At 40.9% G+C, this 72,089-nt stretch overlaps 1 protein-coding gene across 1 annotated transcript; it reads left to right on the top strand.

The window, feature by feature from the left end:
- Positions 1–21,023: 21,023 nt before the first annotated feature.
- On the top strand, positions 21,024–28,050 carry LOC149444313 (putative potassium channel regulatory protein). The gene is made up of 2 exons (XM_089654672.1): positions 21,024–21,712; positions 25,456–28,050. Exons 1-2 carry the CDS (start codon positions 21,132–21,134, stop codon positions 25,706–25,708), a joined length of 834 nt encoding a protein of 277 aa, XP_089510798.1. The 5' UTR covers positions 21,024–21,131; the 3' UTR covers positions 25,709–28,050.
- The last annotated feature ends 44,039 nt before the right edge of the window (positions 28,051–72,089 follow it).

Here is a 72,089-nt window from a genome sequence, read left to right as displayed (position 1 = left end):
CGTTCTGGTGGGTTTTTGATGCATTTTACCGGGTTCCAGTACAGTTCTGGAACCCGGTAAAATGCATCATGCAAAATGCATTCTACTTTATTTTCCTGCATCCGGAACATACTGGAACTGAAAGCACTGAACTAGGACATTGACAACCAAAGCACACTGAAACACATGTAGTGTGAACTGGTCCTAATTGCCACATGAATTTGTAATGTATGTTTTACATGGAAACTTTACTTTTTACTTTATTTAAAAATTTTATTATTTGTTTTTTTTTTTTTAACTTTTTACTGACTGTATGAAAATTCACTGTTATATAATTATTGGATTTTTATTGATTTCTAGGTTTAATATTAGCGCTGTTATTTTGTTTTATAAATTGAACAGGTGTACCTAACAAAGTAGCTGGTGAGTGTATGTACACAATAATAAACAACTGTCATGGGTTTTTTTAAACCTTTTTTGCATCTCAGTACTACTGATTGTCTTCTGCAACCTCTTTTAGCCACTTCACATCTGGATCCACATTTCGCCAGTGTTGATTTTTCAGGCAATTTCCATTGAAATGGACAAATATTTACTGGTACTCATCATGTCAGCCTACTATGGGGGTCAGTTCCAGACATGGGACCCCTTAAGACCACCTCTCCAAAATCAATACAGTTAAATAGTTCTTAACCCCACAAAGTATCTTCCTCACTCCAGGATACTCCTGATGTTTTTTTTTTAAGAAAGAGAAAAAAAATTCCCTACCTGCCCACTTTGGTTCAGCCTTGGCAGGGTGGAAAACTCCTTGGCCGGGAGTTTTCCACCCTGTGGAAGTTCTCAGGAATATTTTTGTTGGTGCTCATGTTTACAGGTGGGTGCCCCCTGTTCTGACAGACCCAGAAGGAACTACTGGTGATCTCCTTCTTGCCATCACTCCCCCAGCAGACCTGCTTTGGAAGGTTGTCAGGCTTGTGAATCACCAAACTGGTCTGTTAAAAGTTGCTGTAAAAGAGGCCACTGAGTTAAAGGCCAAGACCAGTGTCAATACAGGATCCTAAACCCAGGTAGGTTGATTCAGACTCATTGTCAGAGGCTCCAAACAACACCTATACCTTTGATTCTTCCTCAGTAGTGTCCTTTGTCCTTGCGGTGAAATGGCCCATCGATTGGGATGAAGACCCATCTGTGCCTCATCAAAAAACACATCAATGCTTGTGAAATAACAAATATTGATTTTTTTTCCCCCCAAACCTTTGGGATATATTTATTGCAGCATCTGGACAATGTTGGCTTTTAGCACCAAATCCACTGAAACTACATGTACATACCTTTACCCTACTGTTGGACAAAACTGTCATAAAGTGTGCAGGGCTATAGCTGGATAGGGTCAAATTATATCTCCTGGGAATGCTGACAAGTGTGTCACTAATATATGAAAATAATCTTGCTTCTAAACCTCCCTGGGGTGCTGTCTGGGTTCCCCAGGGGTGCTGTGACCATGGGATCCAGTTTGCCCTGGATGAGCAACACCAGTTGACATGATGCTGTAGAGACAGTCATCAGCACCATAACAACTAATGATGCTCTATTGCCAGGACAATGGCAGCATTCATTATTATGGGGATGGGAGCCTTCTTGCCCACACCATGGGAACAGTTGAATTTGGCCCAGGGCAGGAGGCATGCAGGAGGGCTCTGATGGGAATGGGAGGCTTTGATGTGATGGGAGGTTCATATATAGGGGGCCTTTGATGTATAGGGGCAACTCTGATGTGATGATGGGCTATCATGTATAGGGGGCCTCTGATGTATAGAGGCAACTCTGATGTATTGGGGGCCTCTGACATGAAGGGTTGACTCTGATATGAAGGGGGGGCTGTAATATGATGGGGTACTTCCAATTTGATAGGGGAATCTTTGATGTAAAGTAAATTTTATCAAGTCAGTTGTGTGCATTGTCCAAGGCTCAGGTTTCCCATTGATAAGTAACATTTATGTGTTTTTTTGTCATTTTAGACTTGGATGCCTCAAGATTTAGCAAATTTTGAAAATCCATTGCAAATTTTGGAAACGTTGATAATCCAGTGCATGCCCAGCCTTTCGGCTCCAGCAGAGACCTGCAGCACATCTGTGCATTCAGGGGATTTCCGGCATATGCACAGACAACGTGGAAGCCGGGACCTCCATATTTGCGGTGTGGGAATGGCTAGAGCCCTGTCAGCTTTTTATTGTTGTTAGGGTTGCCACCTTTCCAGCAAAAATATACCAGCCACAGGGTGGCTTATTCTAAGGGATGTGGCCTCCACAGGATTTCTCTCATCATGGTTTTATAGGCAGTTTTAAGAAATGAGGTCTAGGGATGAACAAGAAAAAAAGTTAAAAATCTGTGAATCTAATAATTACACAATCTTCAAGAAAGAAACACAACATGTCTGTTGGGCTGCATTGCTCAATGAAGGCCCAATGCAATGACAAGCTGAAATCCATTGTTCTCAACAGGCCCAGTTCACACCAATACACAAAGCTGGTAAGAGCTGGACAAAAATGGAATATGCTACATTTCAATGCAATGCAACAACCTGCAATGTACAACACTGCACATTAAGGTATCCAAAAAATAGTATTTTGGCTTTTGCTTTAGAAAAAAAATTCACATTAATGTAACATTTAAAAAAATGGATGTCAATGCACATCAATTCAAATGCATTTAACATCTGGCAAGTAAACAATTCAGAGATTGACCATCCTTATTATTCATAGTACTTTGGTTCCAATTTTTTGGAGAAAAAAGAACCAAGTAAAGTATACAGCAGGGTGCCATACAGGATGATGAGCAGATTACAGAAGTAGTTGACATAAAGGACGGTGTGCAGATTATACCAGTAGACTGCAATGTACAGAGTACAGCAGTAGGTGATGTGCAGGATACCATACAAAGTACAGTGGTAAGTGACATACAATACAAGAAAGTGAATTCAGACATGAAAATGGGAACTACCATCCCTGAACAGGCGCCGAGCTTTTTAAATTGCAATTAGTGTCAGTGTATAAATAGTCAATGAGTTTGTTAGCTCTTACTTGGAAGCACTGACTAGGCTAGATACTGAGCCATGGGGATCAGAAAATAACCCGCAAAAGTCCTGCGTAACAAGGTAATGGAACTTTATAAAGATGGAAAAGGACATAAAGATGTCCAAAGCCTTGAATATGCCAGTCATCACTGCCACTAAGAAGTAGAAAATTCAGGGACCTCTTGATACCAAGCCAAGTACAGGTAGACCAAGAAAGATTGCAGTCACAACTGACAGAAGAATTGTTTAGGATACAAAGGGGAACCCATAGGTAACCACAAGAAAAATACAGGCTGCTCTGGAAAAAGACAGTGTGGTTGTTTTGAAGGAGCACAATATGATGACACTTGAACAAAAATGAGCTGCATGGTCGAGGTGCCAGAAAGAAGCCTTTACTGCATCAATGACACAAAAAGGGCTGCTTAGGCATGTCAAGGTGTTGTCAGGCATATTGTCACTTTTTTGTGGCATTGGTGCAGTAAAAGCTTCTTTCTGGCTCCTCGACCAAACAGCTCATTTTGTTCAAGTATCACCGTATTGTACTCCTTAAAAACAACCACACCATCTTTTTCCAGAGCAGCCTGTATTTCTTTTGAGGTTGCCTGTGGGTTTTTCTTTGAATCCCGAACAATTCTTCTGTCAGTTATGGCTGCAAACTTTCTTGGTCTACCTGACCTTGGCTTGGTAATAAGAGATCCCCAAACTTTCCACTTCATAATAGGTGATTTAACAGTACTGATTTCACAATTTCTGCCAGGGTATGCAAACTTTTGAGCACAACTGTATGCAGGCTGTCACTAGAGATTTGTACGATGGATAAATTTGTTTGTTACATTATGTTAATGATTTAATTTAGTAATATTTGTTTTCAGAATTCATTTCGTATATTTGGATTTCTTTTGTATTTTCCTAATTTTTAAATCCTTTCAAATTTCGGGAAGGTGGCTATATTCCTTTCTATTCTAATCTATTCTATATTTTTCTATTCTATTTTATTCTTTTCTTTGATATTCTATTCTTTTATTTTCTACTCTATTGTGTTCTGCTCTTTTTTATTCTATTACAGTGCCTTGAAAAAGTATTCATACTGTTTGAAATTTTTGACATTTTGTCGTGTTACAACCAAAAACATAAATATATATTTTTGGGATTTTATGTAACAGACCAACACAAAGTGGCACATAATTGTACAGTGAAAGGAAAATGATAAATGGTTTTCAGATTTTTTTACAAATAAATATCTGAAAAGTGTGGCGTGCATTTGGATGCAGCCCGCTTTACTCTGATACCCCTAACTAAAATCTAGTGGAACCAACTGCTTTCAGAAGTCACCTAATTAGTAAAGAGAATTTAATCTCAGTATAAATACATCTGTACTGTGAAGCCCTCAGAGGTTTGTTAGAGAACATTAGTGAACAAACAGCATCATGAAGGCCAAGGAACACACCAGACAGGTCAGGGATAAAGTTGTGGAGATGTTTAAAGCAGGGTTAGAGCATTAATTGGAGAAGCAGCCAAAGGGCCCATGGTAACTATGGAGGAGCTGCAGAGATGCACAGCTCAGGTGAGAGAATATGTCCACAGGACAACTATTAGTCATGCACTCCACAAATCTGAAAGAAAGCCATAAGAAGTCCCATTTACAGTTTGCAAGAAGCCATGTGGGGGACACAGCAAACATGTGGAAGAAGGTGCTCTGGTCAGCTGAGACCAAAATTGAACTTTTTGGCCTAAAAAGCAAAACGCTACATGTGGTGGAAAACTAACACTGCACATCACCCTGAACACACCGTCCCCACCGTGAAACATGGTGGTGGCAGCATCATGTTGTGGGGATGCTTTTCTTCAGCATTGACAGGGAAGCTGGTCAGAGTTGATGGGAAGATGGATGGAGCCAAATACAGGGCAATCTTAGAAGAAAACCTGTTAGAGTCTACAAAAAACTTGAGACTGGGGTGGAGGTTCACCTTCCAGCAGGACAACAACCCTAAACATTCAGCCAGAGGTACAGTGGAATGGTTTAGATCAAAGCATATTCATGTGTTAGAATGGCCCAGTCAAAGTCCAGACCTAAATCCAATTGAGAATCTGTGGCGAGACTTAAAAATTGCTGTTAACAGACACTCTCCATCCAATCTGACAGAGCTTGAGCTATTTTGCAAAGAAGTATGGTCAAAAATGATATGCAAAGCTTGTAGAGACATCCCCAAAAAGACTTGCAGCTGTAATTGCAGCGAAAGGTGGTTCTACAAAGTATTGACTCCGGGGGGCTGAATACAAGTGCATGCCACACTTTTCAGATATTTGCAAGAAAGTTCAAAACCATTTATCATTTCCCTTCCACTTTGTGTTGGTCTATCACATAAAATCTCAAAAATATATATTTATGTTTTTGGTTGTAACATTCGAAAATGTGGAAAATTTCAAGGGGTATTAATACTTTTTCAAGGCATTGAACATCCTATTCTTTTATACCCTATTTGATTCTGTTTTATTCAATTCTTTTCAACATTTTCAAATTGATTTAAATTCAAATTTCAGAAGATGGCTGTATTTGTTCTATTTATTCTATTCTAATTTATTCTGTTTTTTTCTTTTCATTATATTATATTCTATTTTATTATTTTCTATTCTATTATTTTATTTTCTATTTTTTTCTGTTCTATTCTTTTGTTTTCTATTCTTTTCTGTTTTATTCTACTCTGCTCCTTTATTTTTCTATTCTCTGTTATTATTTTCTGTTCTATTTTATTCTATTGTATAAATTTATATTCCTTTTTTTTCTATTCTATTCTTTTCTATTCTAAGTAGGAATCATCTTATTTCACTTTTATACCTTACTGTATTTACTGCGATAAGTTTTCAAATTCATTTTCAAATTCGTATAATTAATTTCGTTTGAATTTGTTGAAATTCATTACTATTGTTATTCGGAAATTTGGATATATCTTTGAGTAACAAAAATTTTGTCCTAATTTTTCTTTGTAACTAAATGAATTACAAATGTCTATCTGCCACCACGCCAGGGGCGGACTGACAACTCATGGGGCCCCCAGCAATAGAGATCATGGGGCCCCTGTGTCCTTGCCCAAACTCAAAAAAGCCTATGAAAAAGGTACCAGGGGCATCTCATGGGGCCCCCTACTGACCCCGGGCCCTTGGGCAGTGCCCGAGTTTCCAAATGGTCAGTCCGCCCCGGCACCACGCATGGGATCATGTAACTAGAACAGGGTGCTTCCCCAACTTTCATACCACCCATCCTGTTTTTAGACAGTCAACATTGATACATTCCATGGTGATTGGATCAAGGTGTCTGTGCTATCTTCCAGGCCCTCATCGGAATTAAAGAAGAGGTTGGAGAAGCTACAAAATGTCCAATTGATTGTGACCTACTACTACTAGCAACACAACAGGCATTCTGTTCTCTATCCTAAACTATTTGTCACCCTATCCAAAACTAAAAGAAAAACCTTTTGGCTAGAAATACATTTTAGTTGTACATGTCCCCACTTGGTGCATTATACATCAGTGGTTTATCCGATGGGTAGGAGGGGTTAGGGGTCTCCAGCTAGATGATTGCTGTGTATTTTTTTATGGACTTTTTTTTTTTTTTTCTTAGATATGACACCTGGCAGCTAGAGAGTTAACACATTATACTGTATCCAGATTTTCACAATATCTTATAAAAGAACTGCATTTGAATAAAACTTGGCAGGACTGTTGCCATTCTTTGTCCAACTTTCCATTCAGCCCAGTGTGATCCAGAAACATGAATAAGCAAAATTCTGCTTTAACACATACAGATTACACACCAGCCGGCCTTACAGTATGAAAATCAACGAGGCACTGGCTCCGCCTCTTACCTATCCAATCTTCAATGTGAAAAGCCATTCACACACCTGTCCATCTTTAGGTAAAGCCCCTCCCCCCCTCATCCCAACCTCTGGAACAAAGCCAGGAAATCTGGAACTCTTGGCAAGTAAGGGATTGTGGAAAAATGTGTGTAGCTAGAAAAAAAATCAACACCAGACAACAGTCAGGGTAATGAATATGGATATGTTCAGGAGCCCTGTGCATTCCCATTTACCTGAACAATTCTTGCAGAATGTTTCCAAGTTTCTGGGTCCGGTGGAAGATTTGCTGCGGTTTGTGAGCCAAGTATAACATATGGTGTAATGGAATATTTCTGACTGTTGCTTAATGATGAATAGGAGGCCCTGAGCTTGCTGGAACCACAGACACATATCATGCGGCAGTATCAGTGAATGGTGTGATAAGCTCAGCTTTCTTTCATACAGATATGTACGAAGAGCACCTGTTCATGAAGAGCTGACTTCTGTTAACACCTTTTATAAATGTTTGAGTAAGGGCTCATTCTACTGTGCAGCAGCTTTTGCCGCCCCTCTGAAAATTGATTTGCGGTGTATCGCTTTTCAGAGGGAATTGAACAGGCTGTCAATCAGCAATAAGGCTGAACCTGCGCACCACAGCTGTGTGCATTGCACTTACACTTAACTAGGTTGTGCTCTGTGGCAGGACCACGCCCCTAATGCAAAATGTGGTTTAATCTTTGTCACTTCGAAGCATCGCAGCCATGGCATGTGTACAAACCGGAAGAGCTGCATCTCCTTGGCAAAGATGAAGAGCTGTGATGTTAACAAGTGAAAGCAGCCTCCGCACACACAAAATTGAGGCCATGCCCTCAACACGTTTCAATAAGCTCCAGGGGTTGGGACGAAATGCGTTGGTGGAGTGGCTTCGATGGAGCAAGCTGAGGCGGCATTCATTTGTTAACATTACAGCCGGATGAGGTGTGCAGTGACACCTTTCTTCATCTTTGCCAAGTGCTTCAAGCGTGGACAGACTCACCCCCAGCTTGCACACTTATCAATCATCAGCATCCACTTTATAGGACTTCAGCAGCCTGAGAGGGGCCCCTAAGCATAATCAGGGTCATAGCTGCATCTCCTTGTTCAGGTGGGCAGTCGGGGGGGAGGTAAAACCACGTCTCAGACACCAGCCTTTATGGCTCCTCCCCCTACACACACTTTTACCTCACCCCCCCTGAACAAGCCCATTGGCACAACCCACAGTTTTAGGGAGGGTCTTTTTGTTTTTTTGCACTGAAAAATATCCAGCTTGATGTAGACCTCAGACTCCCAATATCCCAACTGTATATAAGAAGGTAGTGAAGGGCACTATCTCACAGGCCAGCCACTACCCAAGGCTTTGGAATGTGACCAATCACAGCAGATCAAATGGCAACTGTACACAATAAATGGCTTCCATTCATAGCCATTCATTGTGTACTATAGTGTTCATCTCTATGATTGCTCACAGTGATCATATGGTACAGATAGGGTTGAAAAAAAAAAGTGAACAAAAAAAAAAGTGAAAAAAATTAATAATATATATATATTTATTTTAACATACTGTCACCAGTGCAGTACAGCATCATCATATAACTGGTGTGGCAGTGATTAGGGACACTGACTTGTGACAGTATGTTGAAAAAAAAAAGATAATGTTCTTTTCTTTTTTTACAATTTGTTTTTTTACATACTGTGACCAGGGCAGTGCAGTGTTACCATATTAACACTGTACTACTCTGGGGAGGTGATCAGGATTTTTTTTTTTTTTAGCACACTATGATCGCTTATAACAGTGATAATCACTGTTATAAGCAACCATTTTTTATGAATGCATCCATTCATCCAGTGTGTACTGTTGTGGTTAGCTGTAATTGGCCACAGCTAATCACATGGTACAGATGGGCTGTGATTTGCCCTGTCTGTACCATGTGATCCCCATGATCAATCAGAGATCAACGCTATAGTGCACAATGAATAGTTATGAATGGAAGCCACTCATTGTGTACAATTGTCATGTGATCTGCTGTGATTGGTCACATCAATCACATGGTACTGGCAGTGGCCCGGTGCACTGATCTGTCATCCACTGTGTCCGAGAGTAGCGTTCACACTCATTCGGTGTGACAGCTCTGAAAGCTAAAAATTGGCCTGGGCAGGAAGGGGGTGCATTGTCAGGTATTGAAATGGTTAATTTTAGGTTAACCTGCACTTTTTCTGTTTCTACAAAGTCCTGATCCTGCCAGTGAAATTCACCCAATGGAGCTTTTTGTGATGATGTGGCAGCAATGCTGCACTGCTCATGTACCTAGATTGTACCAGGGCCAATGCTGAAAAAGAAGACTACTAGGACCCTGTATTCCACAGTGATGAGACCAAGATAACTGTTTTTGGAATTGATGGTTTCAAAACTGTATTGCTTCGCAAAGGTGAGGAGTAAAAAGAAAAATGCATGGTGCCTACAGTGAAACATGGTGGTGGCAGCATCCTTCTGTGTGGCTACATGTGCTGCTGGCGTTGGGGAGCTACATTTCATTGATGGTATCATGAATTCACAGATGTACTGCTCTATATTGAAAGAGAAGATGCTACCATCACTCCGTACCCTTGGTCGTCGTGCACTTTTCCAACATGACAATGATCCAAAACACACATCTAAGGCCGCTGTTGCATTTCTGAAGAAGAACAGAGTGAAAGTGATTCAGTGGGCAAGTATGTCTCCTGATCTGAACCCAAACGAACACCTGTGGGGAATTCTGAAGAGACAAGTTGAGCATCACTCTCCATCCAGCATCCAGGCTCTAAAAGAGGTCGTTCTTGAAGAATGGAAAAAGATAGATGTTGCAATATGTCACCAACTTGTTCATTCCATGCCTAGAAGACTTGGTGCTGTCCTTACAAATCATGGAGGTCATACAAATACTAGATGGAGTAGTTTTTGTTTTCATTTTTGCATCAGCTAATTTGAGTAAAGCTGAAGATTTTGTAATCTAAGTTATATTAAAAACCATATGTTCAGGTAATGTTCAGCTAAAAAAATGTTCTATAAAACTCAGTTTTGTAAAAAATGTATAAATTGTTCTTGTGTTCATTGAGATATTGATTAAAATCTTACTTTTCAAAAGGGGTGTACTCAATGATGCTGAGCACTATATGTAAAGCATGTAAATTGACAGAGCTATATAAGTACCTGTAATAATAATTTGGGTTGTGTTAACTAATGCTTGCCAGATGCCTTCTCCATGTTGGTTTTCTATTGTATGGATTCTTGTACTATCATCTTGGCTAATAATGTTTTCAAAATGCATCTCAAATGCGCTGTAAATGCCATAGCTGGTGTTTCTATTGACATGAATGAAGGCATTTGGGGAACAGTAAAGCCAGCCGAACATTACACACAAGATACATTTTGGCACAATGAACGTGAACTACATTGTCAGCTGGAATGGATATAATTGGTATAGAGTAGTGGTTGTCAACTTATGAGCCAAAGGGGGTCTCAAATGTGGCCCCCGACATCACCAAAGGACCTAACACAATGTTAAATATACGTAATGCTTGAGAGGACTGGCAGAATCTGCAGATCTAATAGATGAAATGAGGGTCAGAGAGCATGGACATATTGTATTTTTGGTTGGGGATGGCTGTAGAAGACAATATGAAACTGGGAACATGTTACATAAGGCTAGTAGAGATCAGTGCTAGTACCCTAATCTTCAGTATGTATCCACTACAGACTGCTGAGGGCCACACATCATATACCGAAGAGCTGCATGTGGCCCCCGGGCTACAGGTTGGGCTCCAGGGGTACAGAATGTTGACTGGTGTTCATGAGACTTTAAAAACGCAGATGAAATGCCTGTTCTTGGCACACGTGTAAACTTACCCTGTATGAAAGACATAACTGTATGTTAGGTTTCTTTTAGACAGGCAGTAAGTGTAAAACCGCATGAAAAGCGATTCACCATGGACAGGCTGACAGGTGTTCAAGAGGCTCTATTGCCACCTCCTGACGCCTGATTTTTGACTTTTTTTTTAAATTTCCAGACTGCATTTTTACATTGCTGGACCATGCTGCAACTGCGAGCTAATTTCAATGGGCGAGTTTGACAGGTGACGTCGTCTGTCAAACTCTGCAGCCTAAGTGGAAAATTATGTGGTAGTGAAGCAAAGCATTGCTGCTGCAGCCTGTGTACAGCCCCATCAGACTGTCAGAATTGCAGTGGGTGACCAGGAGGTAGTAAAACCACGGCACAGCCACTTATTTTTACCAACTCTGTCTGTGTGAAAGAGCCCTCACTGATGTAACTGTGTTGCGTGTGCACACTATGCCTATACCCACATGGAAGAAAAATATATTTTAAATATATTTCAAAAATATTCTTCCCAAATATATTGGCATGTATTTGAAATACTACAATTTTGGCCATATTCTATATATATATATATATATATATATATATATATATACACACACACACTGTATGTTGAAATGCGTTTTTATTACAAAATATATGAAAAAATATTTTTAAAAATACATTTTCAAATATACTGTATGTCTTTAAAAATATATGTAATCTACATTTTTGGAATGCATTTACAATTACAAATATATGTAAAATATATGTTAAAATAACTTATTTATATGTAAAAAAAAATCTGAAAAATATATTTAAAAAAAAATATATTTAAAAAAAATATTTTTCATTTATTTTATAATATATTAATATATTTATTTTATAATATATACACACACACACACACACACACACACACACACACACACACACACACACACACACAATATATAAATATATATATATATTTTTTGAATACGACCAAAATTGTGTATGAAGAATATTTTAAAATATATTTCAAATATATTTTTCTTCCATGTGGGTACATGCTTTCAGTGCTGTCAGAGTGAAACCTATACAGAGGATACCACAGCGCATAATGTAATGATGTGATTTCTCATTTCTCAGGTCTGAAAGTGAGCAAATGAGTAATCACAATGATGTGATTTGTCCTTAACCAACCCCAAGAACTCCCTATGAAGATGATAGCAGGTACTAAAACTAATAGATAAAAAAACACACAACAACCTAATACTTTTTAAAAAAAATATTCAATTCTACAGGGGGAATCTGATTGGTTGCTGTTAGTAATCAGGAGTCTAGCACTGCAACTACGATCCACTGATTATGATTGCAATGCTCTGCAGGCTCCTATTAAAAAAAAATAAATTATAATAATTAATGTAATTTTTTTTCTGCAGAGATAGGCACTTTTTCTTTTCTTTTTTTTTTTTGCAAAAGGTGGACTTATGCAGGCCATAGATGGGTCGAAAATCGGCCGATTTTTCGGCCGAAAATAAAATCGGCCGATTTTCGGATCGTTAGTGGGCTATTTGTTCGGCCGTTTTTCGGTATTTTGGCCGTTTTTTTTTTTTGGTAAAGTTGGAAAAAAATCGTCCGAATTTGCCGATCGGCCGATTTTCGTGGCAATTAGTGGGCAAATCGGCCGATTTTTTACCGATAAAAAATCTGCGCATGAGCAGTGACCTGCAAGAGGAAGACAAAAAGAAGAAAAAGAAGAAGAGGATGAGGATGAGGAAGAAGATGAAGAGGATGAGGATGAGGATGAGGAAGAAGAAGAAGAAGAAGAAGAAGAAGAAGAAGAAGATGCGGATGATGAAGAAGAAGAAGAAGGAGAAGAAGAGGATGAAGAAGAAGAAGAGGATGAAGAAGAAGAAGAAGAGGATGAAGAAGAAGAAAAAGAAGAAGAGGATGAAGAAGAAGAAGAAGAAGAGGATGAGGATGAAGAAGAAGAAGAAGAAGAAGAGGATGAGGATGAGGAAGAAGAAGAAGAAGAGCATGAGGATGAGGAAGAAGAAGAAGAAGAGGATGAAGAAGAAGACAAGGATGAGGATGAAGAAGAAGATGAGGATGAAGAAGAAGAAGAAGAGGATGAGGATGAAGAAGAAGAAGAGGATGAAGAAGAAGAAGAAGAAGAAGAGGATGAGGATGAAGAAGAAGAAGAAGTAGGATGAAAATAAGAGGAATTCCAGTCCAGCAAAAAGTGTCCCTGCAGAGAGCTCCGCTATTTCTTTGACAGTTCTCTGACAGTTCCTTGACATTTACAGCCGTTGCAACATTGTATCTATTTGTTTCCGAATAAAAACATCTGTATCCTAAATGGAAACAAATAGATACATTGTTGCAACCTCTATAAATGTCAAGGAACTGTCAGAGAACTGTCAAAGAAATAGCGGAGCTCTCTGCAGGGACACTTTTTGCCAGCTGTAGACGGAATGAAAATCAGCCGATTTTTTTTACCATTGGTGGTAACGTCGGCCACTTGAACGACCGATTGTTCGTTTTTTTAAAAGAAAAATCGGCCGATTTTCGACCCATCTATGGCTTGCATTAGCCTTTAAACTTCAGATTGTACTGTTGAGCTCTGTAAACATTTAAGGATGCAGTTTAGACTGGTCAGGTAAATGTGAAAAACAGCCTGCCGTCTGGAAATGAAAAGATATTTGTTTGTTATATTTTTAATATGCTTTATTAATAAAGAAACATTTATAAAAAAAAGTTATTTCATGTAAACAAAGCGGAACTTCATCCAAAAGTCAAAGTTTTGCTTGATTGCCTCATTTGGCACTATTTAGGGGTGTAGCTATTTTGACAGGTACCCGATCCCACTTCCGGCTGATATTTCAGCCCCTCCTCTTTTCTCCCGCAGCCTTTTGGGACACACACAGACCCTGGAAGACTGTGGGACCAGTCACACAGCACGGCTCGCACATGTGCAGTAGGAAATTGTCTGTGAAGCATGTGCAGTGGACAGTGGTCAAACAGAAAGCAAGGCCCCATTGATGACATTGGGAGAGCCAATCTGAAGTGCTGAGTTGTCATTATGACAGTCCTGCTTTTCATTAATTTAGGAATAAATGCAACAGTTGTAGCTAGTAAACATGAATTAGCTTTCTGTGTGAGCTGTTAACCTACTGAAAATATTTACATATACAGAAAGTTCTCTAAAAATGCACCATGCATGCAGGACTTTTGGTGGACTTTCAGAAAAAAGCACCAAACATGCAGGATATAATGGGAATCTATTGGTAACAGCCAAACTGAAGCGTGGCAGTGTGAAAGCAGCCTTAGAGGTAAATCACAGAATACAATTTCACTCTGGATGAGTTACAAGATACCTTGGTTCTCAGATGGATGAAAAGATTTAGGTTATCATTGGAATTCTGCTTCCGTTTCCCCATACTTGTTATGACTAAATTGCAATAATCTATCCATATTGAAAAAGCTCACCATCCTGTTCAGTTTCCCATGGAGCAAAACAAGGTAATGCAAGGGCTTTCATTTCTGTGCTGGCCCAGCCAAGATATATTTGGAGATGCAAGCTTCATCTGTCTAATTTCCTGAGGGGGCAGGTTGCAATTTGGCACCCGTGGTGCTACAGGACCTTGTCTCTGCGATGGGCCCCAGTTTCATATTATTCACAGCAAGGGAGAGGAATAGAGTCACTACTGTTAGCCCCTCCTAAAATCCAAAGGCTTGTGCTGGACGTGCATTTGTTTGCTTCCCGTATAAGTCCGTTGGAACCTAAATGCAGGTTGATACAGCTTAGAAGGAAGTCAAAAGCAGTTCAGAAGAAGGTCAATTGCAGGTAAAATGCACCTCTGAATAAACTCTGAATGATCTCAGAAGTGTCTTGAACTGATGTCAAATGAAAGTTGCATTTATCGTTTGACCCAAACCCCAAAAGAGACCAAACAGGTCGGGCAGAGCCATAGTGGCCTATTTTATGATACTGTGTTTTTTATATGAACTGTTGCAAGGATTGTAACAAAGAGGGACTGGACAATAAAAGGGATTTGTGTGGTTCCTCTATCTCCCATACGTAATCAGGAACAACTAAGGCCAGTGAAGAGGTGCAGAGCTAGTAGATGAGAGCCACAGAAGGAGAAATTGGAATGCTCCTATGCAACGCTCAATCCTTTGTAAGGACATAACGTTTGTGTTTGCTGGCTACTAACCAGAAGTGCCTACTGACCTGCATATTGGCATACATGGTTTATAACAAGTAATAAGTGATCCCATTGGTCTACTCACAAGTTTATATGCTTCCTCAATACTTTCCTGGGTTCGATCAGCCAATGTAACCAGCTCCCTTCCATAGAAACCTCAACTTCAGTTCATGCTCTGACATTCTTATCAGTAGGTCTTACAAAGCTGATCTGCAATTTCATGGCCAACTCTTGTCAAGGCAGCACACAGAACTAGCACCATTAAAAACTATAGCAAAGTTGTGCATAGGCTCAATGCATGTTAAACTGCAAAGGTGCAAACAAGACCTGAAGGCAGGAACAGGGGAAGCTTAAGAGAAGCACTACTCCTTTCTGCAGAAACTTGCTGTTTACTATAGTCTTCTATAAGTCAGGCTGAATGGAAACCTTGGGGAAACTAGAGACAAATGCACTGAGACAGACAGGCAACACATAGTGGGTGAGCCAGTTAGACTGGTTAAACTTCAATGCTTGCAGCTATTGTGAATGGTATGTTTTAATAATAGCAATATTAAAAAGGATCTGTCATTAAGCAAAACACCTGACTGAGAATCGTAATCTTTCATGCAGAACCCTGCTAGATCCTGAGTAGTCACTAGTGATTAGGCTGAGCTTCGCTAAATCTAATATCTTGGATGCAGTCTAGGAATCAGTAAAGCATTTGCAACACTTTTCTGGCAGTATGGTTCCATTAGACAGGGCTGGACTTAATTAATAAAAGCCTTGCAATAGTGGATAGGTCCTACACTTGCGAGAATAAGATACTGCTTCTTGTTCAATATTTTTTTTTTTATTTCAAGTGTTATCTGAACATACATAGAAACATGAACATATTCATAACATTTCTTCGTATTTCAAAAAAGGAAACATCCTGATACATTAGGCTGAGCTGAAATATATACATTGTATAAGGACCACCTATGTAATATTAGTGGGTAAGTGGTACATCAGTTTGGACATTTCCCATATATCAACATATTAACATAAATGAAGCATGCTAGGCAAATTGAGGAAGGTAGCAAAGAACAGTGAGGAGAAGGATAGGGAGGAAGAGGATGGGGAAGGGGTTGAGTACCTTGGAGTTTAAGAAGGCTAATGGAAGACCTAGGGAGCTGAACCTAAAGATGTTAAAGATATCCTAAGTCTATCAGGTGAAGATCAAAATCTGGTGGTAAAAACTGTGAGACCCAGTGGTGGGTGGGGCCTCCTCCCCTATGCACACCATGGTGACTTCTTGTGAACACCTTCCTCAATGCCCGGGGCCAGGTGGGGGCTGCATTCATGTGAAAGCTGACATTAAAGTGAAACTCCTGCTTAGAGATGAGCTGTACAATTTATAAAGCAGTATAACCTACAGGGTATCTCTATGAACTGTGCTGTTCTGTGTCACTACACACCTTTACTCCATGATTGTTGGATTTAGGAGGGACATCGCTGAGCCTCTACCCTCACCAGTCCAGAGTAACTCTGCCTCCTCAATCTCAGTTACAGAGTTGTGTGCAGCTGTCCACTAGCGTCAACCTCATTTGTGCACTTCTTTAACTCCTTTTGGCTCCATGTGGCAAGGTATAAGGTATTCGTACAGTGTGTTGAGTCCCAGATAACTCTTGGGGGCACTGAACCCCTTGTTACCGGAGGACCCATCACTTACACCAGGTACCGCTGCTGCCTGGCTGCTTACCATCTTCCCACCAGTTCATGGTTTCCCGTGGCAACTACTCTCCTCCCACATTAACCCCTTGTAGTGGCCTTATTATTTCACCCTATGTGTGCTTCACTGGCTCTGTTCTCCTAGATACACCCTGTACAGTACCTTCATGCACACTTTTGAGTAACTTCAGACCAGGCTTAGAGTAGTTCAAGAACCTTTACCAAATGTTTTGCAGCATTACCGTATTTAGACCAGACACAACTTTCCTAGCTAACAAACTTTTGGCTGCCCAGGCATACCTGTCCAGGTGCTAGTCCACTACTGGTGGTTCCTCAGGCGGGTGTTTTTTGGTTGCTATAGGTTACATCCTTCTGGCATGGACCTTGTAACTTCTTCTCATGTGGTCCTCTTCAGAACTCCAAGGTCTCCTGGACCCAGCCTTCCCCCTATTTATTTGTAACATATGGAGGGGGACAGGCTCAGAAAAAGCCCAGGAAACCGCAGACTAACCCTTTCCCCACCTGGGCAGCTCAGTCAGATTAACTAGCATCAAACTTCCCTAGTAGGCACCTGCCTACACATGGGTCCCAAATGTCTTTAAACTTGTGCATCATGTCAGAAAGTTTTAAAACCAGTTTCTCATTAGAGAAAGTCTGATGGATCCTATTTTTCATTTCAGCCAATGAGGGTCAGTTTGATAACCAGACTCTTGCTGTCATCTTTCGGTAGCAGTTAAAACATGAGTTATTTATTTGAACTGATGGATCATTAGACGATCTGGTTTAGGATTAAGTAGTGTCTCTCCTAGCAGCATGGGGATAGCAATATTGAACAGCGTGGTTAGTATATTATATATTTGGGTACAAAGTGTATGGACAAGTAGGCAACAAAGCCATGTGTGTTCATAGGTTCTCAGAAAGCCACATCCAAGGAAGCAACATCCCGTTTATAATCAGTTTCTAATGCAAGGACATTCTGAGAGCTTGATCTGATAGTGTTCAAATTTGGGTCCACTGTTTAGGTTTTTTTTTTTTTCAAATTCTTTATTTAGATAAAGTATCTAACACAATAATGCAATATCAATCGGTGGTAACACTGTGTAGAGAACAAAATGTTACACAATACAAATCAGGTAGAATAAGCACATAAAGTCTAAAGTGCAGAGTTACATAAAAAAAGGCATGTCAAATACCGGATCCTGGGAAGGACGTAGTATGGATTCATCCAATGAAAATACTGAGGTAACAAGCCATTACGATCCTGTTCTGCTACACTGCCGGATATTGGCCGTAGCATATGCCCGCATTGTTCAGGTTCTATAGTAAACACTCTCTGGCCTTGATCCTCTTGTTGTACAACTGACTTCTGGCAGGCCCTACACTACATCAACATGACTATATGAACATGTGGGCAACTGCAGGCCATTGCCATAGTCATGTTGATGTAGTGTAGGGTCTGCCAGAAGTCAATAGTACAGCAAGAGGATCAAGCTTGGAGAGTGTGGGAGGTCATTTCGGCACCTTAGTTCAAAAGGAGTCAGGATGGTTTCATCAGTAGTGGGACAAGTCATTGAAGTAACAGAAAAAAGGTTGATGGAGGAGCCCCTGCTGCTGTCAGAATACACTGAACAGTGGCTGTGGCTAACCAGCTGCAACCACTGAATGAGAAAAATTTTCTGAATATGTCCCTTTGACAGAAGTTCATTAAACGAATACATTCTGTCAAGCGGTGACTACCACACACTGATCAAAATTTAGATGCATCAGCAGCTAAAATTTAAAAAAAAAAAAAAAAAAAAAAAGACTGAAAACAGAAAACGAAAGCAGCCCTCACACCTAGGGATTGGTAAACTACAATATATTACAATTTTAGTTTTGGATTTAGATAAACTCTAAGCCCTAAAAAGAATGGCAAACAATACAAAAACACATGTATCATGCAGTTTTGTGCCTTTTTAGCACATCTGCACTATGGAAGATCTCCATGTTTCTCCCGCACCTTGTATAATGAACAGGGGCGGACTGACCATTCGAGCACTTGGGCACTGCCCGAGGACCCGGGGTCAGCAGGGGGCCCAATGAAATGCCCCTGGTAACTTTTATAGTCTTTTTTGGGTGTGCTTTGAGTGTGGGCAAGGACACAGGGGCCCCATGATCCCCTATTGCCCGGGGGCCCCATGAGTTGTCAGTCCGCCCCTGATAATGAACGAACATTCAGTAGGTACACACATTACCCTAAATCCATAAATGTGAAAAGGACCCTCAGATCATTTTACCTCCTGGCTGCCATTCTTTTTCTATCTTTCTGTGACTAAAGTAGAGACTTTCTGCAGGCGGACAATCTGTAAAGCAAATAGAGTGTGTGAAAGAGATTTATGTAAAATGATACTTACGTATGTTTATCTATGTATTATTCTTTGCCATTTTCCCTGACCCCGGTTGCTTGTTAGCCGGACATGAGCTTCCTTGAGACAGCGTTTGACATGTAAATAATATCTTGTGGCCTGAACTGATGCTCTTACGCTAGCATTTCCTAATCCACTGAATGCAGCTAACACTATTTCTGTGCAGGGTCTGTGCCAAATACTTCCAGGCTGATAAGACATGTGGGACTGGGATGAATAGTAAATGGCAATTCACAGCTTATTGTCTCTTATGATTCCCATATAGATTTATTTATTGTATTTTAAGGTACTTATATAGCACCATCAATTTACACAGTGCTTTACATACATATATTGTACAGTCCCTAACCCTCAAGGGGCGTACAATCTAAGGTCCCTAACTTACATTCATACATACACATACTAGGGCCAATTTAGACAGGAGCCAATTAACTTACCAGCATCTCTTTGGAGTGTGGGAGGAAATTGGAGCACCCAGAGGAAACCTACGCAAGCACAAGGAGAACATGCAAACTCCAGGCAGGTGGTGCGGATTTGAACCAGTGACCCTAGTACTGCCAGGCAGAAGTGCTAACCAGTAAGCCACTGTGCTGCCAAGATGGACTTCAGGATCATCTATCATCTCCTTCATACTCCCAGCATGAAGACCTGGAACTGTACACAGAAGTACAACAAAACATGGGGGTTCCAGTGATCAGTAATCATTAGTTTTCTGCAATCCAATCCTCTATCCTCCACTAAAAAAAAAAAAAAAAAAATCTAAATTGTGTTTGCTTTTAACATTCATGTTTGGAATGGATGGACTTGTCTGAACAAAAACCACATCTACTCTTAGAAGTTTGTTGAAAAATTTTTCATCTTGCCCTTTTGAAGTTTCTCATCACTTCAGTCGAAAACAAACATCACCTTGGCCCCACTAACAATTAGAAAATCAATCAAACATTCTTAAAAACATTTTGAGAAAAATTCTATTAGTGTATGGAAATCTTTAATCCTAATACACACGATGAGAAAATCTAACGAAAAATACCGCTTTCTAAGTGATTGTCCGATAATATGATCATTAGTACACAGCTTTCAAGAATCACAACAATTCATACGAAATGATCCAAAGGGACAAGCACAAATTTCTCATACGATAGCAGAACGAACGATTTACGTTTAATCAGTACAGTATTCGTCCCAAAACAATGGAGCAACAAAGGCCACATTACAAAACAATACTTTCAAAGTTGTATTTTGTCTTAAGAGAATTTTCGGAACATTAGTAATCTCTTCATTTTCAATATGAGACTAGCATGTGGGGAAAAACAAAAACGGCTGGCCATTCATCTGATATTCTTAACGCATGTACGAGGCTTAAAGTATAACTAAAGGCAGAACTTTTTTTTTTTAGTTTTGGATAGAGTGGGGAGGGATTAGAATCTCTGTCAGCTTTTATTGCTCTCTGTGCCCCCGTAAGGGAGATTCTCCCTCTCTGTTTGTTCTGTTTACCATTATCATTGAAAGTGAAAGTAAAAGAAAATCACACATTTTTGGATTGTCCCCAAAAAAAGTAATAAAGGGGAAATCTTCCAATGGGGACACTAGTTCTGGTGACCTGGGGGTCCCCAAGGAATTCCCCTAATTTTTAGGGATTTCCTCTCATCTCCTGTTTGGCTATAGGATAGAAAGTGAAGTGAAATCGCCACAAAGGGACACAGATGGGGAAAAAATATCTGACAGGGCTTATAACCCTCCCTTGCCCTATCCAAAATGGGAAAGAAAGTTCTGCCTATAGTTCTACTTTAAGTCTGAATGCAGTCACATGGTCATCGTCAGTATATACTGTACTCTGGCAATCACACTCTTGTAGTTTCTCCCGTTCTCACTAGGTCAGTCAACAAAGTTCTATTCGGAATGGAAGAGTCATGGGCGTTTCCAAGCAACTAAAGCCACACACACTCAAATACATCAGCATATCTGCAATGTGTTTGGGTTGTTGTTGCCAAGTAAAAGGGCTTTTCTTTTCTCCTGTTTAGTACAGTCTGTCAGAGTCAGCTTCTACAGGACTGAACAGTTGGTGAGCTATGAGCAATCCAGACGTTGTAACCCTAAATGTTGGGGGTGTGAAGTTCACCACATTGGCTTCAACACTTCAGAGGTTCCCAGAATCCAGACTGGCACACATGCTGGATGGCAGCGATCGGGATTTCAGGCTTGTAAACGGTCAGTTCTTTGTAGACAGGGATGGCTCCTTGTTCAGCTACATACTGGACTATCTCAGAACTTCTCACTTGACTTTACCCTCTGACTTCTCGGAATATGAAAGACTTCAGAGGGAAGCAGAGTTCTACCAACTTCAGGCTCTGGCTGAACAGCTAGGCCAGGAGAACTTTTACCGGCCCAGACAGGAGATCTTGGAAGTAAGGTTCCTCCTGCAAGAGACACATGCTTTCTTCCGTGTCTTCTGCTCATGCAGCAGTACAGTTGAAGCTCTTGCTGACCGTATTGTAATGTATGTAGAACAGCCAATTGGAGGTCAAGGATGGAACTTCCCATTTTCCAACCAGAAACCTCTTGCTCCTGTGCCTCTACAAAGACCCTCACATCATGACCTTATCTTCCAGTGTGGAACAGACTTCGCAACAGGAGATCAATTTGGAGCCAGGTAAATTGCAGTTTATTTGTTAGTATCTCATAGTGGTTCTGAAGGCTCAAGGTTTATCTTCATGCATTCTATGCATGAAGGTAAAAATCCTTCTGTGTGCAGCATCACTCCCAGCCACCCCCCCCCCCCCTTACTCACCTAAGTCCCCTCTCGATCCAGCGATATGCATAGGAGTCTCAGCTATCTCCCTTTTCTCATCAGCTGAGACAGAAGTGGGAGCCATTGTCTCCCACTGCTGTCAATCACAGCCAGTGAGCCAATGAGAAGAGAGAGGGGGCAGGGCCGTGCCTCCATGTGTGAATCGACACATGGAGCAGCATGTGCCACCATAGCAAGCTGCTTGCTGTGGGGGCACCCAACAGGAGGGAGGGGCCAGGAGAGCCTATGGGGGACCCGAGAAGAGGAAGATCCAGGCTGCTCTGTGCAAAACTACTGCACACAGCAGGCAAGTATAGACATGTTTCTTATTTTTTCTTAAAAAAAAAAATAAAAAAATAAGCCTTTAGAATCACTTTAACAGCTTCTATACCGGGCACTTTTACCCCCTTCCTGCCCAGGCCATTTTTCAGGTTTCAGCGCTCTCACACTTTGAATGACAATTGCGCGGTCATACAACACTGTCCCCAAACTAAAATTTTATCATTTTCTTCACACAACTAGAGCTTTCTTTTGATGGTATTTAATCACCACTGGGGTTTTAATTTTTTGCTAAATTAACAAAAAACAACCAAAAATTAAAAAAAAAACAAAACACGTTTTTCTTTGTTTCTGTTATAAAAGTTTGCAAATAAATAATTGTTCTTCATAAATTTAGGCCAAGATGTATTCTGCTACATGTCTTTGGTGAAAATAACCCAAACTAGGATGTATTATTTAGTTTGTAGGAAAGTTATAGAGTTCACAAACTATGGTATAGATCTGAATATTGATCAATCCTGAAGTACTGACAGCCAATCTAATTTCTTGAGGTCCAAGAATGTCACAACAGTACAGATATCCCCCAAATGACCACTTTTTGCAAAGTAGACAGTCCGATGTATTTCATAACAGGCATGGCGAGTTTTTTTAAGTTGTAATTTTTTTGTCATAATTTTTCAGAAAATGAAAAAATTAAAAAAATTATTTTCACTATTTTTTTTTTTTGTGCAGTACAGCATCATCATATAACTGGCATGGTGGTGATCAGGGACACTGACTGGTGACAGTACGAAAAAAAAAATTGATAATTGTTTTACATTTTTTTATTAGTTTTAATTTATTAAAATTTTTCTCTTTTTTTAAGATTTTTTTTTCATGTTTCACTATGACCAAAGTAGTATAATGCTACCATAGTAACATTGTACTACTTTGGGGAAGTGATCAGTATTTTTTTTTTTTTTATTTACACAATTTGCTTATAGCAAAGAATTACGGCCGGTGACAGATCGCGCCGCAGAGTGGCCCTGCGGGCAGGCACACTGCGTATGCCTGAAAGGACGCCATATGGCATCCACCCGGAGGCACCAGCTGTTCGCCCGGCCTCCATCTGGCTATAAGCCGGGCGGCAACTGGTTAATGAATTCAAAAGGTCTAGCAGAGCCATTCTGACCCTTTTCAGCATGGAGGACCCCTTAAAATAACTTTCCGGTCTCAGGGAACTCCTGTTAAAACTTACTATATCTACAACTCATGGTACATTAGTGAGATTGTCAGTGGGAAGAATGCTCCTTACACTTTTGGTCATTGAGAAGAATTACCCTCTTACAGATAGCTAAAAAGACCCATGTTGTCAGTGGAAAATTATCTGAGAGGTTGAAATTGCTCATTGCTCAAGGAACCCCTAGCAAGCTCTGGAGGAACACTAGGGCTTCAAGGAACCCAGGTTGAGAAACCCTGGTCTAGCGTATACAAGTATACAAAGGACTTCAGATTTTACAAGGTTATAATTTAGCATTATTTATTGTAAACATGTGACAACTATAATGTGTTCTCCAATGATTTAAAGCAGAACTCCAGGCAAACAGCTAAATACACAGATGAAATACATACTGTATATGGCGGCTGTTTTGTCTGCTAAAGGATTTGTATTTTTGTCCAAGTCCTGAGCTTTACGTAGCTATACTATACAGCACAGCTCTACCTAGCTGGGGAGTAGACCTGTTTTTTTTCCTGCTAAAACGTAGGCTCCATTCACATTAGGGCATTGCAAATCGCAGGCGGAATCGCCGCAACTCTGTTCGCGATTTGAAAAGAGACAATGTGAAAACGTACGATCGTGTTTGGCACTTGAAAATGCAGGATGTTTTTGCTGCAATCGCAGCATGTTTTCCCACCATTGAAATGAATGGCACCTCCAAACGCAATCACACGTTTTCACTTTGCCACATCACTAATGTGAATGGAGCCTTAGTGCTCCTTCAAACATGTGGCGGTAAAAACAGGCAGCTGCCCTCTTGAACTGTCCCAATACAGCCAGACGAGGCTGTACAGATGCCACGGCTCTGGAATTTTTAACTCGGGGTGCAATTTGACAGGTTGTACTATCTGTAAAACTGGCCAAATGAGTTTAATAGGCCCGCTCAGCAATGGCTTGCAATGCACACAATTTTGATACGGTAGTATGGTATTATAGAACTAAACCATGTGGTGAGGTGAGGCTCTCTCACTGCCTGTCAAATGCCCTCTGAAAGGCAAGCCAAACACAGATCACTTCTCATACGGCACTGCACTCCACTGCAAGTGTGAAAGAGTCCTTACAAGTCTGGACAGTGAAAGCAAAATCTGTAAAATGATGAACTCATCTTTCTTTCACTCTGCTCTCCTCTCTTGTCATCATGTCTCCTTGCCCTGCAGCACAATCTTCCATACCATTCTTACCAGAAGCGCATTTGTGAGTACAGGCACTGATATTGAATGAGAAGGCCTGGCTAGCAGTCTCCACGCTAATTCATCCCAAAGGTGTTTTATCAGGTTGAGGTCAGGACTCTGTGCAGGCCAGTCAAGTTCCTCCACCCCAAACTCACTCATTCATGTCTTTATGGACCTTGCTTTGTGCACTAGTGCAGTCATGTTGGAACAGGAAGGGGCCATCCCCAAACTGTTCCCACAAAGTTGAGAGCATGCAATTGTACAAAATGTCTTGGTATGCTGACACCTTAAGAGTTCCCTTTAAAGGGGCCAAGCTCAACCCCTGAAAAACAACCCCACACCATAATCCCTCCTCCACCAAACTTTACACTTGGCATAATGCAGTCAGGCAAAGTACCGTTCTCCTGGCAACACATCCCAGAACACGTCTTCACTGCTCTAGAGTCCAGTGGTTTACACTTGGAGATGTAAGGCTTGGATGTAGCTGCTTGGCCATCATGATACCATGCTTGAATTCACTGAGCTCCTGAGAGTGACCCATTATTTCACAAATGTTTATAGAAGCAGTCTGCAGCCTAGGTGCTTGATTTTATACACCTGTGGCCATGGAGGTGATTGGAGCACTTGAATCCAATGATTTGGAGGGGTGTCCCCATACTTTTGGCAATATAGTGTATATAGAACATGGATAGAACTCAAAAGATTTCCCCTTACGTTCTGGTCTTCTGACCTGGGTCCATAAGTGATGGGAAAACAGCAATGAGGAAAGTGATGTAATCAACATGAGGTATGTAGATACCTTCTCTTTTTAAGAAGGCTCTACTGTGTTTTGTAGTATAAGAAACCAACATCATTTGAAGTTGAATTGTTTCAGTCTGTTTAACTCATTGCTGCAGGTATGTGTCTATAAAGCCTGATCAGAGGAAACTACTGAATGGAACCAACGTTCTGGGACTTTTGCTGGACATCTTGCTGCGAGAGGGCTTTAGCTTGGTGAGCACAAGAGCTGTATCAGCGGAGGAGAAGGTAGAGTGTTATACATTCCAGAGGAAGAAAAGACCTGAAATCCTCACCATCGCTGAAGATTACAAACAGGAAAAGAACATCAATATTCAAGTGAAACCGAGCAAGTCAACTAAAAAGAAATGATGACCCTGTTTATCCCATTAGGAGAAACATCACTTGTACTGACCATTACATAACCACCAGTAAGAATACACTCGTTTTTCCAGTATGCGGCATTGTTTCCAAAACAGGTTGGGTTATCCATGTGTAACAATGAACGAGCATTACACACTGCGCTTTCAACCTTTACACTGGGATTAGTATTCATGGTAGTGGAATGGTTAGCATGATTACCTTGTAAGTCCTAGGTTCAATTTGTACCAGACATTATCCGAATATTTCTTACCATGCTTGTGTTGGCACCTCCATAATCTAAAAATCATAGGTTAGCTGGCTTCTGAGCAACCCTGCCCTTGAGTGTGTACCTGTTTGTAAGATTCATCATACAGTAAGTACTCATGCTAATGCATACTAATCACAATGCATGCCCACTCACCACTGGCCATCTCTAAAGCCATCCAAGTGAAAGGCACTGGCAAAGGAAAAATATTTTGACATATCAAACACAAGCTTGAGAAATTACACATCAACCTGTCCCTAACATCTATCAAAGCTTATCTCTGGTCGAAATGTATATTATATATCCAGTTTCACATTGTATTTCATTTATTTCTATTAACGAATGATCTTGAAGTTTGTAAACATATTTATGAAGATCCCCACACATTTACTTCCTTGAATTCTGTGACATGTATTCACTATACCCTGTGAGTAGGCACGGCTGTGTCACACATTTCACAGAGCCTGCCTTGTGAACTACAGAGGAGCTGAGAGGGGGAGTCTCAGGAATCAATGCAGGAGTCACTTATTTTAGGCAGCAATGTACCATGGGATATGTAGTCCTTAGTAATGGAAAGCAAAACAGTAGAAAAGAAGCTGCAAAGCATGCAGGGAATCTAGGAAGTTGCAGAAAGAGATGGCCAGCAGACAGGCAGAACTCATTACATGAAAGGAGATTTTTTTCACGTAAGATTATATTGGATTGTCAAGAATAACTAGTTTGTGTTGTTACAATGCTGATGTTATAAAATAAAGAGTATAAATTTATGCCTTAACTTAACCTTATATTTTAATTCAGAAATAGGCAACCTTGCCACTCCAGTTGTGGAACTACAAGTCCCATGAAGCATTGCAGGACTTCAAGTCTGTTCCTCTGGGAGCTGTGCATGCATGGGATTTGTAGTTTCACCACAGCTGGAGTGCCAAGGTTTGCCTACCCCTGGTTTTATTGTGTTCAAAAAGCAGTGATAAGAAGCCACAAAGCAGATGTCAGTGGCAGGGCTTTAGAATAACAGACTACAGCATCTGAGGCATAACATGTTTTATTCTGTGTCACTGGAGGGTTTTGTTTTTTAATCTATTATGAGGAACAAGTCTGAACTGTGCTTGTGCAGGAATACCATGTAAATTTGCAAATATAACTTTTTCTCTTCCCAAACTTAGATCAGACCCAAACCAGTGTAAATTTTGCCTTGTTTAATTTGAACCTGTCTGCATCTGTTCTGTAAGTATCCCTGGCCTGAGAATAAAGGCATCTGTTTGATTCAATGGCATTAGGGACACAAGAAATAACAATTCCTATGCTGCAATGCTCCCATGTAGTTGTAAAGGATCACCAAATCTGGCAGGTCGTGCATAGGTTTAGCCAAGTCCAACCTTTTATATCATGTGATTATAGAAAAACAAGTAACCTCCCTGGCTATATTCCCATGTGTAGCTCGGGGTAAAGTTTCAGCACCACAAGCGGCAACCCCGAGCTACACTCGGGAATACCCTGCAGCGTTGCTCAGGGATCTCTTCTGCACTTACCTTATCCTTCGCTCCCGCGATGTCCCTCCTGCAGTGTCCCCGGCCATGTCCTCCGGCCGATGCCGGCATCTGTCTTCCGGGTTCTGTTCCCTGCGACGTCAGGATGTACGGGGACGGAACTGGCGGGAAATTTAAAAATGTCAAAAAGTGACATTCACTAAATACACTAAAATCACATAGTAAAACATTACTGTATCAAACCATTTCACATACATTTTGTCCCGAGTGCTTTGTCCTGTGCCCTGCCTGCATTTTTACTGTTCTTTCTGCCTGGAAACTGAGAAACGTCCATGGCGTCCAAAAAGCATCCCTTTAGGTCAAAAGCGGTTTTAGACCAGCTAGAGAACAGCGATAGTAAATTAGAACCACTTGCAGAATTGAGTGATGATTCGTGGGGAAATTCGTCATCAGACACTGAAAACGATTTTGCGACTTTGCTCAGTGATGTGCGAACTTGGGGCTATATTTCAAATTTCAGTGTTTTTGGTTTGATTATATTATTGAATTAAATATATTATATTATTTTTTATTATTATTTATTAAATTATAATTTATGATTTCGTGTTTCAAATTTTATCATACCCGGGATGTTTACTAGACTCTTGTTCGGACAGATTTCAGTGAATTATTCCTAAAAATTATAGGCCTACAATAAAAAAAAAGTACATATTTCCATGCAAAAAAATGTACCGCTTTGAGCACAGAAATAGTGACATAATCAGACCGCTAGGGAGGCTACAGAAAGCAGAATGCACATCTAGCAGGATTCCTGATGCATTCTGATCTAAAGACATACAGTGCTTTGAAAAAGTATTCATACCCCTTTAAATGTTCCACATTTTGTCATGTTCTATCATATAAAATACATTTATGTTTATTGTTATTGGCACATTTTATTTCAGGTACTTATATAGTGCTGTCAATTTATGCAGCACTTTACATATATATATTGTACATTCACATCAGTCCCTAACCCTCAAGGAGTGTACAGTCTAAGGTCCCTAACTCACATTCATACAAACACATATTAGGGACAATTTAGACAGGAGCCAATTAACTTACCAGCATGTCTTTTGGAGTGTGGGAGGAAACTGGAGTACCCAGAGGAAACCCATGCAAGCACAGGGAGAACATGCAAACTCCAGGCAGGTGGTGGTGTGGTTGGGATTTGAACCATTGATCCTAGTACTGCCAGGTGGAAGAAATAACCATTAAGCCACTGTGCTGCCCAAATTTGTGAAGTAGAAGGAAAATGATAACTGGTTTTCAAAATTTCTTACAAATAAATATCTGAAAAGTGTGGTGTGCATTTGTATTCAGCCCCCTTTAGGCTAGGTTCATGCCTACACAGTTTGATCCGTTCCTGCAGTGCGTTGTTTTTGTTTTTTTTAAATACAAAATGTATCAAAAAACGCATTACATGCTTTTCTGCAGCATTTCCATTGAAGTCTAAAGAACCAAAAATGCAACTTTTTGAGTTGAAAAGTCCCTGACCCTTTCCAAAAAATGTACCGGGCGAAAACGCAGAGATGTGAACATGTCCCATAGGAAATCATGTTAAATGGACTAAAAAAATATAAATATTATAGTGTCGCGCTCCACTGACAAGTAATTAAGTGCATAATATATAATTACAAAAGAAATTTGTCAAAAACAATATCAGTATTCCAAAATGAAGTGTCCAAAACCAATATTCCAAGATTAAGTGTCCATGTATGATCCGTGATTTCACACTCTTTCCAGTGATGTGGACAAAAATGACTCAATGGCTCAATTCACCGCTATTCATTTTTGTCCACATCACTGGAAAGAGTGTGAGATCACAGATCATATATGGACACTTAATCTTGGAATATTGGTTTTGGACACTTCATTTTGGAATATTGATATTGTTTTTGACAAATTTCTTTTGTAATTATATATTATACACTTAATTACTTGTTAGTGGAGCGCGACACTATTATATATTTTTTTGGCTTAGTATGACACATTCGTTTGGGTATGTGTGATGTGTAGGTGATCTGCTGTTGTAATTTAATCAATATTATTTCACAGCACCCTTTATATTTGTCAAAACACCATTTCTGACACCATAGTAGCTCGCAAGATCTCACATATTATGTTAAATGGACTGTAGTACGTTTTTGCAAAACACTGTAGAAACCGCTTAGGTGTGAACCTAGGGTAACCCTGATACCTCTAATTAAAATCAAGTGGAACAATTGCCTTCAGAAGTCACCTAATTAGTAAATAAATTCCACCTGTGTGTAATTTAATCTCAGTATAAATGTGGCTGTTCTGTGAAGCTCTCAGACGTTTGTTAGAGAACACTAGTGAACAAACAGCATCATGAAGGCCAAGGAACATACCAGACAAGTCAGGGATAAAGTTGTAGAGACGTTTAACCACTTGGCCTCCAGAGGATTTACCCCCTTCCTGACAGGCCGATTTTTTACGATATGGCACTGTGTTACTTTAACTGACACTTGCGCGGTCATGCAACACTGCACCCAAATGCAATTTATGTCCTTTTTCCCCACAAATTGAGCTTTCTTTCTGTGGTATTTGATCACCTATGCATTTTTTTACTTTTGCGCTATAAAAAAAGACCGCCAAGTTTGAGGAAAAAAAAACTATATTTTTTACTTTTTGCTATTAAACATGTCCAGTAAATAAAATTTTAAAAAATCAAATTTCGTCATAAATCTAGCCCAAAATGTATTCTGCTACGTCTTTTCTAAAAATAAAAATCCCAATACGTGCAAATTAATTGGTTTACGTGAAAGTTATGTCTACAAATGACGGTACGTATACTGGAATTTTTTTTTTTGTTATACCAGTAATGGCGGCGATCAGTGACTTATAGCAGGACTGCGGCGGGCATTCTTGACACTGGGGGGGAAACTGTCACTGACATCCCCAGTGACACTAATACAGTGATCAGTGCTAATAAAAACCACTGACACTGTACTAATGACACTGGGCAGGAAGGGGTTAACATGTGGGGCAATCAAAGGGTTAACTGTGTGCTGTGTGTCTCTTTCACTGTATAAGCACATTGCTTTGTACGGCTCTGCTATGCAGAGCCGTACAAAGCAATGTGCAGGAGCTGACAGGGGAGGTATCTATATTGTTTACATATAGCTCTCTCCCCTGTCAGTGATACCCAGCGATCGCCGGTGGGGAATCACCGGCCGGGACCCAGTGATTGACAGCAGAGGTGGCGCAAGTAGGGAGTACGTGCACCCCCTACTGGAAATGCAAAATCACGTATATATACACACGATTTTGTGCAGCCCTGCCGCCCTGTAGCAGCGAATAAAGTAAGGATAGGTTATAAAAAAATATATATATATGCCAAGCTTTGAACATGTCACGGAGCACTGTTCAATCTATCATCCGAAAATGAAAAGAGTATGTAACAAATGCAAACCTACCAAGACATGGCCATCCACCTAAACTGACAGGCCAGGCAAGGAGAGCATTAATCAGAGAAGCAGCCAAGAGGTCCATGGTAACTCTGGAGGAGCTGCAGAGATCCACAGCTCAGGTGGGAGAATCTGTCCACAGGACAACCATTAGTCATGCACTCCACAAATCTGGCCTTTATGGAAGAGTGGCAAGAAGAAAGCCATTGTTGAAAGAAAGCCATAAGAAGTCCCGTTGGCGGTTTGCGAGAAGCCATGTGGGGGATACAGCAAACATGTGGAAGAAGGTGCTCTGGTCAGATGAGACCAAAATTTTACTTTTTGGCCTAAAAGCAAAATGCTACGTGGGGCGGAAAATTAACTTCACATCACCCTGAACACACCATCCCCACCGTGAAACATGGTGGTGGCAGCATCATGTTGTGGGGATGCTTTTCTTCAGCAGAGACAGGGAAGCTGGTCAGAGTTGATGGAAAGATGGATGGAGCAAAATACAGGGCAATTGTAGAAGAAAACCTGCTAGAGTCTACAAAAGACTTGATACTGGGGAGGAGGTTCACATTCCAGCAGGACAACGACCCTAAACATACAGCCAGAGCTACAATGGAATGGTTTAGACCAAAACATATTCATATGTTAGAATTGTCCTAAATCCAATTGGGAATCTGTGGCAAGACATGAAAATTGCTGTTCACAGATGTCTATCCAATCTGACAGAGCCTGAGCTATTTTGCAAAGAAGAATGGGCAAAAATTTTGCTCTCTAGATGTGGAAAGCTGGTAGAGACATACCCAAAATGACTTGCAGCTGTAATTGCAGCAGAAGGTGGTTTTACAAACTAACTCAGGGGGGCTGAATACAAATGCACCCCACACTTTTCAGATATTTGTAAAAAACGTTGAAACCCATTTATCATTATCCTTCAACTTCACAATTATGTGTCACTTTGTGTTGGTCTATCACATAAAATACCAATAAAATACATTTACGTTTTTGGTTGTAACATGACAAAATGGAAAATTTCAAGGGGTATGAATACTTTTTCAAGGCACTGTATATAATAAATATATCCAGAAGAAGAACATACAGGCTATTTTAACTGGGAGTGAGCCATGTAGCTACATGGGGGGGGTCATAAATCTTTTTATATGATATTTATAAGTAGTAAGATGACTTTATGCACACTGGCTTAAAAAAAACACTGCTCATAGAGGAGTTTACTGTAGTGTTTTGACTGTTGAAGCAACTAATGTTATCCTATGTGTCCACGCACATTAGGTCGTTTAGAGGCATATTTGTAAGTTCAGCATTTATAGGCAGAAAAAAATGTTTTTGAGAGTGTTCCTTCTATCAGAAAAGAACAATATACACTCAAAATGTTTTTTTTTTCTGCAAGAGCATTGGCATTTTTTAAAGCCAGTGTGTATGGACTATAATGACTGAAGCTTTTTTGCATGGATATAATAATTCTTAAATATAATGCACAATACTGGTAAACATTTAAATTTAATAGCAGTGCCTTAACCCCTTCACACTGTCGTCACACAAATATGCGGCCTCACAGAACTGGGCTTTTTTATTTATATTACACAGTTGCAAGAAAAAGTATGTGAACCCCTTGGGATTACGTGGAGTTTTGCATGAATTGGGCATAAAATGTGCTCTGAACGTCATCTAAGTCACAACAATAGAAGAACACAGTCTGCTGAACATAATACTACACAAACATTAGATGTTGCCATGGTTTAATTGCACATAACATGTAAACATTCACAGTGCAGGGAGGAAAAAGTAGGTGAACCTTTGAACTTAATAACTGGTTGACCCTCCTTTGGCAGCAATAACCTCAACCAAAGGTTTCCTGTAGTTGCAGATCAGACCTGCACAACGATCTGGAGTAATTTTGGACCACTCCTCTTTACATAAAACTGTTTCAGTGTAGCAATATTCTTGGGATGTCTGGTGTGAATCGCTCTCTTAAGGTCATGCCACAGCATTTCAATCGGGTTGAGGTCAGGACTCTGACTGGGCCACTCCAGAAGGCGTATTCTGTGCTGTTGCAGCCATTGTTTTGTTGAATTACTTGTATGCTTTGGGTCATTGTCCTGTTGCATCACCCATCCTCTGCGGAGCTTCAGTTGGTCGTACGTTTTCCTGCAAAATGTCTTGATAAACTCTGCAATTCATTTTCCCATCAATGACAACAATCCGTCCAGGCCCTGAGGCAGCAAAGCAGCCCCAAACCATGATGCTCCTTCCGCCATGTTTTACAGTGGGGATGAGGTTTTGATGTTGGTGTGCTGTGCCTTTTTTTCTCCACACATAGTTTTGTGTGTTCTTCCCAAACAACTCAATCTTGGTTTCATCTGTCCACAGTATATTTTGCCAGTAGTGCTGTGGAACATCCAGGTGCTCTTTTGCAAACTTCAAACGTGCTGCAATATTCTTTTTGGACAGCAATGGCTTCCTCCGTGGTGTCCTCCCATGTACTCCATTCTTGTTTAATGTTTTCCTTATTGTAGATGTGTCAACAAAAATGTTAGCATGTGCCAGAGATTTCTGTAGGTCTTTAGCTGACACTCTGGGATTCTTCTTTACCTCATGCAGCATTCTGCGCTGTGCTCTTGCAGTCATTTTTACAGGACGACCATTCCTAGGGAGAGTAGCAACAGTGCTAAACTTTCTCCATTTGTAGACAGTCTGTCTTACCGTGGACACATGAACATCATGGCTTTTGGAGATACTTTTGTAACCCTTTCCAGCTTCATGCAAGTCAACAATTCTTGATCGTAGGTCTTCTGAGAGGTCTTTTCTGCGAGGCATGGTTTACATCAGACAGTGCTTCTTGAAACCAGTAAACCCAAAACAGGTGTGTATTTTTTAAGGGCAGGACAGCTGTCAGCGACACATCCAATATCATCACACTGATTGGAGTCAAGGTTGGCTCACCCCAAGGCTGGCTCCAATTAGCTCTGGGAGAAGTCATTAAGCTAGGGCCTCACATACTTTTTCCTCCCTTCACTGTGAATGTTTACATGTTATGTGCAATTAAATCATGGCAACATCTAATGTTTGTGTAGTATTATGTTCAGCAGACTGTGTTCTTCTATTGTTGTGACTTAGATGACGTTCAGAGCACATTTTATGCCCAATTCATGCAAAACTCCATGTAACCCCAAGGGGTTCACATAGTTTTTCTTGCAACTGTATATACCTGTCTTTCTGCTGGGAGTACGCTGGGGTGTCCCTAAGAGCCCCAGGTCCCGTTCTAACAATCGGGACCCGGGACTCCCAATTCCAGGTCACATGATCGCTGTGATAGCCCTTGATTGGCTATCACAGTGATCAGTCACTGTATAGCCCGCCCCCTTGTTCTTTTTTTTTCCTCTATGAATGGAGTAGAGAATACATTGTATCTCTCTAACTCCTTGCATACAGGAAAAAGGTTTGTTAAAAAAAACAGATAAATAAATATTAAAAAATAAAAAAAAAAATAAAGAAAAAATACCTAGATCAAGGTTTGATGTAGTCCAGTGCCAGGGTTAGTGTTTGGGTCAAGGTCAGGGTCAAACATTAGTGTCAGTGTGTTTTAGGTAAACCCCACCCACCAAAAAAACCCCCACAAAACAAAATGTGCACTATTGTTTCTGAGCTGTACTACGGGTACAAACAACAAATAACATACACATATATGGTATCGCTGCGATCGTCAAGAGCTAAAAAATTTATTTTAGGTTGTTCTGTGGTGGTAGGTTATGGCAGTAACAAGAAACACACGGCTAAATTAAAATATTTTTGTTTTTTTATTCTTTATTTTTAATGATTGTGCTGGGGTTTGTGTCCGTGAAACTCTTGCTTGTGACACAACATTCAAAGCATATTTTACAGCTAAAAGGAAGCCCAGGTTTTGTTTAACCACGCCCCATTTTTGCCATTGCTCGCTACGCACGCCTCAGGTCACTTCCTCCCTTAAATGTCCCTCGTTCTTAAAGCGGAGTTTCACCCAAAAGGGTAAGTTCTGCTTTAAAGATTGGTCCCCCTCTCCCCATTAAGGATTGGCACCTTTGGGGAGCGGGTACCCAAAATTGACAGGTACCCACTCCCACTGCGATCTCCTAGGCAATCGGAAGCAAAAGTTGTCCTCCTACCTTCCCGCCCTGTAGTCTCATGGGACATGTGACAGGTTCCAGAAGACGACGGGGCCATTCAGGAAGCACAGCGCTACTCACGCATGCGCAGGGGGGCACCCGGCTGTGAAGCCACAAGCTGTCACAGCCAGGTACCCACACTGGATGCTGATGCCTGTAATACAGGACGGTCTGTGAAACAAGCTACGGTGGGGGCACCGTGGGATAGGTGAGTGGCTGTTTTTTAAGTCAGCAGCTACAGTTTTTGTAGCTGCTGACTTATGTTTTTACAGAGTAAAACTCAAAAGGTTGGAGGTATGTGTGTATACAGTCAAATCTAATCAATAATGAAAATAGTTGACTACTATTTTATAATTTACAGTATTATGTTGATTAGTTGTTTCAGTACTACATTTTAGAATGGGGTGCCTTGAGATTGTGCATAATTTTAGAGGGTGCCTTGCCTGGAAAAAGCTTAAGAAAACACCGGTCTGCAGAAATCACTGTGAAGTGCATTGGATCCATCCTAGTATTCTGTATCTTGCTTCATTCCTTCACTGAAATGTCAAATTTTATTATTTAAACCTTAAAGTGTTAACAAGCATGGCACATTTTTGGAAATTGTAATTTCTTTTGTTACAATTTTTTGGAAAATGAATAAAAAAAAAAGTCACAGGTTTTTTTTTTTTAAATTTAAAACATGCTATCACCAGTGCAGTACAGAGTTAGCACAGCGTTTTTTTTGTGTCATTGAGCAGGGACACTGATTGGTGACAGTATTTAAAAAGAATAAAAATAAATAACTATATATATATGACTTTTCTCCCCCCTACTGTGTCCAGAGCAATACAGTGTTACCATAGTCTGTACCATGTGATCACAGACCAATCACAGAGAGCAACACAAATGTACACAAGGGATGACATAAATGAAAGCCATCCATTGTGTACAATTGTCATGTGCTCTGTTGTGACTGGTCACAGAGATTACAAGGTACCAGCGGCGGCCCAGTAGTGATCTCTCATACGTTGTCACAGTGAGTGACAGATCGCGTGACCCATGGCGTGTTGTGGGGAGGATGTCATATGATGTATGTCACGCCGGCAGTCATTTCTCTATAGGCTGCACTGATGTGGCGGCACTGGTGGGCATTGATGAGGCACTGATATGCAGCAATGATGCTCACTGATAGGCAGCACTACTGGGCGACACTGACTGAAAGCCCTGACTAATGGCACTGATCATCAGTGCCCTGATGGATCAGTGCTGAACTCCTCTGTGACAGCTGCCGGTTATTGGCAGTGCTTTCCTCCCGCTGTGACAGCGTAAGGTAAGTACTGCCGATAACCGGCAACTGTATTTACTCCGTGATCTGCTGTGTGATTGGACACAACTGATCACGTGGTAAAAGGCTGTTGTGATTGGCCTTTTACCTCATCATGTGATCAGCTGTATATATTAGGACACAGCGATCACGGAGATCACCGGGAGTGCATGGAAGGGCGTGTTCTGGGAGGATGTCATATGACACCTTCCCAGAACTGGGTAACCATGCTGTAGCCGTCATTCGGCTATAGCGTGGTTACCAAGTGGTTAATAGCAAAACGTCAAGAATATTGTTTTTTTTTTCCTCAAAATGGTTTTATTTTTTGCGCTATAAACAAAAAAAGACAGAAGACACACAGGTGATCAAATACCACCAATAGAAAGCTCTATTTGTGGGGAAAAAGGGACAAATATTTAATTTGGGTGTAGTGTTGCATGACAGCGCAAATGTCAAAGTAACGCAAAAAATGGCCTGGTCAGGAAGGGGGGAGGGTAAATCCTCTGGAGGGCAAGTGGTAAACTAGATGCTGACAACTGAGATAAGATCCTTTTTACAGCCAGAATGCGCTGCTGTTTTTTGGTATTTCAGCTCTGCTGTTCAGTGAATTCTACACATTTATGTATGCAGCCCTAAAAAGTAATTCTTGATCATAGTGTCTCATTAAAATGGACCCATAAGCACCTTTGGATTCCTGTTGCTCATCCAGCATATCCTTACTACAGGTGTCAGGTTCACTTTAAGAAAATTCCATGCTGAGAGAAATGTGTAAGCTGCCATTGTCAACAAGGCTAGTAGCCAGGATGCCTGTGGCTTCAATATTTTTTAAATTTTCATATCTGGAACAAGAATACTGTGCAATGTACAGTAAATTCCACTGTATTAAACACCTGCTGCAGCAAAAATAGACTAGGGATCAACAGCCAGGACTTCAGAGACTCAGAATATGCAAGCAAACAAAATGTCTTGCTTACACCTTTTAATTTATTTAACTTACAATCACTGGGCATGCCACAAAATAATGGCAGACAGCGACTATACAATGTACAGAACGGAGTGACAATATAAGGAATATAGTTTCATGCTTAAAGCACAGATAACCTTTTCACTGAGGCTTCTGTAGTATTAATGGGTCACTGCAGGTTTGTATTGGCAACAGTGTTTCTGCCAGACAGCACCTCCTGAAAACAAGAAGTGGGTAAGCATCAATGTAGCTGGCAAGAGTAGATTGTAAATTTGACTTGTGAAGCAAAATCTGTTATATAGCAGGCTGAAGCTCAATGAACCACTTTGTTTTATATAGTACAGTGGTTCTTAACCTTTTTGGAGGTACTGAACCCCACCAGTTTCATATGCGCATTCACCGAACCCTTCTTAATTGGAAAAATAAAATATGATTTTTAAAATTCAAAACATAGGTATATATTTATACATAGGTGCACAAAATGAACAAAACCATTAAGAACAAAACCATTAAAACATGATTTTCACACAAAAACAAAATAATGAATATTTACCGCAAATCAGTGTGACTTCTGCTGTTGTCTTTCAGAGGCCAGTTCAGAAATGCGCGGCATTACCTTGTGCCACTCTCATGTCATTTTCGCAACAAAGTCTGTTCCTTTTCTTCGTCTTTATGTCCAGCATCCCCCATATAGTAATTCATCCCCCATAGTAATTCATCCCCCATAGTAATACATCCCCCATATAGTAATTCATCCCCCATAGTAATTCATCCCCCCTATAGTAATTCATCCCCCATATTAATTCATCCCTTATATAGTAGTAGTAAGTAAGTAGCAAGTAGTAAGCCAAGTCCCCCCTGTGTCAATTCACTTACCTTTGCTCCGCGCGTTCCTCTCGCCGTATTCCCGCGCCGTTCCAGTCTTCAGCCTAGCTCCTCTCACGTTCGTCACGCTGCCCCGCCTACACACATCCTGACAGCCAATCACTGGCTATCAGGATGTGAGTGGCAGCGAGACTGGCCAATCATTGCATTTGAGCGCGCTGCCCTGGCTGGTTTTTTTTTTGGATCACGCTGCAGAGTCCCTGCCGCCCGAGAGGAGGGAGGGGAGCGGGCGCCCGGCACACAAGAGCCGCATTAAAGCGTGTAAAGAGCCGCATGTGGCTCGCGAGCCGCGGCTTGCCGACCACTGGGCTAAGCGATGTTGCGTGACCACCTGCAGCCAATGATGGACAAGCGGGGCATGTCATCACGAATCATATGAGTCGGGTGTGGGTCTTCACCTCCGCCGAACCCGCGAGACTGACTCATCGAACCCCTGGGGTTCGATCGAACCCAGGTTAAGAACCACTGATATAGTATATCTAAACCCTTCTTTTGGACAACAGAGAACTTTCAGCTGACTATAGATGGAATAAATAAATAGGTATTCATTCAGTTCAGAAGGGTTTGGCCGAATTTTGATCCATTTATGGCTGATCCCCACTCCAAAAGAAGTTAATCTAATTATTGGCTTCTCTCGAGCAGGACTGTTGGAAAGTTTTCATTCAATCAGCACTGCAGCCAATCAGCTGCAACGTTAGAATTCAAAGGCACAGCAGGGACCCCTGATGAGGTCACGAGGGCATGACATAACACGTAGGGGATGGCCGTAGGCAGACATGAACTGGAAGTGAAGTACGCAGAAGTGTGGTCTTTGTTAGATGGCTCCAAATGTTTTCAATGGCTTTTTTTTTTTATACATGTGCAGATGTAAGTGTATTACTTTTAATAAAATTTACCTATTGGAACATATCGCACTCTTGGAGATTCCTCTGTACCAGTGTAGGAGATTAGATCCCAAGCGACCTTTAAAGGGACGTTTTTTTTTTTGTTTTTTTTTGGTTCAGAGATCAAGGGAAAGAGGGTACCCAGTGGTTCTAAAACGGTGGGTGATTGGGCAGCACAGTGGCTAAATGGTTAGCACTTCCACCTGGCAGTACTAGTCGTTGGTTCAAATCCCAGCCACAGCACCACCTCCTCCCTGGAGTTTGCATGTTCTCCCTGTGCCTGCATGGGTTTCCTCCTGGTACTCCAGTTTCCTCCCACACTCCAAAGACATGCTGGTAGGTGAATTGAATCCTGTCTAAATTGGCCCTAGTATGTATGAATGTGAGTTAGGGACCTTAGCTTGTACACCCCTGAGGGTTGGGGGGTGTAAGTAAATTGACAGCGCTATACAAGTACCTGAAATAAATAATATATAATGACCAGGAGAGTGGAGGGACCCCAATTTATTTTCGCATTCCAATTGTCTTAAGGTGAGAGTCCTGTGAGCACTGAGGTGGCACAATCTGCATGTTTTGCAGCACTCTAAGAGATGGTGTTTGTTATAGGAGCACATGAATAATCCTGCAGAATTTGAAGGAAGTTGATGTAAAGCTATATCCACGATTCACCATTCTAATTCATAATCACATGGACATTTTATTTTTATGATTTATGCACATTTTTAATGTGTATTTGAGGTTTTCATATTCAATTGTTTGATGATTTGGTATGTATAATTACATTAGCAGTGCAGCATTTATATTATTTACAGCAAGGGATGATTTCTCCATCCACCTTACCTGTATGAATTCTTTTGTATTTATTTTTTTAATCAGCCCGTGGGCATCTATGGCCAGGTTTAGGAATGATTTAAATCCGTTAGTTTTTTGACCATGTGTGTCCCATTAGAGATTTTCCTTCCAGAATGAGAAAGATCCCCTCTTGGTATCTCTTAAAGGGTCCCCTATTATTCCTGTTCTGGTGACAGCCCAATATTTTTATTTTAATTTTCCCTCGCTTTCAGTCTTGGTGGCAGTGGTGCTTTTACACTCATGAAAGTTGACTACTACAGAACAAGTAACTGGCCAACAGAGCCACTTCTACTTTGCATGTCATAGCCCTCTCCTGTTATTGGATTGTCTAATTACTCTGTGCTGACCCAGCTCCTTCACTCATCCCTTTGCAGCTACATAAAATATTGTGTATGGAGAGGGAGAAGTAACAGGGAATACATGAGTGACAGTTGACATCACAATCAAGATGACAGTTTCCAGTAGCAGTCTCAGGGGTTTTGGATGTCTACACAAGGGAGGCTTATACAGATGAATAAGATGTTAAATGCATATATAATATTACAGAAAGGTCATTGTTAAAATAGACTGTCTCCTTAAGGGAGTGGCTACGTGGCACTAAATCTCCAAGAGTTTTCACATTAGCCTGACACTGAGATCCGTCCTGAGTGCAGGCTCCTTTTGTTATCGCACTTGTATCTCACCCGGGAAATGCAAAGGCATGCTCTGGAGGTGAATGCAGACACAGAGGGTACATGAACACAGCCACATGTCATACTCTGGTATGCAGGCAGGTGCATGGATCCGAACACAGAGTGCGCGTCCCAATCCATGCAGCTGCTCCTGTCCGCATGTGACATTTTGACAAGCGGCTGTATCCATTGATCTGCTGCATCTAAATTCACCTCTGTAGGCCGCCTGACTGTGGCCTGGGGCAGATGCAGGTGCAATAACAAAAGGAGCCTGCACTCAAGTCCAAGTGCCCATCTGAACAAACCCTTGCCATACATAAATGTGTTAGGTGGTGTTAATATGCATTGTCTGACAGATTTTACACACCAAAAGATCTACCAGTGCTACCTTGGATTGTGACTGGAATAAATCTGGAAATGAAGCACCACATAAAATGTATCAATATTACAACACAAACTACTAGTGTAATGCAGGATAAAATGCAATGATATAAAACAAAAAAACAAACTCACAAAAAAAACTTGACAATTATTGCTTACATTTATTTTTTTACATTTCCTAGCTTTGTATGAAGGGGGTCAGGTGATGCCCCCATGACATGATGGCTTTGTGTAGTCTTTCAACTGAGTTTATACTACAATAAACCAGATTATAATATTACAGAGTGGTGCTTGAAAACAGATTCACTCCTTACAGCAATAAAAACATAAGAGGTTTTAACCCTTCAAACCTTTCCAAAGAAAACAAAAGTTTCAGGTTTAGATTTTAATTCACACTCTCGTCGGGAAGTCTTGCTGCCTCCTGTTCACATTTCTGTGCTGGTAAACATCTTGAGAGTGCAGCATAGTAAAATATTCTCCTCTCGTGGTAACAGAATAAATGTAAAGCGTTATTACACCCAAAAATTTTATATATTGCATCTTAGCCATCACTAGATGTTGCATCTGCATTTGGTTGTTTTCCTCTTTGTTTTCACCTGGTGATCTGGCCATTAACACACCTTCTGTATTAGAGTGCTCCCAACAGCACAGAGGGCACCTATGGACAGCAGCATTGCCTGTCTGAGTGGAGGGGAGTGTAAGATGCACTAGCAGATTTAGCTACACTAACAAGCTGAACCCAAACTCCAGATAACACTTTATTCCAAAATGGAAAAAAAACTGCTTGCTGCAACAGATTATAAAGGTTTTACATTAATAAAAGCTGGTTAGTGTAAGCACCCCTAGGATGTGAGGCTGTCTCATATGCAGTTTATTCCTTTATCACAGTGCGTGCATTTGTGTGTTATTTTTTTATCAATAAATCTACACTTAGATGGTGGTGCCCGCTCTCTTCTTTTTTTTGTGCATTAGAAGGATTTAACCAAGTTTCTATAACAGTGGAGTGCTGCAGTTGTGACAAGTGATTTTAAATTATTGGACTTTTCATGGACCTATACTTTTAGGCCTCATGCACAATGCAGTTCAAAGAAGCTGCTCTTACAGCCTACAGTTTTTGTTCTGCCTGCTCACTCCCCTCCATGTTAGCCTATGAGTCCATCCATACTATACGTTTTCAGGAGTTTAATGGCAGGGGAGTTTACAGGCAGACAAAAAGAAAACCATCACTTGTGCATTCAGGAGAGGAGCTTTTCAGAAATAAAAAACGCTCAAAAGTAGAAAAAAAAAAAAAATGCTTTGGCACACAAACTCATTCTAATGGTCAGGCACAGAAATGCAACTTATCATCGTGTTTTTGCTTCAGAAATATCCTGTAGCCCAAAAAACATTTTTTGACTTCTCAGTGCATGGAGCCTTAGGTTTAAGGGCATAATCTGATGTTTTACACATTTCTGTGCCATTTTTGCTAGTTGTGTAGATTATAGGCACCCCTGTCAGTTGTAAATGGTTTGTTTCAACCCTCTGATACACCTGCAGGAGATTCTTTTTCTTTTGAAAAACAGACTTACTAGCTGGATCACCAGATCAAAATAAAAGAAAGCCTAAAAAATAAAACTAATGCAGCCACATCAAAGCATTGGTTTAATACCGCTTTAAGGTAAACCGAAAGAGGGACATAAGAGGTTAGCGCCGATTACCTTCTTATGCAAACGCTAGTTACCTGACTACCCCTGTACTGAAACAATAAGTCTGGAACAAGCATGCAGATCAGGCAAGTCGTACTGACCAAGTTAAATATATGTTACAGGCCAGTGACTCAAAAAACACTGGCTGCTATGTTGACTTCTTGGCTTCAGACAATTAGCATTTTCAAGAGATCATCAATAGCAGCCTCCATAAGCCCACACAAAGTTACCTGAAAACTGTTTATGACGTCTCCTGGTTTCAAATAATCATGCAAATATTGAGGTCATCAAGCATTTTGGAGCCACTCCTCAGCTCATCAGAGTAGTCAATGGTGTAGAAGATCAGGGACACTTCCCAATTATATTACAGCAGGGTGGGCCAAGATAACCTATCATTCTGGGGTCACAGTTTTAGTAGCTGAGCATATTACAACCTGCACAGCTTCAGACACAGATAAAATATCAGCTGAAGTAGTTAGTATCGCGCATATATAAAGTGCATGTATCCAAATGGTGGAACCATCCTCCTGATGCTGATCCAAGCTCTTCAAGAAAAGGTATACATAAGCGTTACTCTAGCAGCACTGTTAATATTGGAAGGAAGTGTGAACTCCAATATTTACGTGCTGCTAAAGCACCGCTAACATTTTCTCCAATTGTTGATAACTTTGAGCTGTAAGAAGGCGGCCTTGAGTTTTGGCGGCAGCACAATATGGCCTGCATCTCTGTGTATTCCACAAACCATTATGTGCTGCTACTGTACTGCAAGGGAGAGGACACTTGTGTCTTCATTGAACCTTAAATGGAAGAAGAAAAAAAAGTTAAGACCATTTATCCACACGTCTCCCATTTCTTTGAGCATTTAAAGCAAAATTGTCACAAACCTGAGCAAATAAAAACAGAGCATGTGATGAAAGAAAATGCATAAGTAGGGGTTACCTTCAGTAAAAACTGCACGCTTAAACTCAGACATAGGTAAATCAAGTTATACACAAATATTAAAGCGATTGTAAAGCTTGTTTTTTTTTTTTTTTTAAATAACAAAAAATGTCATTCTTGCCTGTTTTGTGGAATGGTTTTGCACAGAGCAGCCCCGATCCTCTTCTTCTGGGACCCCCCTGCTGGTGCTCTGGGCTCCTTCTCTTCTCTGTGTGCCAGCATAGGAAGCTGCCTCCTAGAGTGGCATATGTGCAGGCTCGATCTTCGACCTGTGCTGTGTGTGTCCATTGACACACACCATGCATCTTGGCCCCACCCCCTGCTCCCTGGATTTGACGGACAGCAGCAGGAGCCAATGGCTGAATTGAAACTGGGCTCAGGCAATTATCTCTAGAGCTGACCATATAAGTTTTTTTTTCCATCATAACAAAAAACCTTCAGAAGTCTGCCAAGCAAAATAGGGGAGTTGGAAGCTTTGGTGCATGAAGAGGACTAGGATTGAGTTGGTATTGCGGAATCTTGGCTTCATTCTTCACATGACTGGGCCATTCCTGGCTATGTTCTCTTTCGGAGAGACAGGGGAAATAGGAAAGGTGGTGGTGTCTGTCTCTATGTGAGAAGTGACCTCAGAGCGAGTGTGAAAGAGGACCTTGTTGATGGAGAGTGTGATGAGGCTGAAGTATTATGGGTGGAACTGCACATGGGGGTGCGTACTACAAAGGTAATCATTGGAGTTTGATATAAGCCTCCCCCCCTCCAGCATACATTGGAGGACTAGGCTGTGGGGGGGGGGGGGGGGCGGGGGCAGGAGCAGTTGGCTCAGGCTCTCAGCAGCTTGCAGAGAGGCTGAGCCAAGTACCAGTCCAGGCTCCTGGGTGGATCCTGACCATGTTGCCACAATGTTTCCCCAATCTGGACCGGCTGAGTGAAGTCAGCCAACACCAGACTTTAATCTGCTGTCAGCTGAAAATGGGTCACAGGAGTCCTGAACGAACTGCACTCCTGTTATTCAAAAGGAGAAGTACAGCAAAAGGAGCATTGGCTGTACTTTTCCTTTAATACAGAAAATGCATCAAGGCAAAAAAACCTTCAGCATTTGTAATCACTTTAACTTTTGCTGGAAGGCATGCTTGGTTCTGCTCCCTCTTATGTCTGTTTTCCCTTTAACATAATGAACAGCTTCATTATCAACAGTGATATAGGAAGAGCGCAGATTAATGTAGAACATTAGCGATCTTATCTTTGGATGTGCCATCGTTTTCATATATGCCTCCAACTGAAAAACTAAAGCTTTAAACCAGAACTTCACTCAAAAGTTATGTCCTGTTGGTTCATTTCCCTCCTCAGTCTGTAACTGAGGTACAAGTTTTAGGTTGACGGTGGAAAGGGCATTTATATTGGTACCCACCTCCGCAGTCCTTACCTAGGAGAGAATGAAGTACTCTGCCCCGCCCGCTTCACCACATGTACCAGTAAGCACCTGACATTCTCATTTAACTGGCCACACGGCAGAATTTTGATGGAAAATGTTCAGTTTTGGAATGTTTGTTCGATTTTCTTATGGTTACTGGGGTGAAACAGACGTTCAGTTTCATCCCTAGAGATGAGAAAATTCAAACGAGTAGGGTGGAAAATGTTCTTGAAAGGACAAGTTTCTAGCTGTGAATGTGGTTTTTCATTCAGGAAAATCATACATAATGTAACAAAGTCTACTTAAAACTGCTGGGATTCCATTCAAATAGTAGGTCTGGACATTTTAACGGCTCTTGAGTGAAATTAGTTCAGTCAATGATGGTAGAAAAAAAAGAATATTCTGAATCACAAAGTTTTGGATGAATGCTTGAATGAAAATCTAATCCTATGTGGCCAGCTGTAGGCTGCTTTCACATTGATCAGTATTTCTTCAATTGTTGCGTAAAAAAAGCAGAAGAAGAAAAATGCATGACCAATAAACCCTATGGAACACTTCACAATGGTTAGTTCAGAGTCCACTGCGTTTTTCAAAACCTTCAAACTTCATTTTTTTTGGTGCAGTAAAAAAACAAAAAAAAAAAAACCTAACACCATACCAAAAATGCACATTCCCAATAAAATGAATGGAAAATGCATTAAAAAAAAACCCCTCAAAAAAACCACACAAACAAAACAAAAAAACCCAGCAAAAATGCACACACTGTTGCGTTTTTGGTGCATTTGAGTCACAAGTTCTCTTTTCACAGGTGCAAAATGCACCAGAAACATGGCAAAAAGCACCTTTCCCACGTTTTTGCAACAGAGCAGTGAGAGAGTAGCCTTAGAACAGGTTTCTCTTTATATTGCTCAGACACAGCACAAGTATTGCTCTTTTATATTCCCCAGGCACAGCACAAGTTATTTATTATTATACAGGATTGATATAGCGCCAACAGTTTGCTCAGCGCTTTACAAAATGAGGGTAGACATTACAGTTACAATACAATTTGGTACAAGAGGAAACAACAAAAGGCCCGGCTCATTAGAGCAAGTCTCTCTTTTATATTGCCCAGACACAGCACAAGTCTCTCTCTTTTACATTGCCCAAGCACATTACAAGTCTCTCTTTTTTCTATTGTCCAGGCACATCACAAGTTTCTCTTTTATATTGCCCAGGCACACCGCAGGTCTCTTTATTAGGTATACCTGTTCAATAGCTTGGTAATACAAACTGCTATTCAGCCAATCACATGGCAGCAACTAGATGCTTTTAGGCATCTAGTCGTGGTGAATACGACTTGAAGTTCAAACCAAGCATCAAAATGGAGAACAAACAGGATTAAAGTGGCTTTGAACATGGTAAGGTTGTTGGTGCAGACGGGCTGGTCTGAGTATTTCAAAAGAAAGGTCCGAAAAGGGAAAATATCCAGTGAGCGGCAGTTGCGTGGACGAAAATTCTTTGTTGATGTCAGAGAATGGGCAGACTGGTTGACAGAACGGCAACAGTAGCTCAAATAACCACTCGTTACAAGCAGGGTATGCAGAATACCATCTCTAAATGCTAAACATGTCAAACCTTGAAGCAGATGGGCACAGCAGCAGAAGACCACCCTGGATGCTACTCCTGTCAGCTAACAGGAAACCACCTACAATTTGCACAGGCTCGCCAAAATTGGACAGTACACGATTGGAAACACCTTGCATGTCTTAATTTCAGCTGAGATATTCAGATGGTAAAAGTCAGAATTTGGCGTAAACAACATGAAAGTATGGATCTATCCTGCTTCGTATCAACGGTTCAGGGTGGTGGTGGAATGGGGGATATTTTCTGGGCACACTTTGGGCTCCTTAGTACCAATTGAGCATCGTTTAAATGCTATGGCCTACTCGAGTATTGTTGCTGACCATGTTTATCTCTTTATGACTACAGTAACCCCCATCTTATGATGGCTACTTCCAGAAATATAATGCACCATGTCACGAAGGTCAAATCATCTCAAACTGGATTCTTGACCATGACAATGAATTCACTGTACACCAATGGCCTCCACAGTCACTATATCTCAATCCCATAGAGAACAATTGGGATGTGGTGGAATGGAAGATTTGCATCATGGATGTGTAGCGACAAATCTGCAGCAACTCTGTGATATCATGTCAATATGGACCAAAATCTCTTAGGAATGTTTCCAACACCTTTTTGAATGTAAACAAAGAATTAAGGCAGTTCTCAAAGCAAAAGGGGGTCCAACCTGGTCCTAGCAAGGTGTGCCTAATAAATTGGTCAGTGAGTGTGTATTGCCCAGGCACACCACAAGTCTCTCTCTTTTACACTGCTCAGGCACTCCACTGGTCTATCTTATTGTCCAGACACACCTCAAGTCCCTCTTTTATATTGCCCAGGCACACCACAGGTCCTTCACTTTTACATTGCTCAGGCACAACACCAGTCTTGCTCTTATTGCCCATGCACACGACAGGCCTTAGCTGACATCACACTGTGTCTATGTTATGTGGTCAGTGTAATAAAATAGTGCATAACTGAATGCTTTTCTGTCTTTTCTTTTTTTTGTTGTTTGTTCAATATTGGTATTTACTCTATCTATGTTATAAGGCGAGTACATTGTATATATGACATGTCTAAGAAAAAAAAGAAAAAAAAAAAAAAATCAATTCCCCAAATTCTAGTAGTAACACAGATATCCTCAATCCCCATAATCTGTAATGCTTCAAATTTAAACCAGTACAAACTATTACATAATTTGTATACAGCCCTTCTTGTTTCAAAGACAGACCACAATAATTAATTACATTTCAAGACCTAAACAGCCCTGCTATTAGAATCTATATTATTGTGAATCCTCCTGCGCTTCTATGGAAAACCCCCCTCCTAATTGATATGCTGCTAACACTCCAACCGATACCCAAAACAGTGTCCAAATATAAATAAATTAGTGTAGCGCTAAACATTCAAATAAGACTGGACCACTATAATAAATAATAATACATAATAAATAAATACTGTGATAAGTGCTGTGATCCTCTCAGTGCTCTTAGACCACTAAATACCCTCGTAAATATCACTCTATTACAAATAAAGCAATATACTCATATTCCATAAAAAATATATTGTGATGGTGCCACTTCAAAAAAAATAATAAATAAATAAATCAATATCGAGTGATAGTGCCACTTCAACTTCATTCAATGTCCAATGTTCAAATCCAAATCCGTCTATTCCAAGTGTTCCAAACCAGGATTTTTGAGGATCCAGGGTGATCCTAAAGGCTTGTGGGCCCCTAGGGGTCACAGGAAGGAGGTGAGCAGGCATTGCAGCCGAAGTGGAAAGAAGTGTGTTGGTTCACCAGTGGCACTATTTATATATAAACACTGTGCATGTTTATAGAGAACACTTGGAATAGACGGATTTGGATTTGAACATTGGACATTGAATGAAGTTGAAGTGGCACTATCACTCGATATTGATTTATTTATTTATTATTTTTTTTGAAGTGGCACCATCACAATATATTTTTTATGGAATATGAGTATATTGCTTTATTTGTAATAGAGTGATATTTACGAGGGTATTTAGTGGTCTAAGAGCACTGAGAGGATCACAGCACTTATCACAGTATTTATTTATTATGTATTATTATTTATTATAGTGGTCCAGTCTTATTAGAATCTATAGAATATTTCTTGTTTAGACAGCCATTCTTAAACACACCACTTCTTTAAAAGCAAATAAAAGGATCCAAGTTTGTTTGCACCTAATAATGAAACGGTTTTCCCAGGTTATTCTCATTAAACATTTATATTCACTTTAAAGTCTCTATTAATACATACTAATGTAAACCACAAGAAAGCAGTAAAATAGAGGGAGGTGGTGGTGTTTGGGATCTGTAATACTGCTCGTGTCTAGGAAAGTGAGAGCAGAAAATGCATCAGTTCTTCAACCTATTTCTGAAAAGTGTGTATAAATTTCACAAGGTGGGTTTATGTGGTCACAAAACTCCACTATGATTTTAAAGATCTATGTACTGAACAACAGGGGGCTTAGTACCACCATACCTGTAGACAGAAGTGGCTGCAAAGAGGCTACAGGAGACCAGTAGCACAGAGAAGCAACAAAAAATTAAAAATGGCTAAAGAACAAGTATTTTGCTGCAATGGGACACTGCCTTCTAATGTATTGCCCCGTCAGCTCAGGCCACCGCCTCCCTACTCCCCTGGCTTCTGCTAAAAAAAAAAGAAAAAACTAAAAATTGGTTGTTCAATAGGCCGACGTTACCACCAACGGTAAAAAAAAAACAAAACCGGGCGATTTTCGGCCCGTCTAAGGCCGGCATTAAATTACTTCTGCCCCTGCAGAGAGTTCTGCTATTATATTTGACATGAAAAAGTATTGCGTTTGCAACAATGTATCTATTTGTATCCATTTCGGATACAAATGGTTTTATTTGGATACAAATAGATACATTGTTGCAACCGCAATACTTTTTCATGTCAAATATAATAGCGGACTGGAATTCTTTTTTCTTCTTCTTGCAGGTCACGGCTCATGTGCAGATTTTTTATCAGTAAAAAGATCGGCCGATTTGCCCATCATTGCCGGGAAAATCAGCCGATTTTTTTCCAACTTCACCGATAAAAAAAATGTGCCAAAATCCCGAAAAATGGCCGACCAATTAACCCACTAACAGTGCGAAAATTGGACGATTTTTTTTCCAGCCGTAAAATTGGCCGATTTTTGACCCGTCTATGGTCTGCATAACTGACCACTAACCCCTCTCCCCATCCTGCCCAACCTCAGCTGCTTGAGGAACGCATCACTGTACCATCGTACCTGCAACCACCACCCCTCCCCTCCACTGCACCAGTGATTCCAAACACAGAGCTAGCTTTACAATTTGAGACTTGTTTGCTCATCAGTGATCTAAATACAAGTGGTAACATTACTGCTTTCCAATTGCAGAAGTTTATTATTTTCACTATGACATTGCTTTCCTCCAAATAGAGATCTATGAAACATCCACCAGCACCATTTGTCTATATCTGTCTTTATGTATTGTCTACATCTATACAAAGAAATACTTCAAGCTGATTCAGACATACGCAGTGCAGATTGAAGCTCAGGTGTTTCACAGCGAATTGTCACAGTAATTGTTCACAGGTTCACATCAGGTTCAGGACAGGATTAGCTCAGGATTTTATCCTGTTCACACATATGCGGTTTAGACTTCCCATAGAAGTCAATAGCCTGTAATCCACACTGGAACTGGACCGCATTGCTCAGAAATCATACAGGACTCTTTAACCACTTCCAGTCCAGCCCATGTATATAAATGGCCGGAAGGGAGCAGTGCAGGGCCTCCCTGCTTGTGCGTGCTTCCTGGGAGCACGCAGCACTGCGATCCGGTGCCGATCTGCGATCCATACAACGATCGGAACACCGATCGTTGTACGGGACCTCTGTGTGAGGTCCCGATCATGTGATCACTGACTAGCCATTCAGTGATCACATGAAGAGTAGTAAGCAAGAGGTAATTTCTGACATCATTGCTTACTACATGTGAAGTCTGTGAATGATCACAGAGGTCACATGGTACAAGGCTATTCACAACAGCCTTGTACCATGTGACAACCTGTGACCATTCACAGATTTCACAAGTAGTAAGCAATGATGTCAGAAGTCAGAGAGAAGGAGAAATGATTGCTTTTACAGTCTTTATGGGTGTTAAAAAAAAAAAAAAAATCTTCATCACCCCCAAGTAGTACAGTGTCACTATGTAAAAAAAAAACAAAACAAAAAAAAAATAAAAGTAAAAAATTTTTGGTTATGAAACTAAATTTTTTCTTTTTTTACTAAAAATATAACTGAATACATTTTGGCCAAGATTTATGAAGATTATTTATTTGCAAAATTTTATAAGAAAAAAAACACATTTTTGGACTTTTTCAACTAGTATAGCATAAAAAAAAAAAAAAAAAAAATCCCAGTGGTGAATAAATACCACCAAAATAAAGCTTTATCTGTCTCACAAAAAATGCTAAAAAATTCATATGGGTACAATGTTGCACGACCGCGCAATTGTCATTCAAAGTGTGATAGCACTGAAAGCTGAAATTTGGCCTGGACAGGAAGGGGGTAAAAGTGTCCGGACTTGAAGTGGTTAAACTGAATTCACAGCGCCAGTGCACCGGACATATGTGAACAGGCACCATAGGAAGCAATGTTTTTTCAAATGTCACGCGGACTGGATGCGGTTCAAACCACATCCAATCTGCATATATGTGAAAGGGTACTTAAAGTGGAATTAAACTCTCTCAATCAGCATGAACTATTTTAATACTTATGCTACTGGCATTACTGAAAAGATAAGGCAGGCATAATAACTTGTTTTAACTTTTTTTCCCCAAAATTATTTCCTGGTTTCTGGCCTAGGCCACAGTGATGTCATACATACCCAGAGAACTCATGGGCATTTTTTTCTTTCATTTGGAGGAGAGGAGGAGGGGTTTTCTCAGCTAAGCACATCCTCCTGCCTGCATGGCTGAACTAAGGGCAGATGGATTCCAGAAGTAAAATGATACATTAATCTTCTGCCCTTACTCAAGATGGCTGTGGCTAGAAATGTTAGGTGGGTGTTTTTCAAAGTGTTTTCTCAGCAAAATAAAGCATGGAGACATGGCTGTAGGAGTTTGCTTTGAATATTAAAAATGAATTAAAATTTTACGAAACCCACAACAGTAAATCAGTCTGTATATGCAGTAAAGCATGCTTGTTATATTCACTGTGAAACCTAAGGGATTAAGCCTCCATTCTGTGTAAAAAGGCTGTTTGCTCCTGTCTTCTCTGATCCTCCCCTTCTTTTAATGTCCCCAATCCATCTGCTTACAGTACAAAGCCCTATGAGGCACTCTGCACATGCACAGTTTGGTGTGCATTGCTAGAGGTTTTTTTTTTTGGGGAAGGGGGAATGTGACATTTAACTACCTACTTTTAGAAAATATAGTACTCACATATAAAGGGGAAGCATGAAAGCGAATTCACACAGTGAAATTCCAAACTTACTCATCTACCACTTCCATTAACTTTGTAAGTACAGGTGCATCTCAATAAATTAGAATATCATCAAAAAGTTTACTTTTTTTTTTAAATTCAATTCAAAAAGTGAAACTCCTATTATATAGATTAATTACACACAGAGCAATATATATTTCAAGGATTTCTCGCTTTTAATTTTGATGATTATGGCATACAGCTAGCGAAAACCCAAAACTCAATAACTCAGAAAAAGTTAAGACCAATTAAAAAAATAATTTTTAAAACAGAAATGTTGGCTTACTGAAAAGTGTGTCCATGTACAGTATAGTATGCATCCAATACTTGGCCGGGGCTTCTTTTGCATGCATTAGTGCATCAATGCAGTGTGTCATGGAGGTGATCAGCCTGTGGCACTGTTGAGGTGTTATGGAAGCCCATGTTGCTTTGATAGTGGCCTTCACCTCTTCTGCATTGTTGGGTCTGGTGTCTCATCTTCCTCTTGACAATACCCCACAGATTCTCCATGGGGCTTAGGTTAGGAAAGTTTGCGGATGATGAAATTAGCATCTCCATAAAGCTGGTCAGCAGCAGCATGAAGTGCTCTAGAATTTCCTGGTAGAGGGCTGTGCTGACTTTGGACTTAATAAAACACAGTGGACCAACACCAGCATATGACAAGGCTTCCCAAATAAAGATGCTTCTGACGTTGTCTCTGGTTCAGGAGTGGCTTGACACAAGGAATGCGACAGTTGTAGCCCATGTCCTTCATACATCTGTGTGTGGTGGCTCTTGGAGCACTGACACCAGCCGTAGTCTACTCCTTGTGAATCTCCCCCAAATTCTTGAATGACCTTTGCTTCACAATCCTCTAAATGTTGTGGTTATCCCTATTGCATGTTCACCTTTTTCTACCACACTTTTTCCTTACACTCAACTTTTCACTAATCTGTTGAGATACAGCGCTCTGAACAAAAAGCTTCTTTAGAAAGGACTTTTTGTGACTTGCCTTCCTTGTCCACGATTGTCTTCCCCATGATTGTGTACCTACTGAATCAGACTGAGAGACCATTTAAAAAGACTAAGGAAACTTTTTCAGGCGTTTTGAGTTAATACGCTGATTAGAGTGACACCATGAGTTTACAATATTGAACTTTTTCACAATATTCTAATTCTCGGAGATACTGAATTTTGGGTTTTCAGTAGTTGTAAGTCATATTCATTGAATTAAAATAAAGAAATGCTTTAAAATATATCACTCTGTATGTAATGAATCTATAGAATATACTAGTTTCACTTATTTATTTGAATCACTAAAAAAAAAAAATGTATATTTTAATTTATTGAAATGCATCTGTAAATGTATAGACTTCAAATGCACACGCTTCTAAATGCACTTTGGGTTTAATACATTCTAAAAAACGAGGCAAAAAACTCTAGTCACCCATCACTCGTTTTAGATAGTACCCTACCTGAGAACACAGAACTCAAACCCTAGCAAAGAAATCATCCCTTGCATCTTTCTCGATGTGCGTGTTCATACCCCAGTCTCTTAACCACCTCCCGCCCGCCATATAGTCCAATGACGGGCGCAAGGCGGTTCTCTCGTTCTGGGAGGACGTCATATGACTTCCTCCCATTCTCACCGCGCATGCGCAGCGATCGACGGAAAGAGCCGAAGATGTCGGCTCGGCCATGTGATCAGCTGTGTCCAATCACAGCTGATCACACGTAAATAGGGAAATGCTGGTTATCGGCATTTCTCTCCTCTCGAGCTGTCACGCTGACAGAGGAGAGGAGAGCCGGTAATCGGCATTCCGCGGAGGGGACATGTACACGGATCATCAGGGCACTGACGATCAGTGTGCCCTGATGATTAGTGTGGCCCCAGAAGTGCCACCTGTCAGTGTCCATCAGTGCCAGCTGTCAGTGCTGAATAGTGCCACATGCCAGTGCTCATCAGTGCCACATATCAGTGCCTACCAGTGCACATCAATGCCACATATCAGTGCCCATCTGATCTGCCTTTCAGTGTCACCCATCAGTGCCAGTCAGTGCCACCAATCAGTGCCGCCTAACAGTGCCCGCCAGTGCCATATATCAGTGCTGCCTGTCAATGCCCATCAGTGCCACCTATCAGTGTAGCCTATCAGTGCCCATCACTGCAGCCTCATTAGCGCACATCAGTGAAGGAGAAAAAACTTTTTTTTTAAATTTCCAGTGGTTTTTGGTTTGTTTAATAAACCCAGAGGTGATTAAATACCACCAAAATAAAGCTCTGTTACAAAAAGATAAAAATTTCATATGGGTACAGTGTTGCATAACCGCGCATTTGTCATTCAAAGTGTGACAGCACTGAGAGCTGGAAATTGGCCTGGGCAGGAAGGGGGTATAAGTGCCCTGTAGGCTAGTGGTTAAATGACATTTTGAACTGTAAAATGCCAGAAACAAACATTCTGACATTTGCTGACTGAATGACAGGGTTGGGGCTAAATCTGAACTTTGGCAGATGTCAACCACAGGGGCAGACTGGAACACAGCACTTCAGATCTGCTAAGCTTAGGAAATAGGTTTTAAAAGTCTGAAAGTTTTAAGTCAATTTTACTTAAACTGCCCATCTGCCAGTGACTGCCATCATTTAAGGACTATATGCTACCAAACACTTATTAGTTGGGTATAATGAGAAATAACATTTTTTGACATACCGTATTTTCCGGCGTATAAGACGACTTTTCAACCCCTGAAAATCTTCTGAAAAGTCGGGGGTCGTCTTATACGCCGGTGCGAGCCGGTGTCAGGGCAGCACTTTTTCAACGGGCGGCGCCGCCCCCCCCCCCCCCTCCTCCAACGGACACCAAGTACAGGAGTGGGCAGAAGGGCTGCTGTACCTTACCTGGCTCCGGTCCCACGACGATCCGGTCCAGGAAGCGCAGCTGCTCCTTCTTTCAGTTCGGCCGCTCGGCTCTGCCTCCTCACCGCTGATTGGGCGCCAGCACTGGAAAGGCACAGAGGCGACCAATCACCGGCGAGGAGGCGGAGCCGAGCGGCCCCGCGAAAATCGAGCGGTTGCACTGGAAGAAGGAGCAGCCGCTCCTCTCCCCCACTGACACTAACGATGGGGCACTGTTCCTCTCCCACTGACACCAACGATGAGGCACTGTTCCTCTCCCACTGACACCAACGATGAGGCACTGTTCCTCTCCCACTGACACCAACGATGAGGCACTGTTCCTCTCCCACTGACACCAACGATGAGGCACTGTTCCTCTCCCACTGACACCAACGATGAGGCACTGTTCCTCTCCCACTGACACCAACGATGAGGCACTGTTCCTCTCCCACTGACACCAACGATGAGGCACTGTTCCTCTCCCACTGACACCAACGATGAGGCACTGTTCCTCTCCCACTGACACCAACGATGAGGCACTGTTCCTCTCCCACTGACACCAACGATGAGGCACTGTTCCTCTCCCACTGACACCAACGATGAGGCACTGTTCCTCTCCCACTGACACCAACGATGAGGCACTGTTCCTCTCCCACTGACACCAACGATGAGGCACTGTTCCTCTCCCACTGACACCAACGATGAGGCACTGTTCCTCTCCCACTGACACCAACGATGAGGCACTGTTCCTCTCCCACTGACACCAACGATGAGGCACTGTTCCTCTCCCACTGACACCAACGATGAGGCACTGTTCCTCTCCCACTGACACCAACGATGAGGCACTGTTCCTCTCCCACTGACACCAACGATGAGGCACTGTTCCTCCCCCACTGACACCAACGATGAGGCACTGTTCCTCCCCCACTGACACCAACGATGAGGCACTGTTCCTCCCCCACTGACACCAACGATGAGGCACTGTTCCTCCCCCACTAACACCAACGATGAGGCACTGTTCCTCCCCCACTGACACCAACGATGGGGCACTATTCCTCCTCCCCACTGACACCAATGATGGAGCACTATTCCTCCCACTGACACCAATGATGGGGCACTATTCCTCCCCACTGATACCAATGATGGGGCACTATTCCTCCTCCCCACTGACACCAATGATGGGGCACTATTCTCCCCACTGACACCAATGATGGGGCACTATTCTCCCCACTGACACCAATGATGGGGCACTATTCTCCCCACTGACACCAATGATGGGGCACTATTCTCCCCACTGACACCAATGATGGGGCACTATTCTCCCCACTGACACCAATGATGGGGCACTATTCTCCCCACTGACACCAATGATGGGGTGCAATTCCTCCCACTGACACCAATGATGGGGCGCAATTCCTGCCACTGATACCAATGATGGGGCGCTATTCCTCCCACTGACACCAATGATGGGGCGCTATTCCTCCCACTGACACCAATGATGGGGCGCAATTCCTGCCACTGATACCAATGATGGGGCGCTATTCCTCCCACTGACACCAATGATGGGGCGCTATTCCTCCCACTGACACCAATGATGGGGCGCTATTCCTCCCACTGACACCAATGATGGGGCGCTATTCCTCCCACTGACACCAATGATGGGGCGCTATTCCTCCCACTGACACCAATGATGGGGCGCTATTCCTCCCACTGATACCAATGATTGACCACTATTCCTCCCACTGACACCAATGATGGGGCACTATTCCTCCCACTGACTAATGATGGGGCACTATTCCTCCCACTGACTAATGATGGGGCACTATTCCTCACACACTGACACTAATGATGGGGCACTATCATTGGTGTCAGTGGGAGGAATAGTGTCCCATCATTGGTATCAGTGGGAGGAATAGTGCCCCATCATTGGTGTCAGTGGGAGGAATGGTGCCCCATCATTGGTGTCAGTGGGAGGAGTAGTGCCTCATCATTGGTGTCAGTGGGAGGAATAGCACCCCATCATTGGAATACCATACTGAAATAGCATACCATATTGAAATCAAATCTGATGTTTTTTCATTTTTATTTGGTGTGCGTTGGAAGAGGGGTAGTCTTATACGGCGAGTATAGCTCAAACCCTATATTTTAACAGGAAAAGTAGGGGGTCGTCTTATACGCCCAGTCGTCTTATACGCCGGAAAATACGGTAGGTAATTATCATAATCATGGTGTGACAGGTCCGAGTTTCAACTTATCTATCGTAAAAGACCAAAATTTATACTAGATGTCGAAGTATGACATTATTACCTTTCCATGGGAATCTGGGAGACTGCTCCTACAGAAAAATAAGAAAAGATGAAGTTACGTCATAGTAATCAATTTACCATACAAACATACTGTACATTTAGGGAAAATGGACGGCATCCAAGAATTCATTCATTTACACCATATTTGTAAAGAGTGGTTAGATTGTATTCTCATCAGTTGCTATATGGGGGGGGGGGGGTCAAAGCTAAAGTTCAGCAAAATAGAATAGGACATGCTGTTGTGACAAACCATAAGTGAAAGTAAAATAGTTTCAGAAAATTCAATTGGGAATTCAAATACATACTTTTCTTAAGCGGAGCTATAGGAAAACTTTTTCCTCCTCTTTTGGATAGAGTGAGAATTATAACCCCTGTCAGTTTATTTTTTGCCATTTGTTTCCCATTGTGGAGATTTCCCTTCACTTCCTGTCCCATAGCCAAACAGGAAATGAGAGGAAATCCCTCCAAATTAAAGAGAATCCCTTGGAGGGACCCCCAAGTCACCAGAACTAGTATTCCCATCGAAAGATTTCCCCTCTATTACTTTTCTGGGGACAACCCAAGATTTGGGATTCTCTTTTACGTTCAATAATAATGGTAAACAGGACGAATAGACACAACAGCTGCAGTTTTGGAGTTACTGTGACCCATTCATCCATCCATTATAATTTGGCCCTTGTCAGTCGCTCAAATCCTTACACTTGCCCATTTTTTTGCTTTCAAAAAGACCAACTTCAGCGATAACAGGTTTATTATTGCCAAATCTATCCCCACCCACATTCATCTTCCCTTCTCATGAGATATTCAATGTTATTCATAGGGTCATAATATTATGTGTATATGGATAGAGGGGAAAAGAACAATGTTTTCCCATGTCATACAAAGCATCAGGTCAATTTCTCGACTTTAAATTTTTAATTGAATAATGCAGCAGAGAATCCAGTTTTCATTGTTTTTATTTATTCAGAAGTCCAGTTCCATATACCAATGATTTGGCTTCCTTAGTGCCAGTGATGAATCCCTGTGCAAAATCAATCGCAAATATAAAAGTATTATTCTACTTTGACTGTGGGAAGATGATTAGACAAAGCAATAGTTGTCACTATCTACCATAAAAAAACTCATATAATGACAATATGTGTATAAACAGCACAGGGGAAGACTTAAAGGATAATTCCAGGTATGGTATATTTTTATAAAGTTACATTAGTCCAGCTCGGACCAATGTAAGTATGCATATACTGTACCTGGCTGAAGCCCCCAAAAGCTGGAAATCACTAAAAGTAGACACAGCTACGCCAATCAGCCCCACTTGCTGCAGCATCCTGCAAAGAGTAGCCGACCTGATGTATTGTGAATACAGGAGATGGACTGCTTGGCATGAGCGCCATTCAAAGAATCTCAACCAATTTTATTCCATGTCTTGAAGGAAAACCAACCCTCCCCCAATTATGTATAATACACCACTAAATCTTTATATTTATGTTACTGCTGCCACTAAACAATACAAGTGTCAAATATTAAAAGCCCCCAAAAATATTTCTTGGTAAAAGTAGTGCTGTAACATACACTATTCAACAAACTGATAATTGTACATTAAATAACACCCAGTGTTCACTTGTGATCAATAAATATCAATAAAGTCCTAAACAGGGTGGATTTGATTTAAATCAAACTGATTTAAATCACTAGTCAGTAAGGCTTGATTTAAATCCTAGTTTTCTACATAAAGACTAATTCTTGCTGGTATAACTTTAATATGCAAGTAGACGAAGATTTTTAGAATAACTTTTCATAGTAGTTTTTTTATTCCCAGTTTAATAGGTTAATCATTCATATTTGGACAACTTTTCTGTTGCACTTAGGAAGGAGAAAAATAATCATTACCTTAATAATAATTTAAATAGATTTATTCAACTGAAACAATAACATTCCAGCATATGTGATTTGCTTAAACATCCATGTTTGTTAACTAATTTGGCTAAACAAAATCTATATATTTCAAGAAGCTTAGACTGTCAGCCCCTTCCTCCTCACACTTAGTTTCACTTTCTTCTTGTGCAGATCTATTCCACTCCAAACAGTCAGAAAAATATTGTTTCTATTCTATTCACTGAACTTCTTGAAACTTAGCACTGAAGGGGTTGATTCTGTATTCATAGGTTTGTAGAAGTTAGGATTAAGGTCTTTTTCTTAACTCTGTTCATGTTATAACATTTTTGCTGTGAAGAAGAGGCATGTGATCTCCGCTGAGTCAAATTCAGTTTTGAGAACTGCAAAAGTAAACCAAGCATCTGTGATAATATCTTGTAGGCAGAGAAACTGCCCAATAATCTTACAAAAACCTCTGGAAGAGCATGACATTGTGAATGGATTCATGGAATTTATTTACCAAAAAAATTAAACATATACAGCTTTATTCTACATAATTAAAAAACTATTCTTTATTTTATGATGGAATAACCTTTGGATGGTAATATATTTTCCTCAAAAAGCATTTCAATAAAAAAATCAGATTTTATTCAAAGAAATCCGATTTAAATAAAAAAAAAAAAAATCGGATTTTTAAAAAAAAAAATCATTGATTTTTATCCACCCTGGTCCTAAAACACCTTTATTATTTCAGACTCCGCCAAAAACGCTGGCAGTTTGAACTGGCTTTCTTATCCCCCTTTTGATAAGTTATACCTATCCTTGTTCCTTGCTGACAATAGCCATTATTAGACTGGGGTAGGCTGGCAAGTTGAACAGGATAGTCCTATTTTTATTTTATATGCGATGCCTTCCATGTTCAGTGTTTAAAAAACCAGTTATAGACCTGGGTAGGTGACCAGTTTTTCTTTCTCCACCAAAAACACTACTCACAAGCATAATAGATTAAAATTCATTTAAACACATGTGCATCCACATAACTCCCTCCATCAAAGCTACTAGTATAGGTATGCAGGCAGATGCTATCAGTGTCTCACCCAGGCTGCTCCTCTGCCACTTCTGCTTTGTCACAAACGATGTAGTATAGGACATCACTTCTGGCTGCTGTACAGCCACGCTCAACGCGTTTCGTCATGACGACTTTGTCCAAGGGTTACACGTGTATACTTGTCCTAGCGGCTTTGACAGAGGGAGTTGTGGGTGCAAACGTGTTTAAATGGTATGTAATCTTTATGCTTGCAAGTATTTTTGGCGGAGTCTGAAATAATAAAAGGTGTTTTAGCAGGGGCTTTTTCCTTTAAACATTGGGTTTGCTCATCTGAGGGAGCAAAGGAGCGAGGGGGAGCGAAGGAGCTGATGACCCAGCTGGAGTCATTTAAGTGGCGCATAGCATGAAACACAATTTGCCGATTATGAAAATGAGAAGCACGATGTTTCAGTGAGTGTGTGGCCTGCAGGAAATGGTTTCTCATGGACTCGTGTAGTGGAATGTGATGGAGAATTTAATAAAAAAAATTGCTTATGTGGAATTTTATAGACATTATTGATCACTGGGTGTTATTTAAATTTACAATGATCAGTTTGTTGAATGGTGTATGTTACAGCACCAAAGAATGCTTTGCATTTTCTGAGTGAATGCAATTTGTTCTCTAATAGGACAAGGTGAAGAACCTGACAGAGACCACCCAAACTGTAGCATTGTAACTGTATAGAAATATACCATACCTGGAATCCTTCCTGGAATCCTTCTTTAAACTTGACCATTAAATACAGATTACATTTAGTAACTAGTGTAATACATTTTATAAGAAACATGGCATTCTTTACCTAAAAACCAACAAAAAAAAAATAAAATGCCCCTTTCACACGTTTGTTGCATCTGTTTTTGAGTAGTGTTTGGACTGATCAAAATGTATTCCGATAGGAAGCTGGATGTAAGCTGGCATGCATCTATTTACAGCTAGGTCTGATGTGGTTCATCTGACCAAGTGCAATATATTTGCGCCTATGTCCACTCTATTGGGTCTGGATGGATATAGGCAAAGGCAGAGCTGGTTACATCCGGCAACCCAAAGAGATTACATGGGTCCCTTTCCCGCCATCACAGCATAATGGACACAAATGTCACTGTTCTGATCTGACTCAGTAGGGGAGCAGTCTATGGATCTAAAACCAACACTGAAATAACTTCCAGTAGAGATGCTGGAAAAATGCAGACAACTTTGAAGATGTAATGCAACAAAGATTACGCAAGTGTTCAGGGGCCTTCAGGAAACCTCAGATTATGTAACAGAAATTTCTCAATTGCACATTAGTGCAAAAAAACCCCCCAAAAAACCAACAAAAAAAATCCTCTATAGCCCAATCTTTGCACAAATGACAGCTGATATAACCAGTTACAAGACTCAGAAGAAAACAGACAGAATCAACCATACTGCAATGTTCTCAGTGACCCAAGTAACAAGTTGCATTAATGTAAATTTGTTACAAAGACAAATATCATAAATTTGCCATTTTAAAAAGAAAAAAAGATCCAGAAAGACCAGTGGTGTGGTTCTATCACCGAGAAATCGGACAAATACTAGGTTGTTTGCTGGTTGGTTTGGTTACTGTTAGTGTTATAGAAGCGAGTGACAGATTTGAACAGTTAAAAGGAAGTCTGAACATCCCTTTTGAAAATGCTGGTGTCTGCTTATCAAAACCCATCAATTCCTTGAGTTACTGACCCAGAATATGCATGCAGCCAATGAAGTCAGAAATCCTTATCTGCCCATTTGTCTTGGTATGGAACCCATTAGATGAGTATTACCAGCCTGAAGCAGAGGTTTGAAGTGGTGGCTTCTGTATTTCTCTTAGCACTGGTTTCTTTTGGTTTTCTATATTCTTTTGGCTATAGAAAACAGTTTAATTTGTATAAAATAAAAAAAATAAAACACAAAAAGTCCCAACACAAACCCTAAATGCTTATACACTATGTTAAATCACAGAACTAAAATGTATCCAAATACTCATTTGCCCTAGATCTGTTAAAAAAAAAAAAAAAAAAAAGATTTATAAAAATTTTAACCTATTAGGATTTGCACATTGCAAGCATTAGTACATAGTACATCAGCCAAGCCCTCTGATAAAAGTAAGGTTGTTAAGCCACCAACACTTGAGACAATTATCACATTAACCACTTGCCTACCGGGCACTTATACCCCCTTTTGTACCAGGCCAATTTTCAGCGCTGTCGCACTTTGAATGACAATTGCGCGGTCATGCAAGATTGTACCCATATGAAATTTTTATCATTTTTTTCTCACAAATAGAGCTTTCTTTTGGTGGTATTTAATCGCTGCTGGGCACTTTACTTTTTGTGCTATAAGCAAAAAAAGTGCAAAAAAATTTGAAGAAAAAAAAAAAAGTTTCTTTGTTTCTATTATAAAATTTTTCAAACAGGTAATTTTTCTCCTTCACTGATGTGCGTTGAGGCAGCACTGATGGGCACTGATAGGCGGCACTGATAGGCAGCACTGAAGGGCACTGAACGGAACTTGTGTGTGGCACTGCTGGGTACCGATCATCAGGGCACTGATGATCAGTGATCCTGATGATCGGTGCCGATCCCCGTTCTGACAACTGCCGGTTTTCGGCAGCACTTTCCTCACGCTCTGACAGCGTGAGGAAAGTGCAGCCGAGAACCGGCATTTGCATTTCCCGGTGATCAGCGTGTCATTGGACATGGCTGATCACGTGGTAAAAGGCCGCTGTGATTGGCCTTTTACCACGTCACGTGATCAGCTGTGTCCGTAGGAGATCGCTGGGTGCGCGCAGGAGAGCGCGTTCTGGGAGGACGTCATATGACGTCCACCCAGAACTGGCCAGCCGCAGTGCAGCCGTCATTCGGCTATCTGCGGTCGGCAGGTAGTTAAGCTGATCTTTCATGTGTATACAAAAAAAAAAAACATATATATGTCTAAATCTATATCTTCTATGGCAATTCCTCAGTGGAGAAGATGTATTGTGGTTTTGTATGCATTTGATGGCAAACATTTTTTTTTTTAATATCACACACACAGCCCCTTCAGTACAGTTCTCTCCCCCCAAATTCACATTCCTCTCTTCTTCCCATAGCACAGAGTTATCTCTTCCATTCATCCCCCCAGTATAGATGGGAGCCCAGTTGTTTACAGAATTTAGTTAGTCTGCATACAAGTATCAGAACAAAGACCCATCCCCACCTAACTCTTTATGCTTCAATCAGATGAATTGGGGTGTATGAAGACAGGCAGCTTCTGCCATGCTCCAGGTTTAGATGACCTATAATTAGTGGTGCACCGAAATGAAAATTCTGGTGCCGAAATCGAAACTTCAAAACGCACTTGGCTGAAAACCAAAATGCGCAGTTCTTAAAAATGAATATATATTTTTTGGAAAAAAATACACGGATTAAAAAAAAAAAAAAAAAAGTTCTAGTGCTAGACTTATTGCTCTTGCTCGGACGTTCGTGGTGATACCTCACGTGTGTGGTTTGAACAGAGTTTACATATGCGGGCATGGCCTACGTATGTGCTCACCATGTATGTATGTATGGGGAGATGGGGGGCACTTTAAACTTTTTATTTATTTAATGTTTTGGGGTTTTGTTGCTCTGTCCCTTTAAAAAAAAAAAAAAAGTAAATCACCTTTATTCTCATCCCAAGAAATGCATGCATCCCTTGTAATAAAAATAATTAGTGACAGGTCCTCTTTATGGAGTCAATAAGACCCCAAATCTCTCCTCTACAATGTAAAGCATTGGATCAAAAATAAAAAAAAAAAAATCATTGATCTAGTGCTTTATAAAAAAAAAAAAAAAAAAAAAAAAAAAAAAAAAAAATGGCCGGAACAGGAAGTGACATCACTCCTCTAAGGGCATAGAGATGAGTGGTGGCCATCTTTCCTTTACTCATCTCTATGCCCAGTGCCAGGATTGATGATTTCTCAGATAAGGCTGAGAACTACGGAGCAGCGGCCAGTGGCTGCAGCGGCAAGGTTTTTTCAGCACCTGTATCGGTGCATTTTTTTTTTCATTTCAGCCAACAGCTGAAAGGGGTGTTACTTACCTGCTCTGTGTATAGGTTTTGCTAGAGCAGCCTGAATCCTGCTCTTCTTGGATCCCCCACAGGCTCTCCTGGATCCTGCTTTCTGTCGGGTGTCCCCATAGCAAGCAGATCCATTCACACACAGAGCTGCTGCTTGGCCCTTCGTGTGAGCTGCCCTAAGTGTCTCCCTTGCGGGGTTGTGTGGGCAAATAGAAATGCCTTGTAAAAATCACTGATTTTTATTTTTTTTTATACTGGTTTACAGAGCTTTGGGCTTCAGTTAATCACAGAGCCGATTATCTGCTAGGATAATAAAATGTATAGAAAGAAGGTAGGATATAGCAGAGGTAAGCTAGGGGGAAAAAGAATGAACTCTTAGGATCTTTCTAAAGCTTACATGTTACAAGCTTACCATCCAAACAACTTCAGAATGATCAGAACTATGAAAGAACTAAACTATCCGATCAATCTGTATCCAACCAGCAGGACCTTGCATTACATAGTTACTGGTAGATCTAAAGATTGGACAGTCAGATTATATTGTGTTTGGTGAACACAAGAGTAGAAGTCAGAGCTTGGGGACACACCTGAAGAATGACTGCAGAAAGAAACAAAAGTTCTATGAACCCTGCAGACTTACAAATAGTTACGTGGAATGATGGGTGTTCTATGCCTTCTCCTCGATCTCTGGTCTTTTCTCGACAATTTGCAGTTATAAGGAGTGGCAAAGGAAATCGCTCTCTATACTTCCAGATCTTTGACAGAAATCCTGCAAGTCTCTTATACCAATGTGTTTGTCTGTGTGCTCCCCCCCCCCCCCCCCCATGTCCATTCATGAAAGTTTTGTATTTGATAAACGATTTACAAAATACAAAACTTTCAGTGAATGGATAGGGGAGAGGAGGGTCGGGTGGTACAGCTGCTGTGTAACAGAGCCGTATGTTTCCTGTCAGAGCACCACAGTACAGCAACAGCAATACTATCCACACTCAATGAAACATAAAAGAGAAGTGTGGGATCAGATGCTGCAGCTGTCCCCCAACGGCTCTACACAGAGAACTGAGCGATCAAAGACTGCTGATCGTTCATTTCTAGTATCCATTCTGAGCACACAGTGATAACTGTCAGACGCTCACTAAAACAGCGGGCTGTGAAGGGGTAGGAGCACTGAGAGGCTGAGCCAGTTGCCAGTCAGACATCTGGGTGGATCGCGACATTGTCAGGATCCTTGCAGAGCCTGGACCAACTGATGTCAGCTGACAGCGGACTTTAGCCTGCTGTTGGCTGATTCTGGGTCACAGGTGTGCGATGTACAGGAAGGGAGTGAGTGTGTAAGGGTTAAAAACAATCCCACACTAAAATTTATTAAAACCTCCCACCTTGAAACTGCTGCCGCCTACATCCCTAGAACCCATCCATCCATTCCCCATTGGGAAAGGTAGGGGGAAGAGCTCTCAAATGTAAACAGTGGTACCACTGCCATAACTGCAGAGGGCGCTGTGACAAATAGAGGCAAAACTTTTTTTTAATTTTTTTATTTTGAATAGCGTAAGGGAGGGTTATAACCCATCAGCATTTTTTTGCCATTTATGTCCCACTGGGGAGATTTTTCTTCACTTCCTGTCCCATAAGGAAACCAGGAAGAGATAGGAAATGCCTTCAAAAGTGAGGAAATCCCAAGCTGTCACCAGAACTAGTGTCCCCATTGGAAGACCTGCCGTTCTGGGGGAAATATGAAATCCCCCAGAATGGGGCTTGGGTGTAATAGGATGTAGGACTTGGCAGGGTATGCATTTTAAAGTAGAACTTCACTATCTCAAGCAGCGTTAATTATTTTTAATCTTTATGCTGCTAGCATTAATAAATAGATTAAAAAAAAAAAAAAAAAAAAAAAGTCCTATATACGAGTTTTAATTTTTTTTCTTCTTCAGTTGCTTCCTAGCCTCCATGCCTAGGAAATTATGTCACACATCCCAGGGGTCTTCAGGAGGGGTTTTATCAGCTAAGCACACTCTCCTGCCTAAGCTAAGGGTAGATGGATTCCAGGAAGCAAATGCTACACGAATCATCTGCCCTTACTCAAGAGGGCCACGGCCAGAAATGTTAGGGGGGTGTCTTTCAAAGTGATTTTTTGGCAAAATAAAGCATGAAGACATGGACGGATAGGGGAGTTTACTTGGAATATTAAAAATTAATTAAATGGCGTTTTTGGTTTGTGCTGCTCAGATGCAGTGTAGTTCTGCTTTAAACTGATGACAAAGCTGCGACACTATTAACCACCTCCTGTCCGGCCGTTGTATATAAACGGCCGGATGGTGGCAGTGCAGGGTTTATAAATGGCCTCCACGCCCCCTGCTTGTGCGCGCTCCCTGGGAGCGCACAGCACCGCGATCCGGTGCCCGCTGTGTCCTCCAGACACAGTGGAACACAGATTGTCGTACGGGACCTCTGTGCGAGGTCCCGATCATGTGATCACTGATTGGCCAATCAGTGATCACATGCAGAGTAGTAAGCAAGATGTCACTTCTGACATCATTGCTTACTACTAGTGAAATCTGTGAATGATCACCGAGGTCACATGGTACAAGGCTATTCACAACAGCCTTGTACCATGTGACAAGCTGTGACCAATCACAGCTCACACACTAGTTCTCAACGGATGCAACAATGCAGCCAGAGAGAAGGAGAAATTATTGCTTTTACAGCCTTTATGGGTGAAAAAGCAATCACTGTAAAAAAAAAAAAATCTTCATTACCCCCCACAAGTAGTACACTGTACTGCTAGGGTGACAGTATGTAAAAAAACAAAACAAAAAAAACAAAACAAAAAACAACACACAAATAATATAACAAAATAGATTAAAAATGTAAACAAAAGTTTAAAAATTATAATTTTTGGTTATAAACTAATTTGGGTTTTTTTTTTTATTAAAAAGATAACGGAATACATTTTGCCCAAGATTTATGATGAAATTATTTATTTGCAAAATGTTATAAGAAAAACACTTTTTGAAATTTTTTTTGGACTTTTTCATTTAAATAGCAAAAAAAATAAAAATCCCAGTGTTGCATGACTGCACAATTGTCATTCAAAGTGTGATAGCACTGAAAGCTGAGAATTGGCCTGGACAGGAAGGGGGTAAAAGTGTCCGGACTTGAAGTGGTTAAAAAAAATGACATGAAGGTATCAGGCTACAAAATTGAGAAAATAGACTTCATATTAGTACTGACACAGAGGGACATGTCTAATACTGAGTATACAAAGAATGGGAACTTTCCAGGCACAGCTTGTATTGAGGTCACACAAAAACGCTGTAGATGTAAAGAAACATTTGCAACATAATATGGAAATGTATACTTGTGTTAATATTTCTTGGTTCATAGATTTTATCTTTTCTGAGTCCTCTAGGTGGTGCCAGCGATGTCCTAATGTGTCAACATTTAAATTTGTTGCTTTTTTTTTTTTTTAAAACTTTGTTGTGCAGCAGAGTCACCTCTATCTCTTGATGGACCAATGTAACCCCGTCAGGACTGTAATGTTCCCTGTATATGGAGAAACAAAAAAAAATGCACTGGCACAGCTTTGGATCTTCCATTAAATACAGTATGTACAGCAAGGACCTGCCTGGTTTTATTATTATACAGGATTTTTATAGCACCAACAGTTTGCACAGTGCTTTACAATCTAAAGGGAGACAATATAGTTACAATACAAAAAAATACAAGGGGGGTTAAAGTGTTACTAAACCCACAACAGTAAAATCCAGCCTGTATATGCAGTAAAGCATGCTTTCTATACTCAATGTGGAACGAAAGGGGTTGATCCTCTGCATTGTGTAAAAAGGAGGTTTGATCATGTCTTCTCTGATCCTCCCCTTCTTCCACATTCCCCATTTCTTCCAACCACTCCATCCCCCACAGTTACTACCTACTGTACCATTCACCCCTCCCTCCTAGACTGTAAGCTCCAAGGAGCAGGGCCCTCAGATCCCTCTTGTATTGAACTGTATTGTTACTGTACTGTCTCCCGCTATAATGTAAAGCGCTGAGCAAACCGTTGGCGACATATTATATTATTATACAGTATTTATATAGCGCCAAAACGTTTGCTCAGCGCTGTACATTATAGTGGGGGACAGTACATGAGACAATACAGTAACAAAATACATGAGGGGTTCGAGTGCCCTGCTCTTTCGAGCTTACAATCTAGGAGGGAGGGGATAGTGGTACAGGAGGAAGTGGCTGTGGGGGATGGAGTGGTAGGAGGAGTGGAGATCGGCTGTTAGGTGAGGGTGGGGTAGGCTTCCCTGAACAGATGGGCTATATAAATCCTGTATAATAATAATAATTTCATCCCCGGATAGAACAGAACCGTGGGGACACTCTAGCAATACACACCAAACTGAGCATGTGCAGAGTGTTTTTTCTTTTTCTTAGAAGGAAGCCTGTGATCAGCACAGTGCCAATCAGCACTCTCCAGACAGAGGTTATGCAATCTCATAGGGCAGTGAGAGGGGAATGAAAACTCCTCCTACAAGCTTTAACCAGTGCTGCGCTGGACACTGATAGAAGTTACAAGACTGCTATATAATGCTGATGAGAAAAGGTATTTAGCCATTTATGTTTACTAAAATAATTGCATTTCCACGTTTTGTGTACTTTGGGAGACCAGATATAGTGAATGCAGGGTCCTGGATTCAGCAAACACTTAACGAGGGCCCTGCACATAAGAGCTAACAATCTAATAGAGTGGGGCAAGTGTTACAAAAGGTTATAACCATGTGGATGAGCTAATAGAGTTAAAACGTTCAGTTGTTAGTTGGAGATGTGATAGGCTTCCCTGAATCGAAGGGTTTTCAGGGATGGCCTAAAGGTGGCCAGAGTAGGAGATAGCCAGACAGACTGAAGTAGAGAGTTCCAGAGGATGGGAGAGGCTCGGGAGAAGTCCTGGGGATGAGCATGGGAGGTGGTGACAAAGATGCTGGAGAGGAGGTCTTGGCAGACGCAGGGAGGACAGTTTGGGTGATATTTGGTGAGAAGATTGGTGATGTAGCTGGGGGCCGAGTTGTGGATGGCTTTGTATGTTGCGGTTTGTATTTTGAATTTAATTCGTTAGGCAATCAAAAGCCAGTGGAGGGATTGACAGAAAGGGGTAGCAGACACTTGATTAAAAAGTAATGGAGGAGGGCATGAGCGGAGGGGGAATATTACCAGCTTTATGCTGAGGAAGTGGTGCGACATCCATGCAGATATGTCAGTAATGCAAGAGAAGACTGAAGGCGTGAGAGTAGAGAGATTTGATACTAACCGAATAGATTGCTTCGGTTTGTCCCCATATTACATAGTTTTGATGACTATGAATGAATTTAAGAGATTGTACAATCAGATTATAATGTATAGTATATGGGCAGCCTAAGGTTCAATACAAGTTACCATCTCTGCATAATTTTAGATCCACCAAAAGCTCTGTAATTAGGGATTTACCTAAACTATCCCATCGGTCTGGATACAATCAGGCAGTACATACTTGTAGCTGTAACAGTGACTGTACAGATTGCAATGCCTAAACATACACTATACAATCTGATTGTACAAAATCATTTAGCTCTGCCATCAACTATGTAGTGTTAATCCTAGTACACACGATAAGAATATCAGACGAATGTTCGACCATTTTTTGTTTTTATTTTGCATGCTAGTCTCCTAAAAAACAAACAGGTAACTAGTTACATAAATTCTCTTAGGAGAGAATACAACTCCTGGCAATGATGTACTGTATCATATTGAATTGGAATGTATTCTTTTGCTTCTGAGCATGCGCGGTCTTGGTCACTCAACGGGCAAAGACTGTGCTTATTAAACAAAAATCATTAGTTCTGTTATCCTGCAAAAAAAAAAAAAGTGCCCGTTTCTTCCAATAACTTCACATTAACGGTCATGATTGGCTCTCCAAAGCCGTGTACTAACAATCAGATTATTGGACGATTGTTCCGAAAATGTTTTTTCCTGTCAATTATCTCATTGTGTGTACTAGGCTTCAGGGACTGCCTGATGGGATACATGTGCAATGAATGGTTTAGGATTTTCCTTATAATACATAGTTAGGGTATGTCCTAATGATTTTGTACAGAGCTTGTACAATCAGATTGTATAGTGTAGGGCCATACCCTATGTAATCCGCCTGTACAATCTCCTTTAGCTCTACCATTTATTATGTAGTGCCAGGGCCTGCTAGCTAGGATACAGATTGACCCTCTGACGAACCACGCAGGCGTACCATGTAAGGGTGCTTAGTGGAGTGAATGACATTTACACACCGGCATACCGCTTCATTGCTGGCGGTATTACACAGACCACAGTGACAGGACAGGATCAGGAGATGAGAGGAGAGGGAGTACAGTGATCACTCACATGGAGCTTCCATCAGCTGCAGGAATCATACCGATCATCACCCGATACTGCCCTTATTTGTAGTGCACCAGGCATGAGCACTTTCCTTGTGTTTGCTGTTCATTTATTCCAATAAATCTTTTATACAGGTACACACCATGTGATTTTTCTCTTCTCATATCATCAGTATATCGCTCTTCATTGCATTTTGGAGGACCCATATCTGGAGGATATTCCCTTAACCACTTGCTGTGTCCGGCCGCTGTATATAAAACGGCCAGACGGTGGCAGTCCAGGGGCAGGTTGCCGTTGATAACGGCACCCGCCATTTTGGACTGTGTGCGCTCCCTGGGAGCACGCAGAACTGCAATCCGGTGTCCGCTGGACACCGTGGAACACCGATCGTCGTAAGGAACCTCTGTGCGAGGTCCCGATCATGTGATCACTGATTGGCCAATCAGTGATCACATGCAGAGTAGTAAGCAATATGTCACTTCTGACATCATTGCTTACTACGTGTGAAATCTGTGAAAGATCAGAGGTCACATGGTACAAGGCCATTCACAACAGCCTTGTACCATGTGACAAACCGTGACCAGTCACAGCTCACACAGTAGTTCTCAATGGCTGCAAGAATGCAGCCAGAGAGAAGGAGAAATTATTGCTTTTATAGCCTTTATGGGTGCAAAAGCAATCAGTGTAAAAAAAAAAAAAAAAAAAAAAAGAAATCCTCACCCCCCACAAGTAGTACAGTGTCACCATTGTACTGCACTGCTAGGATGACAGTATGTAAAAAAAAAAAAAAAAAAAAAAAAAAAAAATATAGTATAAAAAATAAAAATGTAAATAATTTTTAAAAAAAGTTATAATAATTTTTGGTTATAAACCAATTTGGGTTATTTTTTTTTGCTAAAAAGATAACTGAATAAATTTGGGCCAAGATTTCTGATGAAATATTTGCAAAATTTTTATAAAACACTTTGTTTTCAAAAGTTTTGGACTTTTTCATTTATATAGCAAAAAAAAAATAAAAATCCCAGTGGTGAATAAATACCACCAAAATAAAGCTTTATCTTTCTCCAAAAAATGCTAAAAAAAAAATCATATGGGTACAGTGTTGCATGACCGCGCAACTGTCATTCAAAGTGTGACAGCGCTGAAAGCTAAAAATTGGCCTGGACAGGAAGGGGGTGAAAGTGTCCAGACTGGAAGTGGTTAACCCAGGGAGAATAGGGTTAACAGCGCAATCACACTGAAGTTTGGTAGGTCTATCCATCAGGTGAGAGGCTGAAGGTTTCTCACTAGTTGCGATTTCGCTCTGCTCCTCTTGAACACTTGAACTTTTTCATACTTGTCCATTGAGGCTTTTTTC

Source organism: Staurois parvus, unplaced genomic scaffold (assembly GCF_062004578.1).
Source record: "Staurois parvus isolate SC_StPar_1 unplaced genomic scaffold, SC_StPar_1.0 ptg000789l, whole genome shotgun sequence".
In the NCBI taxonomy this organism is placed as follows: Eukaryota; Metazoa; Chordata; class Amphibia; order Anura; family Ranidae; genus Staurois; species Staurois parvus.
The sequence above is the reverse complement of the archived record's forward strand: the minus strand, read 5'-3'. Positions and strand labels throughout refer to the sequence as shown.

Excerpts from the sequence above, each read along its gene's own strand:
- LOC149444313 (XM_089654672.1), top strand. The coding sequence starts at position 21,132 with ATGAGCAATCCAGACGTTGTAACCCTAAATGTTGGGGGTGTGAAGTTC. Across the intron at positions 21,713-25,455 it reads GGAGATCAATTTGGAGCCAG|GTATGTGTCTATAAAGCCTG; the intron begins GTAAATTGCAGT and ends TCATTGCTGCAG.